Raw genomic sequence first — 72,089 nt, 5'->3', positions numbered from 1 at the left:
GTTGAGGGCTATTTCTGAGACCATTGACTCTCCTGCAACCAGATAAAAGCCTTTGAGCAGAGTTATAAGTGTTTGTAATAAGCATCTTTTGGCATACAGGGGTGAGCCAAAGCCCCTGTCTATACAATGGATGGTGTTGACTAGAAACACTTCAGTGGCCCTTCTACTTTTTGTCCCCTGTGCCTACAGCCCCGCCTGGCATGGGGTCAGTACATGGGCAGTCTGGTTGAGTGTGACAATCATGGGCAGTTGCATTTTCCCTCCATCTTCCTATGAAACCTCATGCCCCACCACTGGCTCTTCCTCTTGCTTTTCCACTGCATGCAAACCTTCTTGGCTCTGCAGGATGTTCCATCCGCCTCCTACTCTTCACAAATGTGTCTCTTACCCAGGCTGCTGCAGTTCTTACTGCCTGCTCGCATTGGGCGCACTCTTTATCCCCGGTACTATGCTTTCCATGGTCACAGGGAGGCAGCATCAATGATATCCTCATTTCCCTGGCATCTCTCATTCTATGCAAAATATCCTTTTGCTTTGCACTCTGCCACCCCCTTTGCTGTCATCTTTGTTCCAGTACTAACCATCCTCCCCTGACCCTATCAAGCTCCATTCACCTAAGGCTGGCTCCCAGCCTCCCTCCCTCTCTGAGCTACCTACCACCTTGGCTTCTCCCTTGTCTGTGGGGTTGATGCATTCCATACCTACAGTTCTTGTCCCTGCTTAGTTCAGACCACCTACATCTCCCTCCACAACTCAAAACAGCCTCTTCAACCAGTCTCCTGCTGCATTCCCTACACACACTTCCAAACCCCTAAATTTCTGACTTCTAGTTAAATACTTTGGCCAAGCATTCTCTCTAAAATATGATTGGGTAGGGAAGTAGCCAAGTGTAGTAGTTAAGAACAGGAACTCAGAGATTGTCGGGGTTTAAATCCTAGCTCTGCCACTTCTTTCTTATGGGAACTTGGGCAAGCCACTCACACTCTCTGTGCCTCAGTTTCCTCATCTGCCAGATAGACCTACCTCATAGGGTTGTTGCCATAGACCACCTGGCACATAATGATTAGATCACCACCTGGCACACAGTAGTTATGGAATCACTGTTTGTTAAATACACTGAATTTGAAGGTAATGTCTGTTCCCTGCTTCAAAGCCTCCAAATCCCCAGTCACCCAGAGGGTACAGTCTGAGCTGTCCAGTCTGGCACTTGAGGCCCTGGGTAGTTGGCCTCTACCTCCCTTTCCAAAATCAACCCCTCAGTTCCTTTTTCCCACATTTTATGACTCAGCTGTTGCATATCTCTGAGTCTTTGCACATGCTGTTCTCTTTGCCTAGTATGCTAAGGCCTGGGTAGTTGGCCTCTACCTCCCTTTCCAAAATCAACCCCTCAGTTCCTTTTTCCCACATTTTATGACTCAGCTGTTGCATATCTCTGAGTCTTTGTACATGCTGTTCTCTTTGCCTGGTATGCTAAGCCCTGCCTTCTTCTGTTCATTTCCTACTGACTTCTCAGGAGTGCCCTCAGGGAGAAACTGGGCACTACCCCTGTTTCAGGGCTGAGACCAGAGTGGGATGAGTAAGTTTGCTTCAAAAGTGAAATTTAAGGGGGCATTCAAAAACTCAGTAATCAAGACAGAATATTTCAATATTAAAATAAATAAAATCCTGTGTTAGTTTGCTGAGGATGATTGTTTCCAGCTTCATTCATGTCCCTGCAAAGGACATAAACTCATTCTTTTTTATGGCTGCATAGTGTTTCATGGTGTATACGTGCTACATTGCATGTTATCACTCATAAGTGGGAGTTAAACAATGGGAACACATGGACACAGGGAGGGGAATATTACATACCGGGGTCTGTTAGGGGATGGGGGGCAAGGAGAGGCAGAGCATTAGGACAAATACTTACTGCATGTGGGGCTTAAAACCTAGTTGATGGGTTGATAGGTGCAACAGAGCACCATGACACATGTGTACCTATGTAACAAACCTGCACGTTCAGTACATGTATCCCAGAACTTAAAGTAAAATTGAAATTAATAATAAGTGCAATAAGTCTAGGTTGAAAAGAGCATCAACATTTTAAATAAAGATGAGGTCTAACCTGCTCTCATGAGACTCATGCCACTTGCCTGGCCTGTTGGATCCTGGCTAGCCTGCTGCAGATTGAAAGATCATGAGGAGGTGAGCCCAGTTGTGCCAGCTAAGGTTATTCAGGTTATTCTAGACTAGTTTATAGCCAGCTGACCTCATACTTGTCAGAGAGCCCAGCCAAGGTCAACAGAGCCACCTACATGACCCACAGCTAAAGAAGACACCTGAGTAAGCTCCACTGATCCATAGACCTGTGTGCAATACCAATACTATGCTTTTCAACTACTACATTTGGGGATGATTTGTTACACAGTGGTAGCTAACAAATACACTCCTTCTGGCCACAGAGCCTTTGAGCAGGCTTAACCTCTGCCTGGGAAGATCTCTCTTCCCTAGGCCCCTTCATTCCTTAGGCCTTCACCTAGTGCTGCTGCTTTAAAGAGGCCTTTCCTGACTGCCCTATGTCAAAGCTCCCTCCTCCAGGCTCTCCTTTTACTGTGTAACTCTCCATCTTTGCCCTTCACTGCAGTTCTACTGCACTTATTCATGTGATTGTCTGATGCCAGTCTCACCTGATAGATGGCAAGCTGCATCAGGGCAAGAATTATGCTTTTTAGGTCTCCATTGCATTTTGGCCCATATCTGATGTTTGATAAATGTGCTGAATGAATACATGAATGAATGGGTTTATTTTGAGACAAAATTTGAGGGTGTCGATCAAGATCCATGATTTCTCTGCCTTTTACCCAGTGATATAATATGTACAATGGATTCTGATGCAAAGGTCATGGGCCTCTCCTGGGAGCCCCTCTACCCCTGTGCATCATAGCTCGCCTATCATCTTCTGAGCAGGGTTTGCCAGCAGAACATAAACTATAATGTGAATGGCACTCTTGGAGTTGAGCAGCCCAGCACTGAGAGTAGTGGAAACATGTCTGGCTAAGCCAGGGCTAGAGCAGTGCAGATGGGGGGATGTGGATATGACTTGATGAGCGCAGCAGCCAGGGATGGGCTAAAAGGGAGGGTTGGGGGGGCCTCCCTGGGGCCCTGTCTCTGACTTACCTGGTATCACTCCCTTCACACTGTAGGCCTCCTTCTGGCAATTTGAGATTCTGCCCCAGGCTCTGGTGGCCCCGTGGAGCATAGGATCTGATGCCTGGTTTCTTGGCCTCCATGTATCATGATTCCTAATTCATTCTTGCTTCTCAGTCTGGGGAGGCAATATAGGCTAAGACTGTGGACCTTCAAGTCACACCGCCTGGGTTCAAATCCCAGCACAGCTTTCTACTAGCTGTATAGCTTTGGGCAAATAATGTAACTTCTCTGTGCTCTAGTTTTCTGCCTGTAAAACAGGCTCATACCTACATTATAGGCTGTTATGAGAATCAAACTGAGCTGGAGTGGGTTAAAACACAGTAGTGCTTGCTACATGGTATGTACGATATCAGTGTTTTTGTTTTCCTTTGATTTGGCTGGCCTGAGGCTCTGATGTGAGGCTGATGGTCCCAGCACATCTAACTAGGCTGAGCATCCTGTTTCTTATTGGGAGTGCCATGTGGCTCCAGGTTAGGTCTTAGGTGAGATCTGGTCTCTGTTCTTTGATAGGCTTGCTTTGCAGGAGAAATGTCCTTGGGCAAGAAGCAGCTCTGGTGGGGCTGTCTCCCAGATACACGCATGTGCTTGTACACACACACACACACACACACACTCTCACTCCTGCGTAGCCCACTCCAAGGCACCCTATGAGCCCTTCACTCCTTGTTCAGCCTCATCAAACCTGATTATAAAATCCTTTTCCAGCACTCTGTCCAAAGGTCATCACAATTATAATCACTGCTGTAATTATGTCCAAACTCTTAGCCCCCCACTGGGGAGTGTGGGAGCACTGTCACCAGCCTAAGAGGCCCAGTTCTGTGAGGCCTGCTTGTCCCACCCTGCCATACTGGGAACAGATATGCTGCCCCCATAGGGATGGCAATGGTTGTGAGGCTTGCCCTGTACCCTCAGAGATGCTTCCTTTATTCAAGCCACCTGTGCCCCACCTATGCCACCCCCCTGGAGTGCTCTCTATTCCCTGGGAGGGCCCTGCACAGAGGCAGGTGGGTGGGTGTCACACGGGGAGGGGAATGACAGTTTTCCTCACATCTTCCCTGATGCTCTTCAGGTGTCTCTCCTGCTGTTCCTGACGGGAGTACAAGCTAAGTGAGAGATGAGACAGGGGTTTTGACAGGAAAGGCCTTGCTGGGTGGCAGGATGGAGGTGAGATCCCTGTGCCGATGAACAGGTTATGTTGTGTGTTCATGTGACAGAATCAGACACATTTTGCAGGTTGTGCAGAGAGGCCTGTAATCTCCAGAGACTCCTCACCTCAAAGTGCTTTGCCTATTGTTATGGTTGAACTGTGTCTTCTCAAAACTCATGTGTTAAAGTCTTAACCCCCAGGACCTCAGAATATGATTACATATTCTGATGTAGAATCTTTAAAGAGGTAAGTAAGGTTAAATGAGGTCATTAAAGTTCTTCTAAGCGCCTTCTAGCTTTGAGCAACCTTAATATGAGAGTGGCATGTGATGCTCCCGGGTCCTTCTCTGCCCAACTCACCAAGATTGGCTAGAAATAGGGGTTGGAGGGAACCTGGGAAGTGAGCCAACATTTCTCCCTCTGCTGTGATCCATGCTAGTTCTGATCTCAAGTTCTCTTTTGCCTCCACATTCTGCAGTGCCTCACTTTGCCTGTCTGTGTGCTACTTACATGGATACCCATATTTTTGGGGGATAAGCACATTGGCAGGGAATAAGCAGAATGCAGTAGAGGCAGGGAAGGAGGAGAAAACAAAGCATGAGGAGGCTGTGCTGAAGGGGAAGTTTCACCTGAACCCCAAGAAATGCTGGGAGCCAGTGGTGGGTCTCTCGGGTGCCTCAGCATTGGCCTGTGGCCCAGTGGAGGAGAGTATGGGGGTCTTCCCCATGTATGGAAAGTGCCATGCTGGTGGCTTACCCCCGAGGAGCACCTTCCATATGCCATGGCTCTGACACAATGTGGCTTCTAAGCCAAAGACCTAAAAGGTGTTTAGAAGAAAAGAAGTCTGTGTTGGGGCAATATTGCACCCCTCTGTGAGGCTTTGCCAGCCTTAGAAGTCTCTGTAGCAGACCTCATCTGCAGCTAGAGACAGAACTGAAATAGGACATAGCTGAGATACCTGGGTGTAATTCCTGGGGACACCGCCCAGTACAGGGGAAACTTTGAAGACTTAAATCTCCTTCAGTAGTTTATATAGTCAATGCAAGATACTGACAATATGGTCAATCTCTATATAGTCAGTCACTATTGTGTATATAGTCAAAGTGAGAAGCTGAGTGGTGAGACTGTGACTAATTTTTACTCCCAGACCGGTACGGCCTGAAATTTTGGCAAATATTAACAATGGTTATAAAAACAGCTCATTAGGCATTTGCGATGTACTTGGCAAATGCATGCCCCAGGCAATGTGTTAATGTTTTCCGTGCACTAAGGCATTTATTTAACCTTCACAACAACTGTATGCAGGAGGGTTATTAGCCCCTTTTTAATAGAGGCTTAGAGAGGTTTAAGTCACTTGTACAAGGACAGTGACCCAGGAAGTGAAGAAACTTGTCCCAGTAAGCTCAGTGTCTAGCTTGAAAGTCCACGTGTGCAAGCTCTTTGCAATCTCTGTTACTGCAAAGCCTGCAAACTGAGCTACAGCATGTGGGAGGACTGATAGTCCTTAATGACACTAATGTGCCTACCATGTGCCAAGATTACACAGTCCACATAGTTCATTTACTCACTGTGTAACAGGCCTCAGAGGCAGGTAATAATAGCCTCATTCTGGAGATGGAGAAACTAAGATTCAAAGAGGATAAGTCACCTGCTTGTGAATAGTACAGCTGGGATTCAAGCTCAGGCTGACACAAAAGCCCCCTCTTTTTAGGCTCATTTTAGTGGGAATAATAGGAAGTCTGTGTGTTGGGTAGTTTGCCCTGAGCTCCTGATAGCCTGTTTGATTTCAGTGATTTCCAGAAACACCTGGGAATACATGACGGCAAGGCAGGATCTGGGCATCCTACTGGTGCTGTGGACAGAGGCTTCCTATAGCAGCCCTGAGAGTGCACACCCAGCCCACATGTGGGAGGGCAGAGCTTGTTCTCTCTCCCCTTTATTGATGTGGAGTGAGTTGAAGGTTATTGCAATGAATAATAAATGAGCTATCGTAGAGGAGCCGATTATTCCGAAGTGTTACTGATGTTTGTGTTGATAAAAATGAATAAATGGCTAAGTGTTTGCAGGGAATGGAAGAGAAAAGGCATAAAGAGGAAATTCATATGTGCCTTTGATAGTTAGAAACAATGAGTCTTGAAGCAGAGGCAATCATGGAATGGGATAAAACAGCTTTGCGATTTGTTATGTAGGGAAAATAATGACAGAATCTTTCATCTCTGGCCATGTTGGCTGCAAAGTGGCAATAGATATTGGCTTTGAACAGAGGAGATAAGAGACCAAGAGAAAAATAAAGTTCAGAACAGTGAATAAAAGAGCCAAGTTGTGGCTTGGCTTTTCTCCCAGAGACAGAGACATATGAGGAAGGACAGGGCTGCAACCATTTCAGCCTCTCTGTAGATAGAAGAAGAGGGCCTGACTGGCCCCCAATGGGGGTGGAGGGGCTTCTCCCAGGATTGAAAGCCAAGATCCGATGTAAAAGGATCATGAGAAGTCAAATTCAAAGGATGGGGTCAGCCAGGTGTGGAGTAGCTCTTTGGTACAGATGACCCTGTTCCAGCTATTCACAACCTTTTTTCCCCTCCTGCTAAGACCAGCCCCAGGTACAATTCCTGTCAAGCTGGCCACAACTTCTCGTCTTTCTTTACTGCTCAAAAAAAGCATATCAGAATGCAACACAGTGAGAATGATGCTGTGTCCATGATTCCCAAACTGTGTGCTGAGAGCACCTCAGTAAACTTAGAGGGCGCCATGGGATATTTTTAACATTTGGAGGGAAACTTGATATCCTCTGGACATCATGCTAACTACCAGCTCATGCTAATACAGTTTCAACTTTAGGTTAAGCTACGTTCCTTTTGATGACATCATGTCTTTGCAAAGAGAGGATTTTAGTCATTGCTGTGGTTAAAATAAAGTATCGTATGTAAACCACTGTAGAGCAGGCAATGAAGATCGTGATGTCTAATCTGATTCCAAGGTTTAAGAAGTTGTATAGTGCCCAACAAGTATACAGATCCCATTATTAAGTAATTATAGTTATTTCTGAATGAAATAAAAATATTTTTAAATCAATTTATGTGATTGTTTTTTAATTGACACATAATTATACATATGTAGTACAGTGAGATTTTCAATACCTGTATACATTGCATAATGATGAAATCAGGGTATCTAGCATTTCCATCATCTCAAACATTCATCATTTCTTTGTGGTGAGAAGATTCAAAAATCCTCTTTTCTAGCTACTTTGAAATACAGCATACGACATTGTTAACCATAATCTCCCTCTGGGAAATAGCACACCAGAACTTATTTCTCCTATCTGCGACTCTCTACTCGTTAACCACTCTCTCCCTTCTTCTCTTCCTTCTACCTTCCCCAATTTCTGGTAACCACTATTCTGCTTTCTGCTTCTATGAGATCAGCTTTTTTTTTTTTTTTTTTTTTTTTTGAGACGGAGTCTCGCTCTATTGCCCAGGCTGGAGTGCAGTGGCGCAATCTCGGCTCACTGCAAGCTCCGCCTCCCGGGTTCACGCCATTCTCCTGCCTCAGCCTCTCCGAGTAGCTGGGACTACAGGCGCCCGCTACCACGCCCGGCTAATTTTTTTGTATTTTTTAGTAGAGACGGGGTTTCACCGTGGTCTTGATCTCCTGACCTTGTGATCAACCCACCTTGGCCTCCCAAAGTGCTGGGATTACAAGCATGAGCCACCGTGCCCGGCCAAGATCAGCTTTTTTAGATGCTGCATATGAGTGATATTATGCAGTATTTATCTTTCTGTGTCTGGCTCACATCACTTAACATAATGTTCTCCAGGTTCATCCACGTTGCCACAAGTGGCAGGATTTTATTCTTTTTTTGTGGCTGAAATGTATTCCATTGAGCATATATACCACATTACAAAAAATCCATCTGTCTGTTGATGGACACTTGGGTTCATTCCATATCTTGACTATTGTGAATAGTGCTGCAATAAACATGGGAGTGCAGCTATCTCTTCGATACTCTGATTTCCTTTCTTTTAGGTATATACCCAGTAATGGGATTTCTGGATCACATGGTAGTTCTATTTTAATTTTTTGAGGAACTGCCACACTGTTTTCCATAGTTGCTGTACTAACTTGCTGTTTCATCAGCAGTGTATAAGTTCTTTCTTCAGATCCTTGCCAGCATTTTTTATCTTTTATCTTTTTGATGATAGCCATTCTAACTGGGGTAAAGTGATATCTCATTGTGATTTTAATTGCATCTCCCTAATGATTAGTAGTGTTGAACATTTTTTCATATACCTGTTGGTCATTTGTATGTCTTCTTTTGAGAGATGCCTGTTCAGATTTTTTGACTTTTTTTTTTTTTTTTTTTTTTTTTTAGATGGAATCTCGCATCTCGCTCTGTCACCTAGGCTGGAGTGCAGTGGCCTGATCTTGGCTCACTGCAACCTCCACCTCCTGGGTTCAAGCAATTCTCCTGCCTCAGCCTCCTGAGTAGCTGGGATTACAGACACACGCCACCATGCCTGGGTAATTTTTGTATTTTTAGTAGAGACTGGGTTTCACCATATTGGCCAGGCTGGTCTCAAACTCCTGACCTCATATGATCCACCCGCCTCAACCTCCCGAAGTGCTGGGATTACAGGCGTGAGCCACTGCACCCAGCCCTTTTTGCCCATTTTTAAATTGGATTTTGTTTTTTGGCTTTTGAGGTTTTTGCATTACTTGTATATACTTGATATTAACCCTTATCAGATATGTAGTTTGCAAATATTTCTATAGTTTTTCTCTTCACTCTGTCGATTGTTTTCTTTGCTATGCAGAAGCTTTGTATTTTGATGAAATCTCATTTGTCTATTTTTGCTTTTGTTGCCTGTGCTTTTGAGTTCTTGTCAAAAAAATCTTTGCCCAGACTAATGTCATGGAGGATTTATTCTAATAGCTTATAGTTTTAGGTTCTACATTTAAGTCTTTAATCCATTTTGAGTTGATTTTTGTATATGGTGAGAAATAGGGTCTAGTCTCATTCTTCTGCATGTGAATATCCAGCTTTCCCAGCACCATTTGTTGAGTGGTTCTTTCTCCAATATGTGTTCTTGACACTTTTGTCAATAAGTTGCTGTAAGTATGTAGGTTTATTTCTGGGTTCTCCATTCTGTTCCATTAGTCTATGCATCTATTTTTGTGCCAGTACCATGCTATTTTGGTTACTATAGCTTTGTTGTATATTTTGAAGACAGGCAGTGTAATGACTCCAGCTTTGTTCTTTTTGCTCCAGATTGCTTTGGCTATTTAGGATCTTTTGTGGTTCCATATACATTTTAGGATTGTTCCATATACGTTTTAGGATTTTTATATTTCAATGAAGTACATCATTGGTATTTTGATAGGGATTACACTGAATGTGTAGATTGTTTTGGGTAGTATGAACATTTTAAACAATATTCTTTCAATCCATGAACATGGATGTCTTTATATATGTTTTCTTCAGTTTTTCATCAGTGTTTTATAGTTTTCATTGTAAAGCTTTTTCACCTCCTTGGTTAAACTCATTCCTAGGTGGGAGGCTGAGGTGGGATGATCACTTGAGCCCAGGAGTTTGAGACTAGCCTGGGCAACATAGTGAGACTTCCACTTCTACAATTTTTTTTTTTTAATTACCTGGGCATGGTGGAGTGTTCTGTAATGTTAGCTACTTAGGAGGCTGAGATGGGAGGGTCACTTGAGCCCGTGATGTTGAGACTGTAGTGAGCCGTGATGGTGCCATTGCACTCTAGCCTGGGTGGCAAGCAAGACCCTGTCTAAAAAAAAATTCCTGGGTGTTATTTTTGTGGTGATTATAAATGGGATTGATTTCTTGATTTTTTTTCTGGATAGTTCACTATTGGTGTATAGAAACACTATATGTGCATCGTTTAAAAAATCAGCTACTGTTAGGACATACTTATTAAATTGTTTAGCTCTAACTACTTAATAAACATAAGGTATTTCTGTTCATCATGAACATGAAAAAAAATTGTGGAGACACTAAGGATCCTGTCAACAGGGAAAGTAGGGGGGAACTTCTGTTAGGTCCTAGCAGGAAACCAATGGCACACTCAAACTGGATAATTTAAAGAGAGTTTGAGAAAGGAATTTTTTTCAAAGATGTGGGAAAGGTATAGAGAAATCACAAGGAATAGGCAGTATCCTGAGGTTAGTATTAGGGAGAGGGAATTGGAAAAGTTGGGAGGAAAAAAGAGGATGGGAGGGAAGAAGTGGTTATTACAACCTGTAGATCATGCTGTGGGGAGAGGCCTGCCTCACAGTAATAAAGAGCTTCAGCTCAGCAACATGGTCAGCTTCAGTTCTTGGCATAGAGATACTTGGAAAAGAGGTGCCCTGACCCCACTCTTATCCTTCCCTCTCTCCCAGTTTCTGCAAGTGTTCCCCAGTGGCTAAGCCCAGGAGAGGGCAAGGGAGCCTCTTGACATAACCACAGGACTTAGCTTCCCTGGTACAAAAGAAGGTGGAAGACTAGTCCTGGAAGGGCGACCAGGAACAATCCAATATATTATGATACAGCTAAATTTGAATCTGCTGTTGCTTATACAAAGAATAGTGAATCCTTCTCAAACTTCAGAATCAATAAGAACACGCATTTGTCAAGCACTTCACTGTGTGCTCTGCTGAGTTAAGCACTTTACAGGCATTATCTCATTTAATCCATAAACAACCTTACCAAGTAGATTCTATTGTTCACTCCAAAATGGAACGTAGAACAAATACATGGCAGCATTGCTGTGAAGAGGAGAGAAAATGCATCAAGGTAACTTCCTTCGTGTACATAGTGGGCTCAATCGATGGAAAAAAAAGTAAATTTTGTTTTTTTGAGACAGAATCTCTCTGTTGCCCAAGCTTGAGTGCAGTGGCACAATCTCAGCTCACTGCAACCTCCGCCTCCTGGGTTCAGGCGATTCTTGTGCCTCAGCCTACCAGTAGCTGGGACCACAAGCACGTGCTGCCATGCCCAATTAATTTTTTTTTTTTTTTTTTAGTAGAGACAGGGTTTTACCATGTTGGCCAGACTAGTCTCAAACTCCTGGCCTCAAGTGATCTGACCACCTCGGCCTCCCAATGTGCTGTGATTCCAGGTGTGAGCTACCATGCCTGGCCATCAATGGAAATATTTTTTGCTATAATTTTTTTTTTTATTAAAAAATCTTTCCAATAGGGAAGAAAAAGTGTTGGCCAACTAACATAAAGGTATTTCTTTCCTTGGCACTTACATTTCCCAGTCAAAATTAATAAAATGGCCTCTGGCCCTTGTGAGTTAGATGAGTGGTCATTAACATTCTGGATTCCTCCAGAATCCAGTTACTTTTGTGTTTACCATTCTGCAGTGTGGTGGATGAAACAAATGCCATGGTGGCCTCACCAAGGTGCCACATCCCACAGAGACCAGCCTGCAACACTGGCTAGTCATAGCTATGCCATGGTGGTTCTCAAAGGATCCCCGCGGGGAACACCAAAATCACATCACGGTGGCCTTTTCCCTACTCATCAATAACATCAAGGTCTCAGGATAGAACTTTCTCAATTCTAACTTTTTCTTCCATAAGTTTTCTTTAAACTGAGCCAAAAATGAATGAACAATAAATATTAATGGGAAATTTTAAAATGTGATTTTTAAAGGAGTGTTTTATGTATTGTTATTTTTTTGAAATGCAGAAACCTGCATGCATATAATATGGCCATATTTTCTGCTAGTAAAGTTGTTGCTGACTCCTCATGTGACAGAATTAAGTGCATCAATTTTTTCTTGTGATTATGCAGAAAGCATCCCATCTTCCTAATGTCTGAAAGAATTTGAAACTACTTTGATAGAAAAACTTGCATATGGTATAAAATTTAAGCTCTAGGAACATTGTGAGCATTACCACTATCATCATCCTCACTGTCATCATCACCTCTGTCATCATTATGAAGATCATTTCTTTTCAAGGGAATCAAAATGTGTCCTCTGTGTGTCTTCCCTACATTATATTAAGCAGTGGTTCTCAAAGTGAGGCTTCTGGACCAAGCAGTGTCAGCAAATGCAAATTCCTAGGCCTTACCTTAGAAAAACTGCATCAGAATCTCTGGGCTTGGAGCCCAGCAATCTGTGTTTTGATAAAGCCTCCAGGTTGAGAACCATTGTTTTTTAGTAATTCTTACATAAGCCAGTGAGATAGGAGCCACTGTTTCCATTTCAGAGCTATGAAAACAAAGGGTGAGAGAATATTGCAGTTATTAAATGGTGAGATTAGAGCATGGATTGAATTCTTCCACCTCTAGGATGAGTCTTTATCCCAGACATCACTCTTTTATATATATAACTAATGAATCAGGAAACTGCGTCCACTCTTTTGTGGAAGATATATTAATAGGTAAGGCACAGTTGCCAGAACTTACTCTCTTAAGAAGATAAGGCAGGAAACACTTAGCAATTAAAAGCTAAGTGGCATCATTTCCAATGTCATAGGTTTTTGGCGATGAAAGAGGTCACTGTGGGCTGGACTGAGTGGTGTCCCCTGGAATTGTTCAAAGTGCTCCAAGTTGCTAAGATCTTGATCGAATATCTCTAGAAATAAGTGGTCTTCAGTTAGATCTGGAAGGACAAAGTGGATCTGGCTGGGTGGTGGAAGAGGAGGAGGTCAATAGTTGATTAGCAAATGGACAAGAAGGGTGTGACTTTCTGTTGTTAAAATCAGGTTAAAGCTGAGAAGCAGCAGCCAGCAAAAGCCTTGACTGAAAGATGAGCACCCTGAGACCTCTTACTGCAAAATAAATTCTGTAGATTGCATCTCCACCTGTTGGTTGGGATACTGATTCTATTCCATGATGAGAAGGTAGACACTCCCCTCCTAGTCCCTCTCCAATTTACTACTAGACCAGGGGTGGCAAATCTTTTCTATAAAGGGCCAGGCAGTAAACATTTTGGTCTTTGCCATCCATATGGTTTGTGTTGCAACCTGTCAACTCCGCTACTGTATGAAAGCAGTCATGGGCAATATGTAAATTGATGGGCATGGCTGTGTCTAATAAAACTATATTTGTTCACACTGAAATTTGAATTTTATATACTTCTCATTTGTCACAAAATACTCTTGATTTTTTTTTCAACAATTTCAGTGTAAAACCCATACTTAGCTTGTGGGTCATATAAAAACTGGTGGCAGGCCAGATTTGGCCTATAGGCTGCAGTCAGCTGATCCTTGTACTAGACTGTAAACCTTACAAGGATAGAATCTTTTCTGCTCCCTATCATATACCCAGGACCTGTCGCAGTGCCTCATACACAGTGGCCACTCAAAAAAAATCTGTTGAATGAATGAATAAATGAATACAGTCTGCCTATTTTCCTTTGTTTCCTCTTCTCTGAATTTGTCCAAAGAAAATATGAGGTAAGGAAGCTGAGAAAGAGTAATCAGAAGGTATCCAATGCATTCTCTTGTCTACATCTTAGGTAGGAATTCACAAAGCTTCCGATTTTAGTGAAAAGAAAGATTAAATAAAAGTCTCTGTAAGGGCTTTAGTTGTCAATCTGCCCTGAAGTTCAGAGACACTAAACTCAGAGCTCAAATATGCCAAGAATGTTTTTTTTTAAACCTAAGAATAAATCTAGAATTATAAAGTTGTTTCCTACTTAACCCCAGAGGGTACACTAAGATTAAGTATAATTGTTTATAGTTGTGAGTTAGTAAGAATGTGTTCATAATGCAAAGAACTGCGTGGTTTTAAATGTTCTAAGTTGTGCATTACTTTAAAAATGTATGGTAACGAGATATGAGTAATTGGTGTTTGGGTGAGGTTGAGGTTTCTGTAAAATGTATTTCAGGCTGTGCATTGGAGCTGTAAAGGTGCAACGCTGACACCTTCCATGAAAAACCAGGCTGGTGCTGGAGGCCATAACTGAGACAGTGTTGAGCATGGAGGAACAGGTCATGTCAATGAGCTTTAACCAATAAAGCATCTTGGAAACATCTGAGAAATCAAAAATATGACTTGCAAAGGGTGATTGTATACACGGGGAGAATAACTAGGAAAGAGCCTCAAAGGCTAGACCTTCCTCCTGGGATAGGGGGGGAGGATATACGCCCTTTGTGAAGAGAGCAGAGCTAGCTGGGCACTTCAGATCAGAGCTGTGGGTACTAACAACTGATTTGTGCTGGTTGAAACTTACCATTGTCCAAGACCTTCCCTTTCTGGGTCATTCTTAACAATTACCATTATACTTTAATAATTCAATATAGAGGATATATATATAAAACTTTTTAAATAGAAAGAGCTTAACCAGATGGAGACATTCACTGTGTTGCTGAAATCCCTTTTGTTCAGACCATGATTCTGTTATTGTTTATTTTTTCTGCTTTTCCAGCACTCATTACCTCCTTCACTGCAATGTGGGTGCACCTCAACCCTCTGCCTCTTTCCATTTAACTGAGGCTGCTCTCACCCTCTGGACCAGGCAAGGGCACATGATCTTGGGCTAGCCAATCAAAACATTTCATTCCTCTGGCCATAGTGATTGGTTCAGGAATGAGCATATGACCTAAGCTAGACCAATGAGAACCATTCCCAGGTCTTTCCTGAGCCCACTGATTAAGCAGTTAAGTTTCTAGGCTGCTAACTGGAAGCTTCTGCTGGTGATCTTCCTTGAGGGAGGATTTTTTTTTTTTTTTTTTTTTTTTTTTTGGAGACAGTGTCTTTCCCTGTCACCCAGGCTGGAGTGCAGTGGCATGATCTTGGCTCACTGCAATCTCCGCCTCCCGGGTTCAAGCGATTCTCCTGCCTCAGCCTCCCGAGTAGCTGGGATTATAGACACGCACCACCACGCCCTGCTAATTTTTGTGTTTTTAGTAGAGATGGGGTTTCACCATGTTGGCCAGGCTGGTCTTGAACTCCTGACCTCGTGATCCACCCACCTTGGCCTCCCAAAGTGCTGGGATTACAGGCCTGAGCCACTGTGCCTGGCCTGAGGGAAGGACCTCTTGAGAAGGGAGGTATCACTAAGATGGCCACTGCCAATTTACCTTACCTTGTGGATCTTTTTGCTTTCTAATCTTTGCAGTGGTGGAGAAGAATCTCTACTCACAGTGTTTTGTGGATTACATGAACAATACACAGCAGGTATTTGGAAGCATTTCCATCTTCCTTTCTTCTTTCCTGTTTTCCTTCTATCTCTCTTTTCCTCCTATCTCTCTTTTCCTCCCTCCCTCCTTTCTCCCTCCCTCCGTTCTCCCTCCCTCCTTCCTCCTCCCCAACCTTATCTTCCTTTCAAGGAACTTTCCCCAAAGGGAGATTATTTAGGTACAGGCTTGACAACTTTTTCTCAGTGACTTCTCTTCCATGGGACTGGGGCAGCCATGGAGCAGTTTCTTGAAGGCTTCAGTGAAGGTGAGATTTGTAGGGCTTTTGTGATCACCTGGAGGGCGCGGGGCTGAGATTGGTAGAGGGTGGAGGTTAAAGGAGCAGATCCTTTTTGGCCATTAGAAAGAACTTTCTAACCAAAGGATTTTTCAATAAAGGCAAGAGCATCTTAGAGAGGTGGTGTTTCCAACTTGGGGCATCCAGCCAAGGATTAATGGCCATCTCTCAGTGTATTCGGATTCTCCAGAGAAACAGAATCAATATAATATGTTTGTGTGGATGTATTTTAAAAACTAATTTATTTTAAGGAATTGGCTCACATGATTGTGGAAGCTGGCAAGCCCAAAACCTATAGAGTAGGCTGGCAGGTTCCAGGCTACTCTGGCACCCAGGGAATAGTTGATGTGGCAGCTTGAGTTTGAAGACAGTCTGGAGGCAGAATTTCTTCTTCCCCAGGGTACCACAATCTGTTTTTTCTTAACGCCTTCAACTGATTGGATAAGGCCCACTTACATTACAGAAGGTAATCTGCTTTGCTCAAAGTCTACTGATTTAAATGAAAATCTCATCTGAAAAATACCTTCACAGTAACATCCAGACTGGTGTTTGACCAAATGACTGGGTACTGTGGACTAACTAGGTTAACCTATAAAATTAACCATGATGAGTCTACCCTTGTCAACTTCGTGCCCATTCACATTTCTATAAGTCATTTTAATCTCCAAATAGAGACAATAACAAGGTTATGCTTCTGCCTAACATGATGTAACTGTCCTGTGTACAACTGAAAACATGCTAACCCTCTCTCCGGAAAATACAAAGTCTTTGAGTGATACTTAACTTTTCTTCATGATATCCTGTAGCTTAAGTGCTATGATGTAAAGCTAACAATACGTAAATACTGTGATATAAAGTCAACATGTTACATGACAAGGGGAGAAAAAAGGGAAGAAAACAAAGATACTTGCTTCTTACACACATGCAAACTTTCCATAAAAAATAAGGAATAAAAACTCATGATAATTATGGTTCCCATTTCTTTTTTTTTTTTTTGAGATGGAGTCTTGCTCTGTCCCCCAGGCTGGAGTGCAGTGGCGTGATCTTGGCTCACTGCAAGCTCCGCCTCCCGGGTTCACGCCATTCTCCTGCCTCAGCCTCCCGAGTAGCTGGGACTACAGGTGCCCGCCACCACACCTGGCTAATTTTTTGTATTTTTAGTAGAGACGGCGTTTCACCGTGTTAGCCAGGATGGTCTCAATCTCCTGACCTTGTGATCCGCCCACCTCGGCCTCCCAAAGTGCTGGGATTACAGGCTTGAGCCACCGCGCCCAGCCAATTATGGTTCCCATTTCTATAGCTGGTCACAGCTGGTATTTATAACTACCTTCTATCCATTCTGTATTTCCTTTGCCCTTGAGAAGCACCTCACCTGGTTGTGGCTTTTGACTTGCTGGGGTGACTCTAACCTTCATTTCTGAAGGGTCCAGGTCATTAGTTCTAGGATGGGATTGTTGTAGTTTTGCACTGATTTTAATCACAAGGCATGATAATACTAAGTGATGCTATCAGGAATCTCTTGTATTCCAAACACACTCTTCCTTAGCTCCATTGTGGAACAGCAGTCCGATTTCCCCTTGGTAGTCAGGATTAATCAACCCAGCCAGCATAGTAACATTTTTTTTTTTTTAACTTTTTTATTTGCTGTTACTTCAGAGGCAGGAGAATCCCAGAGTGGCTGGCAGTTTTAACTTCTAGTTCAATAGGATTGTTGGGTCTCCTGGTGAAAGTGTTCCTCCCCTTGGAACAAACACCTCTAGGCCAGCATAGCATAAGGTTGGAGAAGCAAGTAAAAATTTTGATAGTGGGTCACTAGGGGAAATCGTGAGTGGTGCCACTCTCATTCCCACTCCTGAATTCCTGAACCCATGAATTCTGGCTGTGGGAGAAACAGCACCATATGTTGGACACTGATTCAGAGCATCTACAGCCTCCTGGGGAACCCTGCCCTAGTCTTGCAAGGTATTGTCACTTAGCTGGGGCTGTAACTAAACCTTCAAAAGGCCATTCTACTATTCTGTCAAGCCAACTGCATTAGAATGGTGGGAAACATGGTTAAACCAGTGAATTTCACGAGTGTGGGAAATGAGTTCCCTGATCAGAAGCAATGCTGCGTGGAACACCGTGATGGTGCATGACGCATCCTGTAAACCCATGGATGGTAGTTTTGGCAGAAGCATTGCGTGTAGGGAAGGCAAATTTGTATCAAAAATAAGTTTCTATTCCAATAAGAAACAATTCTGCCTCTTCTGTGATGGAAGAGGTTCAGTGTAATCAGCCTGTCACCAGGTAGCTGGCTGATCTCCCTGGGAAATGATGCCATCTGGGGAGTCAGTGTTGGTCTCTAGTGCTGGCAGATTGGGCACGCAGTGATAGCCATAGCCAGGTTAGTCTTACCGAGTGGAAGTCCATGTTGCTAAGTCCATGTGTGACCTCCATCTCTGCTACCATGGCCACTTAGTTCATGAGCCTGTCGGGCAATGTCAGGGGTATCTTGGGAAAGAGGCTGACTAGTAGCCACAAAATGGGTTATCCAATCCACTTGACTATTACAGTCTTCATCTGCTGAGGCCACTCTTTGATGAGTATTCAAATGGGACATCAATTCCTTTAACATTTTTTGCCAATCCAGAGAGGTCTATCCACATACCTCTTCTCCAGACCTTCTTGTCCTGTTTTCCAATCATGGTCAAGTCCCTTATCACACATCTGACTATTTCTTCTTCCAAGTGAAATGAACAACCGCGTGTGCTGCTTGAAGTTCTGCCCACTGAGAGAATTTCCCTTCACCGCTATGCTTCAGGGATGTCCTAGAGTGGGGCTGTAGCGCTGCTGCTGTCCATTGCCAAGTGATGCCTGCATATCGTGCAGAACCATCTGCAAATCAGGATTATTTTCTTCTCTGTGAAGGGATCCTATGGAACTGCCCATGAGACACACTCACATTATGGAGGGTAATCTGCTTTACTCAGTCTACTGATTTAAATGTTACTCTCATCTAAAAAACCTATTCACAACAACATCCAGACTTATATTTGACCAAATATCTGGGTACCATGGGCCCAGCCAAGGTGACATATAAAATTAACCATCACGATCAGGCACGCAATAGACGGGGCTTCTGTTCAGGGAGGCAGTTTGGACTAAGCTTCCAAGATGACTTCTGGCTTGCAAATTGCAATCTATGATTTGTTCAGCTAATGCTGCCCCCAGGTGCTCCTCCCTTCAGTGTGGACCAAGAAAAGGTATTCTTTCTCTCTGGTAGTGGTTCTTAAGCTCTTCAGTGCATGAGAATCACCTGAAGGACTTGTTGAAACACCAATTGTGGGGCTGCATCATGAATTTCTGATTTAGCAGTTCGGGGATGAGCCTCCAAATCTGCATTTGTAACACATTCCCAGGGGTTGCTGATGCCGCTGGCCCAGGGACCACTCTTCGAGAACCCCTCTCCTATGGGTCCACTAATTTCATGAATGATAGCTGGTGTATTGTTGATAAAGCACCAGGCTAGGAGATAGGAGACCTGAGTTCTTGCCACTTGCTACTTCATCTAGCTGTGAGTATGTGGGCAAGTCACTTGCCCTCTCTGGGCTTTCCTCTCCTCATCCCTAAAAAGAGACAAGTCACTGGTGTCTGTCTTTTTAGGACAATGGGCCTCCTTCAATTAGCTTTCATTGGCCGGGCGCGGTGGCTCACGCTTGTAATCCCAGCACTTTGGGAGGCCGAGGCGGTCGGATCACGAGGTCAGGAGATCGAGACCACGGTGAAACCCTGTCTCTACTAAAAAAAAATACAAAAAATTAGCTGGGTGTGGTGGCGGGCACCTGTAGTCCCAGCTACTCGGAGAGGCTGAGGCAGGAGAATGGCGTGAACCTGGGAGGCGGAGCTTGCAGTGAGCCAAGATTGTGCCACTGCACTCCAGCCTGGGTGACAGAGCGAGACTCCGTCTCAAAAAAAAAAAAAAAAAAAAAAAAAAAAAATTAGCTTTCATTTTGGTGGACACCATGATTTTGAGGGATTATTTTTTCCCCAGAAATACAATGTGTATTTAAATAGTAGCCTGGTTAGACAGATTTATGGCAAATACCTAATTTTCTTTGGTCTTTTTTGAAATAAAAACAGTAGCTCAGGGATCTCTGCATCCATAACCACTAAATTAAATGATATTTACAGTTTCCTCTCATAGCTCAAAGAATGTGACATTCAAGAACAATCAGGACACAATGCCAAGCCTTAACTTTTGGGATGATGGTGAGCTTTGGTGCCTGCTGAGGTTGCCAATAGCTTGTTGAGGATACTGTCTGGGGCATTTCAGGTAATTAGCTGGGAATTTGACTACGTGGATTTCGAGGTTTCTTTCTCAGCTCTAAGACCATGGTTTTCGGCCCCTACAGGCTCTTCCAGGTCATCCCTTGGGGCCCACAGTTGAGAGTTTAGAGTTGGTGCTAATTCAAAGGTTTTAGGGTTCATATTCCAGGCATGTTCTTCAGGAGGACCATTAGTGTCTGAAAGAGATTAACGAGTTAAATGAGTTTAGGTGCTTCCTGTTAGACTTTTGTTAAGCAGAATGAGCTCAGATGTGTCCTATGTTGATAAATATATCACCTGAGCCTCACACACCCAGAAGGGATGACTGCTGAACATCTGGGCCTCTGCTATCTGCTGCAATCCCTGCCTATGCTGGTTGGCAACACCTCTGTACTCACATCTTTTCCAGCTAAGTGAACTGTTAGCTTATGCTAAAAACACGTGTGAGTGTGATCATTTGTATGCAACGCATGGAGTCGAACCGCTACCATTTGGTAGGGCGGGGGAGGGGAAGGTTGCTGTTTTGAATATGCTTTTCTTTGAAAGCATGAAAAACCAAATGTGTCTGTGAATTGGAGTACATTTTAGAGACTTTCCCTATACATTCAAGTTGATAAGATCCTTTTTTATACAAGTGTTTTCTAAGCACCAACTGCCTCCCAGGTTCAATGTGAACTCCTGAGAAGATGTCGTTTTGGCCCCAGTTCCTCACAGTTGAGCAAGGCAGCCAGTCTAAACAGACATTAAGGGAAATGCAGAAAGCTAAGTGGGGACTGATGAGGAAGAAAATTACCTCCCTGGGGGCTCTCAGGAAAAGCTGCTCTTCAGACCAGCTAAATAGCTAACTTTGGGACTGATACAAGCAAGGTAAGCCTTTCAAATGGGAAAATAAATGGATGTTTTAATGCTGGCTCCTTGAAGGATGTGGTACTCACCAAGCCAAGGAGGGAAGCCTTTCCAGCAGAGGGAGCAGCATGTACAAACCGCCAGTTGTTTTGAATGGGTCAAAAAGCCGTGTAGCTGAGTATGGAGGGAAGCTGGGGTAGGCAAGAGTGAGCATAGGAAATCAGGAAAATCAAGACCACACTGCAACGTTTCTTTTGTGCCGTGCTACTGATGTGTCATACTAGAGAGTGGTGATTCTCAAAATTGAGCATGCATCAGAATCACTGAGAGGGCTGTGGACACCCAGATTGCTGGGTCCCATCTCGAGAGCTTCTGATTCAGTAGGTTAGAAAACATGCACTTCTGGCCGGGCATGGTGGCTCATGCCTGTAATCCCAGCACTTTGGGGGGCCGAGGCAGCCAGATCACTTGAGGCCAGGAGTTTGAGACAAGCTTGGCCAACATGGTAAAACCCCGTCTTTACTAAAAATACAAAACATCAGCTGGGCATGGTGGTTCATGCCTGTGGTCCCAGCTACTTGGGAGGCTGAGACATGAGAATTACTTGAACCTGGCAGGCAGAGGTTGCGGTGTGCCCAGATTGCACGACTGCACTCCAGCCTGGGCGACAGAGTGAGGCTCTGCCTCAAAAAGCAAAAACAAAAACAAAACAAAACAAAAAAGCAAAAACCATGCATTTCTAAGTGCCCAGATGATGATGATGCTAGTTTAGGGACCATACTTAGAGAATCACTGTTTATAGAGTTTGGATCTCTGAGCAATAGAGTATTCCTGAGAATTTTCTAAGAAGGAGTGTGACAAAGTCAGACATGCATTTTGGAAGGAGCATTATGGAGAAATTGTGGAGACCATGCTGGAGTGGGTAGTCAGGGCACAGGAAGGTCAGTTACATAGTGGTTGAAATGGTTGAAGCAGCTGAGAATGGGTGAGGCCTGAACTAGGTGGTTTAAAACTGTGAGAGGTGCTGGGTTTTCGGCCTGGAATGTGGGCTCCATCTTATCAGCCCATGCTGGCATTGAGTTTCGCCCTCCTGGCCTAGTGAGTCATTCTGCAGGTGGGATCACTGAGGCTCTGAGTCATGTGCCAGGCCATCCAAAAGGCAAAGCACTGTCTCTCAATGAGAGACAAAAGATAATATTTTTACCCAAATTCTGCAGGATGATCTATTGTGGTTTTCATTTTCTCAGCACATTTTATTCAATTTTACTAGGTAATTTAGCAAATAATTTTAATTTTCTGCTTAGATCAGAATTTCAGAAAGTGATGTACTGTTGTACTATTAATGGATCCTCTAATAAGCTCCACTAGAATGCAATTTGCAAGTCATTCACAAACATAACTGTCACGCTGCCTGGTTGTCAATTAACACACTCCTCTGTCATTCTCTTTGAGAGGGCCCAGAGATTTCTGGGAGACTCCTGTACCTGGCTGAGCCTCCCGTGAAGCCTCTGTGAAAGGGGAAAGCAGATAAGGGAGTCAGAACTCATTTCAATGTTGAGCTGTGGCACCTGCTGCATTCTCGTTTCCCACTGTGGGGCAGCTGGTTCCTAATCTCAAAACTGAATGGCGCCTTGGGTTGCATGGATCAAGTAATTGTAACAACTTAGCAGGTTAACCATCTAGGCATGTGGGGATTTCAGCTGCAGGATGATGGTGGATGAAGAGTGGGAGAAGGAGCAAAATTTATTAAACATGGCTTTATGCCAGCACTGCATTAGGACATTCTTTTTATTGATATTATTTTTAATACAAATAATACATTAATACAAGATTTTTTTGGTAATTTATTTTAGCAATAAACAATTTGCCTCTTACTCTGCTAAGTTAGAACAGGGGTTGGCAAACTCTGTCCACGGGCCAAATCTATCCCACAGAGTGTTTCTGTAAGTAAAGTTTTATTGGAACACAGCCACACCCTTTCAGTTACATATTATCTATGGCTGCTTTCCTCCTGCAACTGCAAAGTTGAATAGTTGTGACAAAGCCCCACAAAGCTGAAAATATTTGCTATGTGGTTCTTTATATATATATATATATATATATATATATATATATATATATATATATACTTATTATACTTTAAGTTCTAGGGTACATGTGCACAACGTGCAGGTTTGTTACATGTGTATACATGTGCCATGTTGGTGTGCTGCACCCATTAACTCATCATTTCCATTAGGTGTATCTCCTAGTGCTATCCCTCCCCCCTCCCCCCACCCCACAACATGCCCCATTGTGTGATGTTCCCCTTCCTGTGTCCATGTGTTCTCATTGTTCAATTCCCACCTATGAGTGAGAACATGCGGTGTTTGGTTTTTTGTCCTTGCGATAGTTTACTGAGAATGATGGTTTCCAGCTTCATCCATGTCCCTACAAAGGACATGAACTCATCCTCTTTTATGGCTGCATAGTATTCCATGGTGTATCTGTGCCACATTTTCTTAATCCAGTCTATCATTGTTGGACATTTGGGTTGGTTCCAAGTCTTTGCTATTGTGAATAGTGCCGCAATAAACATACGTGTGCATGTGTCTTTATAGCAGCATGATTTATAATCCTTTGGGTATATACCCAGTAATGGGATGGCTGGGTCAAATGGTATTTCTAGTTCTAGATCCTTGAGGAATGGCTACACTGTCTTCCACAATGGTTGAACTAGTTTACAGTCCCACCAACAGTGTAAAAGTGTTCCTATTTCTCCACATCCTCTCTAGCATGTGTTGTTTCCTGACTTTTTAATGATGGCCATTCTAACTGGTGTGAGATGGTATCTCATTGTGGTTTTGATTTGCATTTCTCTGATGGCCAGTGATGATGAGCATTTTTTCATGTGTCTTTTGGCTGCATAAATGTCTTCTTTTGAAAGTGTCTGTTCATATCCTTTGCCGACTTGTTGGTGGGGTTGTTTGTTTTTTTCTTGTAAATTTGTTTGAGCTCTTTGTAGATTCTGGATATTAGCCCTTTGTGAGATGGGTAGATTGCAAAAATTTTCTCCCATTGTGTAGGTTGCCTGTTCAGTCTGATGTTAGTTTCTTTTGCTGTGCAGAAGCTCTTTAGTTTAATTAGATCCCATTTGTCAATTTTGGCTTTTGTTGCCATTGCTTTTGGTGTTTTAGTCATGAAGTCCTCGCCCATGCCTATGTCCTGAATGGTATTGCCTAGGTTTTCTTCTAGGGTTTTTATGATTTTAGGTCTAACATTTAAGTCTTTAATCCATCTTGAATTGATTTTTGTATAAGGTGTAAGGAAGGGATCCAGTTTCAGCTTTCTACATATGGCTGGCCAGTTTTCCCAGCACCATTTGTTGAATAGGGAATCCTTTCCCTATTTCTTGTTTTTGTCAAACATCAGATAGTTGTAGATGTGTGGTATTATTTCTGAGGGCTCTGTTCTGTTCCATTGGTCTATATCTCTGTTTTGGTACCAGTACCATGCTGTTTTGGTTACTGTAGGCTTGTAGTATAGTTTGAAGTCAGGTAGCGTGATGCCTCCAGCTTTGTTCTTTTCGCTTAGGATTGACTTGGCAATGCGGGCTCTTTTTTGGTTCCATATGAACTTTAAAGTAGTTTTTTCCAATTCTGTGAAGAAAGTCATTGGTAGCTTGATGGGGATGGCATTGAATCTATAAATTACCTTGGGCAGTATGGCCATTTTCACAATATTGATTCTTCCTATCCATGAGCATGGAATGTTCTTCCATTTGTTTGTATCCTCTTTTATTTTGTTGAGCAGTGGTTCGTGTTCTCCTTGAAGAGGTCCTTCACATCCCTTGTAAGTTGGATTCCTAGGTATTTTATTCTCTTTGAAGCAATTGTGAATGGCAGTTCATTCGTGATTTGGCTCTCCCTTTGTCTGTTATTGGTGTATAAGAATGCTTGTGATTTTTGTACATTGATTTTGTGTCTTGAGACTTTGCTGAAGTTGCTTATCAGCATAAGGAGATTTTGGGCTGAGACGATGGGGTTTTCTAAATATACAATCATGTCATCTGCAATCAGGGACAATTTGACTTCCTCTTTTGCTAATTGAATACTCTTTATTTCTTTCTCCTGCCTGATTGCCCTGGCCAGAACTTCCAACACTATGTTGAACAGGAGTGGTGAGAGAGGGCATCCCTGTGTTGTGCCAGTTTTCAAAGGGAATGCTTCCAGTTTTTGCCCATTCAGTATGATATTGGCTGAGGGTTTGTCATAAATAGCTCTTATTATTTTGAGGTATGTCCCATCAATACCTAATTTATTGAGAGTTTTTAGCATGAAGGTTGTTGAATTTGGTCAAAGGCCTTTTCTGCATCTATTGAGATAATCATGTGGTTTTTGTCTTTGGTTCTGTTTATATGCTGGATTACATTTATTGATTTGCGAATGTTGAACCAGCCTTGCATCCCAGGGATGAAGCCCACTTGATCATGGTGGATAAGCTTTTTGATATGCTGCTGGATTCGGTTTGCCAGTATTTTATAGAGGATTTTTGCATCGATTTTCACGAGGGATATTGGTCTAAAATTCTCTTTTTTTGTTGTGTCTCTGCCAGGCTTTGGTATTGGGAGGATGCTGGCCTCATAAAATGAGTTAGGGAGGTTTCCCTCTTTTTCTATGGATTGGAATAGTTTCAGAAGGAATGGTACCAACTCCTCCTTGTACCTCTGGTAGAATTCGGCTGTGAATCCATCTGGTCTTGGACTTTTTTTGGTTGGTAAGCTATTAATTATTACCTCAATTTCAGAGCCTGTTATTGGTCTATTCAGAGATTCAACTTCTTCCTGGTTTAGTCTTGGGAGGGTGTATGTGTCCAGGAATTTATCCATTTCTTTTAGATTTTCTAGTTTATTTGTGTAGAGGTGTTTATAGTATTTTCTGATGGTAGTTTGTATTTCTGTGGGATCGGTGGTGATATCCCCTTTATCATTTTTTATTGTGTCTATTTGCCTCTTTTCTTCTTTGTTAGTCTTGCCTAGTGGTCTATCAATTTTGTTGATCTTTTCAAAAAACCAGCTCCTGGATTCATGGATTTTTTGAAGGGTTTTTTGTGTCTCTATCTCCTTCAATTCTGCTCTGATCTTAGTTATTTCTTGCCTTCTGCTAGCTTTTGAATGTGTTTGCTCTTGCTTCTCTAGTTCTTTTAATTGTGATGTTAGGGTGTCAATTTTAGATCTTTCCTGCTTTCTCTTGTGGGCATTTAGTGCTATAAATTTCCCTCTACACACTGCTTTAAATGTGTCCCAGAGATTCTTGTATGTTGTATCTTTGTTCTCGTTGCTTTCAAAGAACATCTTTATTTCTGCCTTCATTTCGTTATGTACCCAGTAGTCATTCAGGAACAGGTTGTTCAGTTTCCCTGTAGTTGGGCGGTTTTGAGTGAGTTTCTTAATTCTGAGTTCTAGTTTGATTGCACTATGGTCTGAGAGACAGTTTGTTATAATTTCTGTTCTTTTGCATTTGCTGAAGAGTGCTTTACTTCCAACTATGTGGTCAATTTTGGAATAAGTGCAGTGTGGTGATGAGAAGAATGTATATTCTGTTGATTTGGGGTGGAGAGTTCTGTAGATGTCTATTAGGTCCTTTTGGTGCAGAGCTGAGTTCAATTCCTGGATATCCTTGTTAACTTTCTCTCTCGTTGATCTGTGTAATATTGACAGTGGGGTGTTAAAGTCTCCCATTATTATTGTGTGGGAGTCTAAGTTTCTTTGTAGGTCTCTAAGGACTTGCTTTATGAATCTGGGTGCTCCTGTATTGGGTGTATATATATTAGGATAGTTAGCTCTTCTTGTTGAATTGATCCCTTTACCATTATGTAATGGCCTTCTTTGTCTCTTTTGATCTTTGTTTGTTTAAAATCCATTTTATCAGAGACTAGGATTGCAACCCCTGCCTTTTTTTGTTTTCCATTTGCTTGGTAGATCTTCTGCCGTCCCTTTATTTTGAGCCTATGTGTGTCTCTTCATGTGAGATGGGTTTCCTGAATACAGCACACTGATGGGTCTTGACTCTTTATCCAATTTGCCAGTCTGTGTCTTTTAATTGGAGCATTTAGCCCATTTACCTTTAAAGTTAATATTGTTATGTGTGAATTTGATCCTGTCATTATGATGTTAGCTGGTTATTTTGCTCGTTAGTTGATGCAGTTTCTTCCTAGCCTCAATGGTCTTTACAATTTGGCCTGTTTTTGCAGTGGCTGGTACCAGTTGTTCCTTTCCATGTTTAGTGCTTCCTTCAGGAGCTCTAGTAGGGCAGGCCTGGTGGTGACAAAATCTCTCAGCCTTTGCTTGTCTATAAAGGATTTTATTTCTCCTTCACTTATGAAGCTTAATTTGGCTGGATATGAAATTCTGGGTTGAAAAATCTTTTCTTTAAGAATGTTGAGTATTGGCCCCCACCCTCTTCTGGCTTGTAGAGTTTCTGCTGAGAGATCAGCTGTTAGTCTGATGGGCTTCCCTTTGTGGGTAACCCGACCTTTCTCTCTGGCTGCCATTAACATTTTTTCCTTCATTTCAACTTTGGTGAATCTGACAATTATGTGTCTTGGAGTTGCTATTCTCGAGGAGTATCTTTGTGGCGTTCTCTGTATTTCTTGAATCTGAATGTTGACCTGCCTTGCTAGGTTGGGGAAGTTCTCCTGGATAATATCCTGCAGAGTGTTTTCTGACTTGGTTCCATTCTCCCTGTCACTTTCAGGTACACCAATCAGACGTAGATTTGGTCTTTTCACATAGTCCCATATTTCTTGGAGGCTTTGTTCGTTTCTTTTTATTCTTTTTTCTCTAAACTTCTCTCCTCACTTCATTTCATTCATTTCGTCTTCCATCACTGATACCCTTTGTTCCAGTTGATTGAATTGGCTACTGAAGCTTGTGCATTTGTCACATAGTTCTCGTGCCATGGTTTTCAGCTCCATCAGGTCCTTTAAGGACTTCTCTGCATTGGTTATTCTAGTTATCCATTCATCTAATCTATTTTCAAAGCTTTTAACTTCTTTGTGATGGGTTCAAACTTCCTCCTTTAGCTTGAGAAGTTTGATCTTCTGAAGCCTTCTTCTCTCAACTCATCAAAGTCATTCTCCATCCAGCTTTGTTCCATTGCTGGTGAGGAGCTGCGTTCCTTCGGAGGAGGAGAGGTGCTCGGATTTTTAGAATTTTGAGTTTTTCTGCTCTGTTTTTTCCCCATCTTTGTGGTTTTATCTACCTTTGGTCTTTGATAATGGTGACGTACAGATGGGGTTTTGGTGTGGATGTCCTTTCTGTTTGTTAGTTTTCCTTCTAACAGTCAGGATCCTCAGCTGCAGGTCTTTTGGAGTTTGCTGGAGGTCCACTCCAGACCCTGTTTGCCTGGGTATCAGCAGCAGAGGCTGCAGAACAGCAAATATTGCTGAACAGCAAATGTTGCTGCCTGATCGTTCCTCTGGAAGTTTCCTCTCAGAGGGGTACCCACCTGTGTGAGGTGTCAGTCTGCCCCTACTCAGGGATGCCTCCCAGTTAGGCTACTTGGGCGTCAGGGACCCACTTGAGGAGGCAGTCTGTACCTTCTCAGATCTCAAACTCTGTGCTGGGAGAACCACTGCTCTCTTCAAAGCTGTCAGACAGGGACATTTAAGTCTGCAGCGGTTTCTGCTGCCTTTTGTTTGGCTATGCCCCGCGCCCAGAGGTGGAGCCTCCAGAGGCAGGCAGGCCTCCTTGAGCTGTGGTGGGCTTCACCCGGTTTGAGCTTCCCAGCCGCTTTGTTTACCTACTCAAGCCTCAGCAATGGTGGGCACCCCTCCCCCAGCCTCTCTGCCACCTTGCAGTTCAATTTCAGACTGCTGTGCTAGCAGTGAGCTAGGCTCCGTGGGTGTGGGACCCTCTGAGTCAGGTGTGGGATATAATCTCCTGGTGTGCCGTTTGCTAAGTCCATTGGAAAAGTGCAGTATTAGGGTGGGAGTGACCCGATATTCCAGTGCCTTCTGTCACAGCTTTGTTTGGCTAGGAAAGGGAATTCCCTGACCCCTTGAGCTTCCTGGGTGAGGCGATGCCCTGCCCTGCTTCGTCTCACACTCAGTGAGCTGCACCCACTGTCCTGCACCCACTGTCCGACAAGTCCCAGTGAGCTGAACCTGGTACCTTAGTTGGAAATGCAGAAATCACTCATCTTCTGCGTTGCTCATGCTGGGAGCTTTAGGCTGGGGCTGTTCCTATTTGGCTGTCTTGGAACCCACCTCTGCTATGTGCTTCTTAATGAAAGTTCACCTAGTTAAGGATATGGATTCTCAAACTTTTTATACTAATTTATATAGCAGACATATTCACAGACTCTATTTCATTTTGTATATAATTGGGATTACACCATATGCATTTTTCTGAGACAGTTTTTTTCCTTTTGATTATATGCCTTGGGGATCATTCCATGGTAGAATATTATTTTATTTATTTATATTTTGTGGCTATCTAGGAAGTTATATTATAAACATCTTGTAATTTATGCTTCTTTTTTGTATTTTTGTCAATTATCTTCATTGTTTTTTAAAATAAATATCTTATTTTGGAATAATTTTAGATTTACAGGAAATTTGCAAAGAGGAAACAGTTTCTATACACATGTCACCCAATTTCTCCTAATTGTTAACAGCTTATTTTACCATGGTATATTTGTCATACTAAGAAACCAACATCGGTACTATTTATCCATTTTTAATTATACCAGTAATGCATACAAAAATCTTTCTCTTTGTGAAAATAGGCAGAATAGGTTCAAATTCCCTTTGCTCTGCCATCCTAATCTCAGGACCTTTATTCCAATCCCTGCCCCAACTCTGTTTGGTATTTATCCTTCCAGGCTTGTGGTAGTCCATTTTATATTGCTCTAAAGGAATACCTGAGACTGGGTAATTTACAAAGAGAAGGGTTTTATTTGGCTCACAGTTCTGCGGTCTTTATGAGAAGCATGGCATCTGCTTTTGATGGGGTCTCAGAAAGCTTGGACTCATGACAGAAGGCAAACAGGGAGGTGGCATATCACATGGCAAGAGAGGGGGAGCAAAAGAGAGGGGAGGATGTGCCAGGCTTATTTATTTATTTATTATTATACTTTAAATTCTGTGGTATATGTGCAGAACATGCAGGTTTGTTACATAGGTATACATGTGTGATGGTGGTTTGCTGCACCCATCAACCCATCATCTACATTAGGTATTTCTCCTAATGCTATCCCTCCCATAGGCCCCCACCCCCTGACAGGCCCCGGTGTGTGATGTTCCCCTCCCTGTGTCCCTGTGTTCTCATTGTTCAACTCCCAATTATGAGTGAGAACATGCGGTGTTTGGTTTTCTGTTCCTGTGTTAGTTTGGTGAGAATGATTTGCAGCTTCATCCATGTCCCTGCAAAGGACATGAACCCATCCTTTTTTATGGCTGCATAGTATTCCATGGTGTATATGTGCCACATTTTCTTTAGCCAGTCTAACATTGATGGGCATTTGGGTTGGTTCCAAGTCTTTGCTATGGTGAACATTGCTGCAATAAACATACGTCAACCCCATGCCAGGCTCTTTTTTTTTTTTTTTTTTTTTGAGATGGAATCTTGGTCTGTCACCCAGGCTGGAGTGCAGTGGCGCAATCTTGGCTCACTTCAAGCTCTGCCTCCTGGGTTCACGCCATTCTCCTGCCTCAGCCTCTCAAGTAGCTGGAACTACAGGCACCCGCCACCATGCTCAGCTAATTTTTTGCATTTTTAGTAGAGACAGGGTTTCTCCATGTTAGCCAGGATGGTCTCGATCTCCTGACCTTGTGATCCGCCTTCCTCGGCCTCCCAAAGTGCTGGATTACAGGCATGAGCCACTGTGGCTGGCCCGCCAGGCTCTTTTAAACATCCACCTCTTGTGTGGACAAATTAATTGAGAGCTCACTTGTTACTGCAAGGACAGCACCAAGGCATCCACGAGGGATCCGCCCCCCTGCTCCAAACACCTCCCGCTAGGTCTCACTTCCAACATTGGGGATCACATTTCAACATGAGATTTGGAGAGAACACACATCCAAACAACATCAGGGCTTTTCTATAAGCATTCAGTGCACACACAAACACACACTGGCAATATTGAAAGTACAATCTTTCTTGGGGTTTAAAAAATATAAACAGTATGCATTTTTCTCTTCAACTTGTTTGTTTGAGATGGGCTTTTAGGGGAAAGGATGAGGCTTGTGTGGTGAGCTCAAGACACATGCACTGACATTATCTTAGTGTCCCTGATGTTTGGTGAGTGGGATGCAATTACAGGAGTCTTGAAATTGAGGCTGTACACAGAGTCAGGCATGGTGGCTGAGCTATGAATCTGGGCCAGGCTGCCATTTGGTTTAGAAAAATTTCCAGTGACTGGGAGAGGGGAGGGTACCAGGACTAAGGCCTACCTACAAGCAGAGGGGCTGGTAAAGGAAGTTCAGGCACTTTGGGAAGTGAAGGCCCAGGGAAGTGAGTTAACTCCATGCAGAAGGCACCCCCGGTAGAGGCTAGTATGGGCTAGGCTGTACTTAGTGGACATTAAGTTGTGCAGATCTTCCCTGAGCATGTGGCTTTGAGTCTTAGGAGAGTGAGGTCAACTTCAGCCCCTACCTGCTGGTAGACAGGGCTCCTAATGTTAACCACACCTTGATATGGATGGGCTGCAGCTAAGCTTCCAGATTGATGATCCTTGGTTTTTGCAGCTGAGGGGGGCTGGGAAGGGAGAAGACTGATAATTCTGTAACTTGTTCTTGTCTGTCTGGCAAAGTCTTAACTGTTCTTAACTGAATTTGGACTTCTGCTTTTGGGAGGATTAAGTAGATATGCTTTTCCCTATTTCTCTTGCTAAGTCCAATTAAAAGCGCTTGGACATTACATATAAAGTACCAGAATACTGAAAAGTAGAGAGAAGAAGGGAGACAGGCTAGGGACCTCGGAATCTGAGAATGATAGGGTGGTAAGTTCTCTGGGTTTTCTTTTTGCCTCATGTACTCTAGTCTTGGAGCTGAAAAAGTTGGCAATCTGGAAATGCCAACAGGCGTAGAAAAAACCCCACAACTCCAACAAAAACCTGCTCTCTCTAGCCAAAACACCAGAACAGAAGTAACCTAACAAGGCAGAAAACTTTTAACAACTGTTCTACTACAGCAAAACACCACAGAAAAGAACCATGGCCCACCCTCACCCATGCCAGCAAGGGTCAGCTTTGGCCTAGCCTTCCCCTTTGGCAAGGCTGTGATGAGACACCCCAATATCCCTGCTGGAGTGGTGTCAGAGAAGGCCAAGTAGTAATCTGGGCCTTTGATCTCTGCTGGCTGATAATGAGTCCACTCACCCCTCACTCCACAGTTTTGGTGGAGACCATATAAGGAGTGTGGACTTACACCCTCACTTGGCAGCAACAAGGTTCTTCTTCTTCTCTCTGCTGGGGTGGTGTCTGAAGGGTTGAGTGGAGAGTCAGGACTTTCACCATTACCCAGGACTAAGAAGGCCAACCCTACTGCAGTTTCAGTGGAGACCATTTGGAGATCCGGTATTCCTACTACTATTCAGCAAGCAGTATCAAGAAGTTCCCTACCTCTGGTGTCAACAAAGCTGAGTAGAAACCTGAACGTCTACCTACACCTAGCAATAATGAGAGGTATGGGAGGGAATGCCCCTCCTTTTGCACCTGCTGGAGTGGTGTCAGAAAAATCAGTTAAAACAGAAGGCTTAAATAAGATCCAGAATTTCCGAAAATAATATGAAAATGTCTAGGTTTCAACAAAAAGGCATGCATCATACCAAGAACTAGGAAGGTCTCAAACTTAGTGGAAAAAGGTAATCAATAGATGATGCCAACACTGAGATGCTAGAATTATCTTACAAAGATTTAAAGCAGCTATCAAATCCTTCAGTGAACAGTTATGAACATTATTGGAACAAATAAAGAAACAAAAAGCCTCAGCAAATAAACTGAAAGTCTCAGTAAAGAAATGGAAGGTGTAAACAAATAAATAGAAATTTCAGAACTGAAAACACATAAACTAAAATACAAACTCAGTGAATGGGCCCAATAGCATAACAAAACAGAGGAAAGAATCAAAGACCTATAAAACACAATAGAAATTATTCAATCTGGACAACATAGAGAGAAAATAGACTGAAAAAAGTGAACAGAGCCTCGAGGACCTGTGGGACTGTAACAAAATATCCAAATTCATATCACTGGAGTCCCAGAATGAGAGAAAAAGGACAGATAAAAAATAATGGATGAAATCGTTCCAAATTTGGCAAGAGGCATTAGCTATAGACTCAAAAAGGTGAGAAAGCCCCAAATAGGATAAACCCAAAGAAATCCACACCAAGAAGCATCATAATTAAGTTTCTGAAAACTAAAAAGGTGAAGACATCTTGAAGGCAGCAGAAAGAAAAACAACACTTTACCTATGGGGAGAAATAATTTGAATGACAGCATAGTTCTCATCAGAAACCATGGAGTCAAGAAATAAGTGGCACAATATTTTTCAAGTGGTGAAAGAAAACTGTCAACACAGATTCCTATACCCAATGAAGGTATCTTTCAGGAATAAAGGGGAAATCAAGACATTCTCAGGTGAAGGGAAAGGAAGATAATTTGTCATAAGTGGCATAGCCTAAAAGAAAGACCAGAGGAGTTTCTCTAAATAGAAAGGTGATAAAAGAAGGAAACTTGGTGCATCAGCAAGAAGAAAAGAAAATGCAAAAATAAGCAACATATGGGTAAAAAACAAGAGACTTTTCTTGCCTTGAGTTTTCTGAATTTGGGAATTGAAACACATTTTATGTTTTTTATTTTTTTTATTTTGCCTTTTTTTTTTGAGATGAAGTCTCACTCCGTCACCCAGGCTGGGAGTGCAGTGGGACAATCTCAGCTCACTGCAACCTCTGCCTCCTGGGTTCAAGTGATTCTCCTGCCTCAGCCTCCTGAGTAGCTGGGATTACAGGCATGCACCACCATGCCTGGTTAATTTTTGTATTTTTAGTAGAGATGGGGTTTTTCCATGTTTGCCACGCTGTTCTTGAACTCCTGACCTTAAGTTATCCGCCTGCCTCAGCCTCCTATAGTGCTGTGATTACTGGTGTGAGCCACCATGCCCAGCCTGAAACAAATTGTAAAACGCTGTCTGTTGTGGTTCTAAATGTATGAGGAAGAAATATTTAAGACCATTATAAATAGGGAAATAAAAGAACATAAAAGGAAATCAAGTTTCTACACCTCACTCAAACTGGTAAGATAATGACATCAGTAGACTTATGAGTTATGCGTATGATATATTTACAACAACTATTGAAATTATACATGGAGACACACTCAAAAATACCATAAGCAAATCAAAATGGAGTTATAAAAAGTGTTCACATCACTCACAGAAAGGCAGAAAAGAAAAAACAGAGAAATGAAAATCAAAGAAAACAAAAAGCAAAATGTCAGACAAGCCCCAGCATATCAACAATTACAATATAAATGGCCAAAGTATGTTTCATCCTGTTGAACCAATGGCTAGAGTTGCCCCAGAAGTGGTAGCAAAGGAGTCCCCACAAGGGAGTACCCCCAAAGTATCCCAAGATTGGGCCAGTTGGGATTCCAAAGAAAGAAGCATTAAATGCCAGGGTGATCAGTTCAAGGCATTTGTTAGGGGAACTTAGAGAGCACTACAGCATATCCTCAGGTGGACAGTGAAAGGCATGTTATACCTAGGTATGCCTATGCCAAGAGGATCAGGGTATGGAGTTCATATGAGGATTTAATTAATTTGGCTCAAGGCTGGGACCAATTTCTTTCAGTGTTTTAGGCAACAACGTAGATACCTTTATTAATGCCTGGGAATGTTCAAAGCCTTGGCTTCGGTTCAGCCTTGCTGGGAAAAACATGCAACTGGCTGGGTCACAGAGCCAACATGGCACTCTGTTTTTCACTCAGAATGCACAAAATGGGGGGAATGGGAGACCCTACAAAGTACAACAATGAAAAGGCAGAGATTGGAAGAATGGATTAAAAACATGACCCAACTATATACTGTCTACCAGATGCTCATTTAAAATATAACAATGTAGGCAGGTTGAAAGTAAAAGGATACAAAAAGATATATTAATAAAAAGAAAATAGGAGTGGCTATATTAATATCAGATAAGACAGACTTCAGAAGAAAGAAAGTTACCAGAGACTGAGAGGGACATTATATAATGATGAAAGCACCAATCCACTAAGAACACATAGCAAAGGGCAGTGTCATGTTGAAGAAATGTGTCCATGAAAATCTAGAGAACAACAGAAAAACCATATCTACTAAAGCTAAACATATGCCTATCCTGTGAGCCAACAATTCCAGTCTTAGGCACATGCCTGGGAGAAATGGGTATGTATGTCCAGTATGCACCAATGGTAAAGAAGAGCGTGCTCGTGGTAGTAGTATTTACAACAGCCCCAAACTGGAAGGACACCCCAAATATGTAGCAACACAGAATGGACATATAGATTGCAGTGTATTCAACATTGAAATACTATACAGCAAGGAAAAAGAATGGCCTACTATGTATGACATGACATGCAACCACATAGATGGCTATCACATGTTATGTTGAATGAAAAGGGCCAGGCACCAAAGAATACATATATACTGTATGATTGCATTTATATGAAGTTCAAAAGCAAGAAAGGAAAATTAATCTATGGTACAGAAGTCCAGTTAGTGGTTCCCTCTGATTGTAAAGGGCACAGGAACCCTTCTGGGGTAATGTATTATATATTAATCTCAGTGGTGGATATGTAGCTATATACACAGGTCAAAATAAATTCATTCTTTTTTTTTTTTTTTTTTTTTTTGAGATAGAGTCTTGCTGTGTTGCCCAGGCTAGAGTATAGTGGTGTGATCTCGGTTCACTGCAACGTCCACTTCCCAGGTTCAAGTGATTCTCATGCCTCAGTCTCCTGAGTAGCTAGGACCACAGGCATGCACCACCATGCTCAGCTAATTTTTGTACTTTTAGTGGAGACGGAGTTTCACCATGTTTCCCAGGCTGCTGTCGAACTCCTGACCTCAAGTGATCCGCCTGCCTTGGCCTCCCAAAGTGCTGGGATTATAGGTGTGTGACACCGTGCCCAACCAAAATTCACCAACTCTTAAGATTTGTGTCTTTTATATATATTTTAGAGATGTAAAAAGTTATAATACAAGCCAGATTCTGATCAAGTAATATTAATTATTTACTTTATGCCAGACGCTAAGCTGCAGACTTGCAGTACACATGACACTGGGCACCTGCCTCAGTTTCTCTTCTGTATTCTGATTTCTTTCTGAATCTGGTTATCTCTCTAGTCATTGGCTGGGCTTCTGCTCCATTCTTGGTCAGCAGTTCATGGATATCCTGTTTGTTTGTTCATTTTTTTTCCATGAATATTGCCTCTGTTTGAGGTCTTCCCATTCCAGCCCCAGAATTGGGCCCTTAGCGCAATCACTACAGCTTGAACAGACCACCTGGGACATTTGGCCTCCTTGTGGAGGGCCCCCAGCTCAGCTTGCTGCTCCCACCATCTCTGCTTTCCCTCATTTCTGCCTCTAGGATTCTCCCAGTCTAGTTCCTGCACACACATTTGCTGGATGGATGCCCCTCTAGATGATGATAAACACCTCTTTATGGCACTTTGCAGAGCTGCTCTCTCAGCGATGGGCATCAGCATGAGTATAGCTGAAAGCTGAGACTGCCTCCCTTATGTCCCCTCTCACTTCTCCTCTAATGAGCCTCCCTAATTTTAAAGGTACTGTTTCCTGGGTGGTTAAAGGAAGATGAGAGTTTTATTAATAAGGAAAATGCCCACACATCATCGTTGCTAGGGAATCCACCTGGGAGTCTTTGCTGCAAATGTGCCTGTTTGTCATTTCATGCCTTACTTGGGGCACTGACTTTGCCGCCAGGAATGACTAAATCTCTTCTTCCTAAGCCATCACTGGAACAGATAGCTGAGAAGATGACCCCACTAATAGCCCATTAGTATACAAATTCAAAAATGATTCAGCAGTTCAGGGATAAGAGCTCCATGTGGGTGCAAACACATCCTCAGGCTTGGCTGGGGCGTGAGATTGCAGCCTTGTTCTTTAGCAGGCAAGGCCAGGTGCTTTGCTCCTGAAACAAATGGATCAGTGTGCGGGTGGTTATGGCTAACAAAGTACTAGCTGGACCCATTTGTGGGTTAAAATAGCCATCTCTAGACTAGTGGGCCCAGGATCCTTGTTCTTAATTGCTTTCTCTTGCTTTTCTTGTGGAAATGAAGTAAGAAGTTGCTTATTAACCAGTTTACTTTGACCATTTTCCATTCCTTAACCAACCTGCAATAATTCATAGCATTTCTGGAACAAAAGCAGCAGAAGGCTCCTCCTGAGTTAATATTGGTGAATCACGTGTCCAAGACAGAATGGTTTTTGGTTGTGCAGGTTAAGAAGTAAGCCTTACATGCTGCAGGGTGCTGGCTATAAGTAACTGCTCCTTTTTTGGAAGTCAAAGAATGCCTATCTCCTGGCAGTAATCTGTTCCCTGTTGCCAAGGTACCAGGGCACTGGGTATGACTGCAGGAGATCTGGGTTCTAGTCTCAGCTGTAGCATTTTCTGCCTTGTAACCTTGGACAAGTCATAGAAAGAAATGTTCTAGAGTTGAAACAGCTCATCTATGGCTCAACCCCTGTGTATCAGCTTTGCTTACCTATGCTGTCTTTGCTTAGGTGTTTCCAAGACTCACCACTGAGGAGCCTACTTCAATAGATAAATTCTGAATATGAAACATAAGATGGAGTTTGTTCATTCTTTTATTAATTGGATGTTGGCTATACTTGTAACCACATCTCCAGGTTCACTGACCTTGGAGCCCGTGGATATTCACATCTTATCCATTGCATGAAGGCGGTCCCTGTGGAATCTTTCTAGAAACTCGTAAGACGGGACTTGTCCACAAATTAGACTTGTTCATTGTGGCTATCAGGGCTGGCCAATCTGGAGCTTTGTGTCTGCATTGGAATGGGCAACGCAGGCCCTCTGCCTTCCGCTTCCATAGCGTGGCCTCGAAGTCCTGGGTTGTGTGCGGGAATGAATGACCTTCTTCCCGTTTTGTGCTGCACTTTGTTGTTTGCGTCTTGAAGATGCACCTTCTGTGCCCAGATGTTCATCACATCTTCAACGAAGGCATCTCTTTTATCTTCCAACCTTGATCTTTCTTTCCTCAGGGGCTGTGGCCTGTACCCAGTCTACCTTTGCCCATTTCTTCCCTTTCCCCCAATGAAACAAAATGTCTCCCTTCAGCCAAAACAATAGTCACCGTGCAAGAGGCTTGGGCAAGTTCTCTTAGAGAGGAGGGAATACTGTCTAAACTCTGCTCCCGAGAAGGCACTGACAGTCAGCTCTGGCTTGGTGGACTGGACACTGTAGTAGTGAGTAGAGTGCTCAGAACAGTACTTAGTATAATAGGCCCTTGGTAAGTGACAGCCAATATGGCAGACTTGTTCCCATCTCCCAGGCCTGGTGTGAGATAATGTAGATCCTGGGGTATGAACAGGATGAAAGGCAGAAGGTGTCCTGAAAACATGAAGTGGGCCCAGGATTGGAGCAGCTTGGAGGAGGGGAAGACTCACTCTCTGGGAAGCTCCAGCTTGCCTTGTTCCCAGCAGAGGCAGCAGGTGGAGCAATCGACAAAGATCATTCCCTTTCTCCCTGTGCACATCTTCCCTCTAGAAACCACTGCAATTCTTTTTTTTTTTTTTTTTTTTTTGAGTTGAAGTGGTGCGATCTCAGCTCACTGCAACCTCTGCCTCCTCCTGGGTTCAAGCGATTCTCCTGCCTCAGCCTCCTGAGTAGCTGGGATTACAGGTGCCCACCACCACGCCTGGCTAGTTTTTGTATTTTTAATAGAGATGAGGTTTCACCATGTTGGTCAGGCTGGTCTTGAACTCCTAACTTCGTGATCCACCTGCCTCGGCCTCCCAAAGTGCTGGGATTACAGATGTGAGCCACTGCACCCAGCTGAAACCACTGTAATTTTTAAATCTGAGTCCAGTGGGAATGATGCTCAAGATTGGGCCCCTATCATCCAGAGACTGATGGAAGATGTGACACTGGAAAGAGCTATGAGTATGGGTGGGCCATTCTGGGGCTTGTTGAACTCCAGGTGAGCAGGTGAGGAACGAGGATGATGGCCTCACATCCTGCTCTACCCCATCTCACTCCATTCCTGGCTGATACTCCCAGAATCTCTGGCAATAGGGGTCTGGTGCTAGGCTGGAAGGCTATGTGGCTTTCTTAGGCGGGGCAGAGAGAGAATCTAAAGTTGAGACAGGATGCAAAGCCTACATCTGGGAGATGGAGTGCAGATCAGTGAACCAGGAGCAGGTTGAACTGTGGCATGCATGGTAGATGAGGGTAAGCTGTTCAGGACCAGGACAGCGAAGGGGCAAGATTGTGTTGGAAGCTTCTTTGTGCATTCTGTGGGCAGGAGTCTGGATCAGCCTGAATGGTTATTGGAGTTGTGTAGGGATGGGCGCTTTCATTTTATTCCCCTTCAATCAGATGGGTTTGATTCTGCATATTTCCGAAGACCTGTTGGATACCCCCACGTGCACATCCCATGGCCAATTCCATTTTATGTCTTGATGGTATCTATTCTGCCCTTTCTCACATTTTCTGTGTTGGGAATGGCACTGCCATTTACCTAATTGCCCAAGGCAGAAACTTTTCCCTTCCTTACCATTTATAATTTCTTCTGTTCTGTTTTTCTTCCTAAGTATTCCTTGGAGACTATCTCCTGTCCTCCCTACTCATTGCCTTTATGTCAGTCAGTTCTAGTGTTTTCTCCCTGGGGCATAACATCCACAGCTCCCGAGATCCTTCTGCTTCTGCCCTGCAAATCCACCTTCCATGGGGTCCCATTTCTATATCCCAAACTTAGGCATGCCACTTCCCTACCTAGAATGAATCCCTTATGTCTTCAGGGTAATGGTCAGGCCTTGCAGGACCCACAAAATCCTCCACATGAGTTGCTGAAGTATCTGGTACTTTCTTCCTCCACTTTCCCCCATGGCTTCCTCTTCCACCTCCTCATCATCGTGGATAAAATTTTTTGAGCATTTATTACGTGTTGGGTCCTGTGCTTGGAGCTTTACAAATATCTTGCTGATTCAAAGAACAACCCCATCTGTAGGTCTACTTGTGCTTTGACCACCACGTGGAACCCCCTCCCTGCTCTCCAGCTCTGCAATGCCCCAGTGCTCCATGTCTTTTGGAAGGCATACAGACTTTGTATCAGATTTACTGTACTTAAATCCTCACTCAGAAACTGTGTTACCTTGTGAATGCTATTTAGCTTTTCAGTGCCTCAGTTTCCTCATCTGTAAAATGGGAGTAATGATGGTACCTACCCTGTAAGACAGCCCACTTCAGGGGGTTGTTGTGAGACATGAAGGAGAAAATACCTGTAAAGGGCTCAGCCTGGTACCTGGTGTGCCCGTAGTACTTAACAAATGCCGAGCGTGACACTGCATGCTTTGGATACCCTGTCTTCCTTCTGGAAGCATCCTACACCAACCAGAGCGTCAAGTCACTGCCATTCTTCAAGGTCATTCTTTCCTCCCAAGGTCTTGTACAACTTCCACAGGCTGGAAGAGGCACCCTCCTCAGTGATCTTGGAGGGTCTGTGTTACCCCTAACATAGCACTTATCTCCCTGGGAGCAGTTGTGGTTTTCTTGTCTCTTGAGGGCAGGATCTGTCCTTGGCCATCTGTGTGCTTAAGGGCCAAGAACAGCGTTTGACACAGAGCTGGGCTCAGTGAGTGCTTACCAGTGGGCAGGAGCTAGCAAGTGTTCATGAGATCCTGGATGGTGGAGGAGTGCCTTCCACATCAGCTGTTTTGCGGTGTGCCCTGTGCTACAACCTGACATGTGACAGAAGAACTTAGGAGGCCTGTCACACCTCTGACCTCCTGACAGATTTAGTGTAGGTTGGGGCTGTCTGTATCTCGGATCTCCCCCCATCCTACCCCAGCAGTAGAGTCACATTTGCATATTGCAGCCATGATCAAGTTAAAAGAATAGTTGAGATGAAAGGAGCCAAAAGCCAGGTCTCTTGGGCAATTTCTCTGGTAATGCAGGAACAGAATTATCCAAGGAGTGATTGACAAATTAGAACCACTTTGCACCTAATTTTAATGCATTTGGCTCCTTGAGAGGAGGAATATGTTAACTTAAAATTATTCACCTTGCAGTAGCTTCTGTCTTTCAAATCAAAATCAATCTTCACGTGGGGTACTAAATCTTAAGGAAACAAATTGCTTTCTATGGTACATTGCTTTCTTTAAATGGCTTTATTTGGAGGGCCAGCTGAGCAAGTTAATTTCAGTGGCACAGCTGGCCGGCAATTGTGGAGTAGGCATTCTCCCATGTAGTTGGAGGGAGACTGGTCTTGTCCTCATTAACCACACTTGGATTAAAGAAACAATGAGTAATTGGCACATACATAGGACCATGGGGTGGAAATTAAAACAGAGTTTCAAGACCCAAGTTGTTGTGTTGATATACAAGAGTTTGAACTTGGTCCTTGGAATATCCTTTTTTTCTCTCTCTCAGTGGCTCCCAAAAAGCTGCTTCTGTACCTCAGGGCCACGTTATCTCTCTCATCAACCATTATGGAAACCTATTCCTGGAAAAGGACCACATAGACTCATTCACATGAAGGTGATCATAACTGATGACAGCTTGAAATATGGTATAATCTTAAATGGATTTTTTAATTTCAAAAGAAGATGAAGCCAAAGCAGTTAATCTCGAATTAGAAATTTTTTGGCAAGAACTGGTGAGTGGAGACCTGCTGCCATCCCCAAGGGAGCTGCCTCCCCCAGAATCATAACATTCTTTAGCAAGAAGGAAATAGAGGTTTTTCTAGTTGAATTTCTTATAGAATGCAGAAATTTCATTACAGAATACTTTAATAGTTTTTCATTCTTCGCTTGAATGCCTTTTGTGATGGGGCACTCATGGCATGAAAAGGCAGCCTATTTTATTGTAGGGTACTTCTGATTTTAAAAAGTTACACCTTATTTTCAACTAAAATTGGGCTCCCTGAAGCTGCCACCATAGTTCCACACTCACTCTAGATTCCAGATGTCTTCTAAATGACAGCTCTTGCCGGGCGCGGTGGCTCACACCTGTAATCCCAGCACTTTGGGAGGCTGAGGTGGGCGGATCACCTGAGGTCAGGAGTTCAATACCAGCCTGGCCAACATAATGAAACCCCATCTCTTCTAAAAATACAAAAATTAGCTGGGTGTGGTGGCAGGCCCCTGTATCCCAGCTACTTGGGAGGCTGAGGCAGGAGAATCACTTGAACTGGGGAGGCAGAGTTTGCAGTGACCCAAGATCGCACCACTGCACTCCAGCCTGGGTGACAGAGCAAGACTCTGTCTCAAAAATAAATGAATGATAGTTCTTCAAATGTTTGAGGATAACTCCCTAGTCTTGTACTTCATTCATAACATGTTATTTCTTCTTAGGGTTAAACATTCCTTATTCTTTGAACTGTCCTCTCACTACATAACTTTCAGATTTGGGTTCTGGCTATTTTCCTTGGGACATATTCCGGTTTGTTCCGGTTCTTCTTAATATGCAGTTAATGCAGTTTCTCTTAATGCAGCCTGGCTTTTAGGGAGTAGATTATCTCTCATCCACGAAGCTTTGAAGCTGAGTCTGCCCATTCTGTGGCTGTGCAGATGCTTTCATGGTCTCCCAGGCAGGACTTTGTCCTTAGCCCTGTTAAATTTGATTTGGCCTATTCTGGTTATCACTCCCTCCATCCTATGTGTCTTCTATCCCTCTCAGCAACTCGCCATTTTCACATTTGATGAGCTTTCCTCCTGCCAGTCTCTCTGATGAGATGTGAAAGGCTATTAAGGATAATTTACTTAGAAGTAAGAGGCGACAGTGGTGGCAGCAGTTTTTTAAAAAACAACTCATTTTATAAGTCATGTATTTAAAATATAAACACAAGGAAAATAACAATTGCCTATAAAAAGCTATTTTTTGCGTATGTCCTTCTCTATACACATTTATTCAAGGATTCATATTGTATATTTTGTTTTTTCACTTAGGAATATTTTCCAATGTTACTAAGCAATCTTCTATAAGTCCATTTTTAATGCCTCCCTTATACAGGAAAAATGATAATTAATCACCTATTGTTGGGGATTTAGGTTGTTTTCCAATTTTTCCATCTTGTGAAACATGCTGCTAGGTTTTTGCACTCATCTGTGATAAGTTTCTAGAGATAGAATTGCCGAGGGCAACAGGTAGGTACAGTTTTTGATGTTTGTTGTCGAATTGCACTTCAGAGAGATCATGCCATTTGAAACATACTATTTTATATTTCTAAAAGCAGTATGTTGAAGATTTTGCTTCTGCAGTTGTTTCAAGCAGAGTTTTTGGCAATGTGGACAGTGCTTGGTAGTAACACATTCAAAGAGAAAGAAGGCACCCCGCTTTTAGAAACCCCAAATTACAGCAATACTGATGGAAAGAACAATAGAAGGGACCCAGGAAGAGAACAAAATGCCTAACTTAAAATTCTGTCTTAAACATGTATTTCCATTTTCTACTTTGTTATGGAATATGCTTTTTATTTTAGGCTGCCATTTTAATAACGTTTACTTCTTTAAAGAAAAGACCAATATGGTGAAACTCCGTCTCTACTAAAAATACAAAAATTAGCTGGGCGTGGTGGTGTGCACCTGTAGTCCCAGCTACTTGGGAGACTGAGACAGGAGATTTGCTTGAACCCGGGAAGTGGAGGTTGCAGTGAGCCGAGATCACGCCACTCTACTCCACCCTGGGTGACAAAGCAAGACTCCATCTCAAAAAAAAAAAAAAAAAAAAAAAAAATAGAAAAGGTCAGGTAGCTTCAGAAACTGATACCTGAAGGTATCTTTTCCCATTCAAGCCACATGATAGGATTTGCCAGGATATGACAAATATTTCAAAATTCACACCCCAGATCCTGGGATCTTTGACACAGTAACCTGAAGATTCCTTGTGTGAAAGGTACCAAAATACCTGATCAATTTTACTCAAAACAAGTACTAATTTCTGGTTGTATTTGTAGTAGAATCAGCTTGAATAGTTTTTAGATTCTTGAGATATAACATAGTTCAGTGGATCCTCCAAACCGATATCTGATTTTTTAAACAGTTTTGCAAAAGACGTGGAATACACTGATTCCAACTAAATATAGCAGGTCCAATCTCTCAAAGATTGCATATAAGGCAATCAGACAGCTGCTGTCAAAGGAACTGATGCTTCTAAAGTTCCAAAGTACGTCACTAAAATCTAAATCACTTCCTCACACATATACAAAACTTTAGAATTCCATGGGGAAACAGATCTTTATTTTAGCCATAAAACTCTAAAGATGTTCTAATTTGTTGTCCATCTGACCACAGAGGCGTTGTATAGCAGCTGGTTTTGCAGTTGGTTGCATGTGACAGAAACCTGACTACAGTGTTTTAACCAAGCTGGAGTTCATTTCTTTTACATAACAAGAAGTCCAGGGCTGGTGCAGCTGCTTGAAGAAGTTTCCAGGAATCCAAATGCCATCTAATTGCCTGGTGCATCATCTGTGTAATGAGATTTTTTTATCCTCCTGTTTGCAAGATGTCAAGTAGATGGGGGAAAAGCTAAAGCTGTATGCAAGCTAATTCTATTCCTTTTTATTTCAAAAAAATCTGTTTTCATCTTACTGCCTCAAACAAGGTCCACAGGCTACCTCCTAGCTGCAAAGGAGTCTGGAAATATGAAATGTGAATATTTTTAAGTTGAAGTTATTAATAAGGTTGAATGGGGAGAATGTGTTGGAAAAGTATTAGTCTGGGGACTTGAAGTCATTTGTCTTAATTTCAGCTCTCTCACTTGCAGGCTCTGCAAACATGAACAAGTCACCCTTTTATCTTTGGCTTCAGTGTATCATCTGTGAAATGATGAGGATGGAGAAAATGATCTTGAGAGCCATAGTGTACAGGAGCTGGTTCATACCAACTCATGGGAGCTGACTGTGTACTTCTCTTCCCAACTCTGAGATCAGCAGTGTCATGTTGGTGGCCTGAAATTGGCATTAGTGAGAGTATTTTACACCATGGAAATTAGTAAATGGTGCAAATCACGGTATTCCAATCCACTGCCTCCCTAAGAAGGTTGCTAAGCATTTACCACTGTCTGAGAGCCCTTCCAGTATTAACAGCCTCTGGATATATCATTTTAATTTTATAAATCAGAGTTTCAAAGGGCAATGAGACCTTACTCCAGAGACTTCTAAGCCTCACCCATTCGTTTTTCTGTTTAGTGTCTCTAGGTTTCTCATATCGTACCCTTCTCCATTTCCTTCAATCCTTGCTTTCTGCTTTTTTACCTTTTCCTCACTCTGTCTCAGAGACCATGTCATGAAATTTAGAAACAAGTTTATTTGTTATGACTATACACCAGGCTTTTGTGTTTCTGATTGTCAAATGAGAATCTGTCAAATGTCTAATGTGATATGTATTTAAATATTTAAAAAACAAACACCACTTCTTTCTTTCCACCATTACACCTGAAGTTGATTTTTACTTAAGTACAACCCTGAATCACTTTTCTTACTAGTGTATTTTTTTAATAATCAAGGATTACTTTTAATCATCTGCTAATCAACAATATGATTAAGTATTTTTTCAATTTTGTTGAAAGCACAGAATTGGAAATTGACTTACCAAAGGCTTGGTTGCCATCTCATTAGAATCATTAACAATTTTTATTGTGGAGTTTTTAATTAAACTTTTTATTTTGAGATAATTGTAGATTCACATTCAGTCATAAGAAATCATACCAACAGATACAGAGTTGTAAGAATAATACAAAGTTTACATTCTGCCAAACTGTGGTACAATATTGTAACAAAGATACTGACATTGATATATCCTACTGCATTTAAAATTTTCATTCAAATATTTAAGGTTCTGTAACATGGTTTTGGATATTAAAGGGAGTGTACCTTCCACAAAGGAAACAATTATTATTTTATCTTTTAAAAAATGTTATTTTAATTTTTGTGGCTATATAGTAGGTATATATATTTATGGGTTACATGAGATATTTTGATATAAACATCCAATGTGTAATAGTCACATCAGAGCAAATGGGGTATCCATCAACTCAATCATTTATTCTTTCTTTGTTCTAGAAACAATCCAATTATATTCTTTTAGTTATTTTAAAATGTATAATGAATTATTGACTATAGTCACCCTGTTCTATCAAATGCTAGATCCTACTCACTCTATCTAACTATATTTTTGTATTCATCAACCTTCCCCACTTCCCCTTCACCTTCTAACCCTCTACTACCCTTCCTAGCCTCTGGTAATCATCATTCTACTGTCTCCATGGTTCAATTGTTTTAGTTTTTAGCTCCCACAAGTAACAGAGAACATGCAAAGTTTGTCTTTCTGTGCCTGGCTTATTTTACTTAACATAATGATCTCCAGTTCCATCCATGTTGTTGCAAATGGTGGGATCTCATTCTTTGTATGGCTGAATAGTACTTCATTGTATATATGTACCACATTGTCTTTATCCATTTGTCTGTTGATGGACACTTTGGTTGCTTCCAAATCTTGGCTATTATGTGTAGCACTGCAGTAAACATGGGAGTGCAGATAACTCTTCGATATACTGATTTCCTTTCTTTTGGGTATATACTTAACAGTAGGATTGGTGGATCACATAGTAGTTATATTTTTAGATTTTTGAGGAACCTCCAAAGTGTTCTCCATGGCAGTTGTACTAATTTACATTTCTAGCAGCAGTGTACAAGGGTTACCATTTCTCCACATCCTGCCCAGCATTTGTTATTGCCTGTCTTTTGGATAAAAGCCATTTTAACTGGTCATTGTAGTTTTGATTTGCATTTCTCTGATGATCAGTGATGTTGAGCACCTTTTCATATACCTGTTTGACATTTGTATGTCTTCTTTTGAGAAATGTCTATTCAGATTTTTTGACTTTTTTTTTTTTTTTTTTTTTTTGAGACAGAGTTTCGCTCTTGTTGTCCAGGCTGGAGTGCAATGGCGCGATCTCGGCTCACCGCAATCTCCGCCTCCTGGGTTCAAGCGATTCTCCTGCCTCAGCCTCCCAAGTAGCTGGGATTACAGGCATGTGCCACCACGCCTGGCTAATTTTGTATTTTTAGTAGAGATGGGGTTTCTCCATATTGGTCAGGCTGGTCTTGAACTCCTGACCTCAGGTGATCCTCCCATCTCGGTCTCCCAAAGTGCTGGGATTACAGGCGTGAGCCACCACGTGTGGCCTTTTTGCCCATTTTTAAATTGGATGATTAGATTTTTTTCCTAGAGAGTTATTTGAGCTCCTTATACATTCCGGTTACTAATCCCTTGTCAGGTGGATAGTTAGCAAATATTTTCTCCTACTCTGTGGGTTGTCTCTTTGTTGATTGTTTCCTTTGCTTTTTAACTTGATCCAGTCCCATTTGTCCATTTGCGCTTTGGTTGCTGTGCTTGTGGGAAATTACTCAAGAAACCTTTGCCCAGTCCAATGTCCTAGAGAGTTTCCCCCATGTTTTCTTTTAATAGTTTCATAGTTTGAGGTCTTAGATTTAAGTATTTAATCTATCTTGATTTGATTTTTCTATATGGCAAGAAATTGTCTATTTTTATTCTTCTGCACATGAAAATCCAGTTTTCCCAGCACCAAGGAAACAATTGTTAGGCCCACAGCAGGTGCCAAGGGATCCAGCCAACTTCCTTCTTCTGTTTAAATCTGTCCCCATCTTTTCTCTTCCCAGAATTCCACAGCTGGATCTTTTCTTGCTCAAGTTGAATGAAAAACAAGGTCTAATATCTTATTCCTCAAAGACGTGGTTTTGAGAACTAGCAGCATGGGCACCACCAGGGAGCTTGTTAAAAAAGCAGAGTCTTGAGTGCCACCCCAGCCCTACTGAATCAGAATTTGTGTTGTAACAAGCTCCCAGGTGATTCTCAAGCACATTAAAGTTTGAGAAGTTCTGATTGCATGTTCTCAGTCATATGTGCAAGCCGAAAAAAGATGATCTCATAGAAATAAAAAGTTAGAACAGAGGATACTAGTGGCTGTGAAAGGTAGGGGAAGGAGAGATAGGGAGAGATTTGTTAAATGATACAAAATTACAGCTAGATAGGAGGATAAGTTCTAGGGCTCTATATCGCCATAGGGCGACTGTAGTTAATATTATATAGTTTAAAATAGCTAGAAAGACATTGAACATCCCCAACAGAAAAAAAAGATGAATATTTGAGATGATGGATATGCAAATTACCCTGATCTGATCACTACATATTATTTGTATGGAAACATCACTGTGCACCCCATGAATATGCCTAATTATTATTTGTCAATTTAAAAACTGAAAGAAAAGAAAGCAAAGATAATACAACCTTTAAAAAGTTAGTGAAGTTCTGGTGTAATAGATTACTGGGCTATCTTCTAAGTCAGACGCATCTTTCTCTTGGGGTTCTCTAAACAGGTCCACCTCCAATTCTAAACACCCCCTCATCACGAGAATCCATCACCAGTTCTACAGAGAGAAGCACAGAGTCAGTAGACCTAGGTCACCACCGTCTGCCATCAAGTATCTCTCCCTCATTAAGCCCAGGGAATGTAAGGATGAAAGATTTCCCTCCTTGGGACTGATCCATATTCCAGTAAGCCCAGGGTTCCGTCTCTGAAGGGGTGATTAAGGGAGGAAATCTGACAGCCTGTGAGAGTACTCCTTCATAGCTACCTTAAAGGTGGGAGACATTGTCTCCATTCTTGCTTTGTCATTCATAAATTGATCAAGCTCTCCCAATCCCATGAAGCCATCTCTTGTTCTGGCCTTCCCTTTTTTAACTCTTAAGCAAAGAGAGTGAATGAGAATAAATGTTTGATGGCTACCTGCTTTGTGTCAACTGTCAAGGGCTTTCCTTAAGTGGTCTCTTTTAAATCTTGTCTCCCACTGTGTAAGGTAAACCCTATCACATCCCTTTTACAGTCTTGAATAAAAAAGAGACTAAAAAAAAAAATACTTTGCCAAACATCATACCTAAGTGAAAAGATGTGATTTTCCTCTAATTTGATCTTGAGGTTACTCTCTGAAGAATGGCTATAAATTCTAGTCCTGTCCTGCTGGGGTTCCAGGGGAGGTATTTGTGGATATTTACAGCATGCCTTTCACGGGATGCTTCTTCTTCCCAGTAGACAGCCTAATGCCTAAGGGTCCGACTTGTGACCAGATGTTCCTCTCACAGGAAACTTGTTTTGTACTGGCAGACACCCTTGTACCTCTTGTCTGACATGTTCATTTTATTCCTACCATGATAGCCACTCTCTAGGAGAGCCCTGATGTGGAAAGAAGTTAGGTTCAGATTGTAGGTCAGGTGAGACACAGAGGAGACAGCACAACCAAACAAATGTAATAATAGAAACAGTTTTATTACTCGCAGCTCCCAGAGAGAAGACAGCAGCATGCTTTGCAGGGCCAGTGGGAAGACGTGAGCTGTCCAGAGCATGCATGCTCAGCTAGCAGGTGGAGAGAAGGAGGGAGGGGGGAGGACTTGTTTATAGGACCCTGGGATTGACCATTATGGTTTTTTTTTTTTTTTTGTGGTCAGCCACTGTGGGATGTGTTGTGTTCTGAGTCAGTGAAATGAGGAACAATGGACTATATCACAAACCACACAGGGAGGGGAAGTTTTAGGTAGGCCAAAGGGGATGGGGTCCAACTGGGTTTCAAGTAACTTATGTTGAACCTGAAAATAGATGCCAAGGCAGCAACTACATTAAACAAATTTATGACAGATAATTATTCTGGGTGGGCAGACCCTGAAAAAATTATCCTTCGTTGGATAAAATCAGAGAGCACTTCCTCTGATCTTGGTCTTTTTAACTTCTCACCTGATTATAACTACTGGGCTTTCATTAGTAATCTTGTCCATGCCCACAACATTTGAGGTTAAACTAAGTACTTTCTGTGTTCTGTTTCATTTAGTCTTTATAAGATCCCTGTAATATTGCTTTTATCCCATTTGTCAGATGAGGAAAATGGAAAATGAAACCTGCCAGAGGAGCGAAAGAAGTTGTTGAAAATCTCGCAGAAACTATATAGGCAGTACCCACTAGGATGACTATAATAACAAAAGACAGATAGTAAGAAGTTGGAGAAGATGTGGAGAAATTAGAACCCTCATACATAGGTGGGGTGAATGTAAAATGGTACAGCCACTTGAGAAAAGTCTGACAGTTCTTCAAATAGTGAAACATAGAGTTGCCATATGACCTAACAATTCTAGTCCTAGATACATACCCCCAAATGAAAGAATACTCCCATAAAAACTTGTATACAAATATTTATAGTTTATAGAAGTATTCATGATGGTGATCACAGCAGGAGACAGACAAATTCCTAGGCAGACAGAGATGGGTCCTGGTGAAACCCAACCCTCAAGCCAAAGACAGCCTGAAGCCTGAAAACTAAGGCATTTGCCAAGCTGTGGATGGTGGGAACAAGCGAGAGCTGCGACATTTCTTGGGGGCTTGGACCTTGGAACTCCCCACGTGAGAGCTGTAACACCCCTTGGGGCTCCACAATTGCTGGCATCTCCAAGTTTTCGGGCACCACTGTGTTCCCCTCATCTAGACTGCAGAGTCCAATCCACAGGTTGCTTGTGGTACACCCAGTCCAGGCACTGGCTGAGCGTGGATCCTGCAGCAAGTGTGGGATCTGGGCTAGGGCACAAGCGGAGTGCAGCCTGCCAGGCCCAGTGGGCAGAGTGAGCCCAGCAGGCCCAAGCAAGGCCCTAGGCAGAGGTCATGGCGGCCACAGAGATTTCCAGCTGGGGAAGTGGCACTGAAGGAATTCTGTAACACTGTAACCCTCCCTTCCACTCACCGAGTGATGAGTGAGAAACAGCTGCTGGGTGCCATTTCCTCTCGCTCACTAAACCACAAAAGCTGTAATAATAGCCCCAGATGGAAACAACCCAAATATCCATCAACTGATGATGAATAGCTGAACAAACTGGCATATCCATACAATAGAATATTATTCAGCCATCAAAAGGAATAAAATACTGATAGATGCCACAACATGGAAGAACCCTGAAAGGATTATGCTAAGTGAAAGAGACCAGTCACAAAGGATCACATATTGTACAATTCAATTTATAGGAAATGCCCACAATAGGCAAATCTATAGAGATAGAAAATGGATTAGTGATTGTCTAGGGTTTGTGGGGTGATGGGGAGGTTGGGGGACAGTGAAAGCATGAGATTTCTTTGTGGAGTAAGGAAGTATTCTAAAATTCTAGTGATGGTTACACAACTCTGAATATATTAAAAGCCATTGAATTGTATACTTTAAATGGGTGAATTGTATGGTGTGCAAATATCTCAATAATGCTCTAAAAGCAAACAACAACAACAACAAAATGAAAACAAAAAATATGTGAGAGTCAGTGATCCATCCAAGGAATTCCCTAAACGTTCTGCGTTTCTTCTATCAAACTCCACCAAGCTGTTAAATCAGTGCTTCCCAGCCCAGGATGTGCACTGATACCCTGATGCCTACAGCCCCCGATGAATAACAGCAGAAGCTTGGGGTGGACCTGGACATCAATATATATTATAGCTCCCAGGTAATTCCCCATGTGCAGCCATGTTTTTGATAGAGAAGCTTTTCTACCACAAGTTTCTGTTCAGAGGCTGTGATCTACATGGAATCTAAAAGATTTGGCATGAAATTTTGATCAAAGCAATTACCTCTATGCTTTTTCAGTGGAGGTTGTCTGAGGCGTAGCAGTCAGAGAAATTGAACTGTCAAAAACGAATATAAGAATAATAAGAGAATATTTCTTCTTCATTGGACACCCAAGATGAATAGCAGGTAAAATAAAATTTTAAATTAAATTGAATATGTATACGACTTTACTTTTCTGTTAAAGGACTATAACATGAATAATGAACATATTAAAAAGAGAAGACCAGACCCTCAATTTCTTTCAATAATGTTAGTGTTGTATATCCTAGCTTGAATAAAACACATTTCATAAAACACCCACACGGTTCTGCAATGCATTATGGATGGCCTCTCTGGAGAAATCTTACATGCCTTTCAATTTTGACATAGTGATATGGTAATAATAAAAGTCTTTGGCGTGTAATTCTGCAGGTATTTTTACAATTCTTAGTTTTGCTGATCAAAAGCTAGGGTTTACCTCACCTGGGTTCTGACCTGCAGTAGATTGGGAGAAGTGAATGGGGCAGAAAGGATCATTTTTGTTCCCCATATTCGTCGGGTTGTGGTATCAAAATCTAAATATAAATGTATTTGAAATTGTATTAGTTGAGATAGAGTTTCAGCTGCTCTATCAAACACTCAAAATGATAGTGGCTTAATAAGTAAGAAGATGGTTTCTCTGTCCCATAAAAGTCCAGGTGAGTGTGGCTGCTCTGTTCTTTGTTAGGGCTCAGCGACCCAGGCTGTGTCTGTGCTTGCTTCTCCTTTCATTCCTAACATATTGTCTCTCTCCATATGGTCCAATATGACCCATCACTCCCACCACCATGTTTGCTGTGGGAAGAGAGAAAGGAAAGGGCAGAGCCGGCCTCTTCTGTATAAAAACAGGAACTGGAAGTGGCACGTGCCACTTCTGCTCACATCCTGTTGGCCAGAACTTAACCATCTTAACCATATGACCTCATCTAGCTACAAGGGAGGCTAGGAACTGTAATATTGATTTTAGATGGCCAAGTGTCCAACTAAGAGTCAAGAGTTTCTATTACTATAGAAAAAGGAGAACATGGGTATTGGGGAATAATAAGCGGTTTCTACTAAAGGAAGACCCAAGGGCCTGTAATATCGTGGATATTATAAAGGTAAAATGAGTTTCTTCCTTGCAGTCATCTAGTACCATCTCTCCATCACCTAATGAGGAAATAGATCGTTTTAGTGCCTTTGCCTCCTCCAATCCTCATTATCACAGGGTCCTACTGACACGTAGGTTCGACATAAATTTATTAAAGGCCCACTCTGAGTTGAGTTTATAGTGGACCTTTAGGTGCCCATGACAATCCCATAAGATAGCTATTATATCTATTTGCCAATGAAGGGAAGATGACTCACAGAGGTTAAGCTACTCTCCCAAAGCCACACAGCTGACTGAGCTTCTAGTATCTGCTGTGTTTATACTGGGGGACTTCCTATATTAGGGAGTTCCTAGTTTTCTTCCTGCCTCACAATGGGGCAGGGAGAAGACTAGGAAGTGCTCCCCAGAAGATAGTGAGTTAGGTCTTTAAGGAGACCACACCAGGGAGATGGGGGAGGAGTGGGGTTTAGGAAGAGGGAGCAGCAGGTACTCAGGGCATAGCAAGGCACTTCTGTAGGGCTACAAGCACTTCCACAGGTGGAAATGCAGGATATATAGGGGAGTAATGGGGACTAAGTAGAAGAAACAGGCAGAAGCCAATTAAGAAGGGCACCTAAATGGCCTTTTGTAGCCAAAGGAGAGTCCTGAGGGGTTTTAAGCAGGAGAGTGATGTGGTCAGATTTGCCTTTTATAAATCTGCCTATAAGTGAGGAGATCAGCTGGGACTTGAAAAGATTTGAGCAAGGGATGAACACCTCAATGGTGCAAATTGCATCTTGGGGAAAGAGTCAGTAGATACGAAGAGTTAAAATTATAGTTCTGATCTTATGTGAGGTTGAGGGAGAGGCACAATTACAGGACAACTCCTAGGATGACCCAAGGTTTATGGTATGGATGACTGAGTTGATGTTTTCACTTATGAAGAAAGATTTAACTAGTTTCTCTCCAACTGCAAAAATAATAGTTCTAAACATCTTCATGGCAGAAGATTGTACAATTAAGAAATTTATGGGAAAAATAGAATGGGGGAACCAGGGTAGTTAAAAACTTATGAACGTCCTTATAAGTACATTTTACACTTGCAATATTAAGGTGATAATAATAATATACCAAATAAAGATAATGTCAGTGACATTTTTTTGTATCTCAAATTGGCAAAATAGCATTAATAGGTACTGTATCATTAACTTCCACCTACTATGGCTCTCTGGAAAATTTTGGTATCATCCTTCTCTATAGTTTTAATGGAATATGGATTCGTTTTGCTCTGTTGAAGATAATAAGCATACCAAGAGACATTTTCTTTTAGTGCCTGAACCTCCATCCAAATGCTTAATGCCTTTCTGATTTTATGATTTGGATTGCCTAAGTCACCCTAAGTCATGACTCAAAAGTAATTACCAATTCACATATAAACATGATCGAAAATTCTCACAGCTGCGGGAAAGGAACAGAGAAAGAAGTCCATCCATGCACACCAGAATTTTGAGTAAGTGGAGATTGCTCCCAGGGAGGGACTGCCGCTGGTCAGGAGGAACCTGGACTGCAAAGGTAGAAGTCACTCTTGTTTCTTTCTGGTTGATTGTGCTTCATGCCACGGCACCTGTTCATGTGACTTCAGTTGTGTGCTCAGTCCTTCATCCAGGTAGGTCCCACTGAAGTGGACAGAATGGGAGAGGGGCAGCTTGAGCTGCATTCTCAGGGTCTTGTCTCCAAAGCCTATCCTGGCTGAGCCGGCCTGACCTGATGTTTGAGCCCTGATCATGGCTCATCTGCCTTGTTTCTCATAAGTAGAACTTCATAAAGGAAGGAGAACAGCTTGGGCTCTGCCATTTGCTGACTGCGTGACCCTGGGTGGGTGGTTCAGTTGCACAGGCTCAGTTTTCTGGGATATTTCAGGAAGGCCATAGCTGTAGACTTTTTATGTAAAAGCAGTTCAGGGCTGAAGTACAGTGAGACTTGAGGCAAAAGTGGCTAGTGGACCTGTTTTGGACCTGTATTAACATGGCAGACTCTCCATCTCTCCATTTTTAGTTTCCTTATATGTGCAACTCAAATGAAAAACACAAGCATTTTCTAAAGATGCATTTATTCACAGTTCATATGAGATTAAGGAAAGTTCACGTGTCCATACCAAAGAAAGAAAAATAACCGTATGAAGTTATATCATTAGATAACCCAAGAAAATACTGATGTTCATCTTGGTTTTATAATGGATATATGATGGCCAAAAAAATACAATACATTCATCCTACCTTCAAAAGGCCTATCGAGGCTGAGGAGTTACAGCACTGTGATTCTTTGGTTATGGTCAGAAACAAATGCTTCTGTTGTGATTCCAGTGTAAGCTCTTATCTCTTGTTGAATTTATAACTAATTCAGTTTGTTTTGACACCACTACTGGTATTCTTCAAGAAAGTTTTGGTTAGTAGCAGGAAGGAAAAATATGTTACATACCATAGAAATCACTGGCAAAGCCATGCTGATGCAGCATAGCAGATGGGAGACAAGGATTGTGTGGGTGGGAGAGTGAGTGCTCCCGAACCCGAGGGGGTTATTGGAAGGATTAAATGAGGTGATGTCTGTAAAATGACTATCTTGGTGACTAGTATATAACAGTGGCTCAGTAAATGGTGCCCATGATTAGAATTTTTTTTTTCAAGATCCATTCCTTACTTCAATCACCAGTTTGATAGTTAGTCTTTTTTTTTTTTTTCTTCTTTTAAACTTTTATTTTAATTTCAAGGGTACACGTGCAGGTTTGTTACATAGGTATTAAGTCTAGCATCCATTAGTTATTTTTCCTGATACTCTCCCTCCTCCTACCTTCCACCTTCAAGTAGGCTCCAGTGTCTGTTGTTCCCCTCTATGTGTCCATGTGTTCTCATACTTTAGCTCCCACTTATAAGTGAGAATGTGGTATTTGGATGTCTGTTCCTGTGTTAGCTTGCTAACTATGGACTCCCCCTCCATCCATGTTCCTGCAAAGAACATGATCTCATTATTTTTTATGGCTGCATAGTATTCCGTCATGTATCTTAACCCTTAATGACACAAATAGACGTAGCCAGGATCCCCAGTCCCAAATTCTTTGCCAGTTTCTTAAGAAAGCATACTGTAGCTCCACTTTTGAAGATTTGCAATGCATATTTGAATAATAAAGGCTCTGAGAAGTCCTGCATGAAAGAAACTTGTTGACTTTTGTGTTGCCTTGTATTTTCAACCTTTTCAGACCTAAATCTGTCTATTGTGTCTTATTTTTTTCATGGACCACCTATTGGCAGTTTTTGGCACAAGAATTCTATGGAACACCCTATGGCAAAATGACAGTCTCACATCCAGTATTTCTTTGAGGTAAAGAATTCTAGAGAGTGAGTCACTGAAAACTTTTTAGGAGAAAAATTTTCTTTTCCTCATCAATCAAAGTCACTTGATTTTGTGAACAGTGTTTTGTGACAGATGAAGCTATATATTCTGACTTGACTGATGTTACTGATTTCTAGCCCTGGAGGTCAAGGGAGAGGCAAGCTGGGGTAAGACACCAAGCTATAGATTGGTCTGGGCATTGCTTAGCAATTATCCTTAAATTATTCTTCACACCAAAGTTCACACTTGCATTTACTCAAACTCTTCTTTGACTCAAAAACAGCCATAGGAAGTAGGCAGGATAGGAAATGACCGATTCCATCTTACATCCAAGGAAACTGAGATGAGCAGAGGTGAAGCAATTTAAGGTGAAAGAACTAGAAGTAGAACTTAAGTCTCCTGACTCAATTTAATTCTACAAGCATTTATTTAGCACCTACTATATGCCAGGTAGAGTGTTTAGATTCTGGGAGTACAGGGTGACAAAATCAAATATTCTGCAGAATTTAGAATAGACATGTAAAATAAGAGTTACAACAGAATGTGAAAAGTGCAACAGTAGACAAAGGGAGGATCAGAATGGAGAGGGAAGAACAAAAGAAAAGGTGGTTTATGAACTGGGTTTTGAAGGATAAATAAGACCTTTTCTCCAGGAAAAGAAGCAGGGAAAGACAGAGGATATCTCTATAAAATTGTTAATGTCCCTCTCCCCTCTAACTCCCACAGCAGGTGATGGACCTTAGAGGGTATTAGTTGAGTGTGTGTTGTGTCTAGGCTCTGAGATAGTAAAATCCTGAGGATTTCCCCTTCATTCCTTTCTACTTATTTTTGAACAAAGTTGGAGGCATAAATATTTTGCAAGGACCGCGTCACATTACGGCATGATGATGGATGGGAGAAATTCATCAGTGTTGGCTGAGAAATTCATCTATGAGGTTAAAGTTTACAACTTTAATAAATCAAATCTCTTAAACTTGGGATTGAAAAACTAGCAAAAGGGACAAAATTCTGGCTTCTGGCTGCCCACAGTTCTATTTCATTTGCTGGCTGGGGAAGGCCTTTTCCCTGGGGCCTGATTGGCAGTGACTCCTGCAGTGTTTCAGCCCAAAGTTCCCTTTTCTTGATTAATGTGATATTCTGTGTTTTTCTGGTAGCTCAGAACCAATGAGGAGCAGTGATCTGGGAAACCACCTCCTGTGGTTCCCTTTGATAGCATTCTAAGTGGAACAGAACAAGTAATTTCGGTTGGCATCCCGGAAGGTTGCCTTTAAGCAGCAGCAGTGGCAGCAGCCAAAGGAGCCCGATACCACCTCACCTGGACCTTCCTGCAGTGCAGGAGGCTGGGTGGTGTCAGGATCACTGAGCCAGACACAACTAGGCTGTCTTTGGCTAAACTGGTGCTGCTTTTGCAAGCGTGTGTAGATAGGTTCCTATTTAAAAGACATCTGACGATGAGAAAAAAGAAGGCCAGGGCATTGGGAAAACGATCAGTGCATCTGAGGATTTTGAAGGGGTGATGGGTACAACCTAGAGTTGCTCATGGATATTTCTTTTCCTCCCCACAGAGGGACAAGAGGATAGGTAACGAGAGGCCTCCAGGTGCCAGGCAGCAGTGGCTGTACTTTGTTTCTCTGTGGATGGAAAATATTCTGCAACTCAGGGAGGTGGCCAGAGACCAAAGAACTGCCTGAAGCTGGGCAGCAGCACAGGAAGGGTTGCTTTTAATTAAAGTTCTCTTTGCTTTGTTGCAGTGCCTAAGAGGTTGGCTTCTGAGAATTTTGTCCTTTACCTTCTTAGAAAGGACTCTTAGTCTTGGCCAGGTTTGTGAAATGTTTTCTTATAAGCACATCTTCCTACCTAAACTTTGAAAGGGGGGTTTATTCAGCTTTTGAAGGAAACTGCCTAAAATTTGGTCAGATGACGTCAACCCTGCCAGCCAGCCTGGGTATGCACGTCGTTCCTCATTGGACTCTCTCACGCCTTCAGATGCATTTTGTACATGCCTCCATCTTGCTCTGTGTCCTGCGAGGCTGACATCTATAGATTGTTTAACCTGCGCTCCCTTAGCTTCCGGCTTCTGCTTGGGTTTGGCCTATAAGAAAAGGAGAGAGGGTGGGAACAGAGAGATTCGGGTACGGATTCCCGATTCCCTCTCTGCCTGCACTGGTGCATGCCTCTTGCTGTGGTTATACTCTTCCATGTCTACTCCTTGGTTGTTCCCACCACACTGGGCCTTGCTATTGCTATGCTTACATCCTCCTCTTGCTTCTTCAGGCCAAGGACAGCAAGACTCTAGCTCTTGCTAATTTTGGGGTGGTTTTTTTTCCATCCTTTTCTCCCCACTTAAATCTTTTCTTAAAAAGTGAGGTGAAATCCACATGACATACAATTAAACATTTTAAGGAGTACAGTTCAGTGGCACTTCGCACATTCACAATGTTGCATGAAGACCTTCTCTCTCCAGTGTTAAAACTTTTTTTTTAAGTCATCCCAGAAGAACATCCATTAAGTAATCACTCCCCATTTCTCTTTTCTCTCCATCACCTGGCAACCACTAATCTGCTTTCTCCCTCTGGGTTTGCCTATTCTGGATATTTCATATCAAAGAAGTCTACAGTATGAGACCTTTCGTGTCTGGCTTCTTTCACTTAGTATAATGTTTTTGGGGTTCATTCAAGTTGTAGCATTATTAATACTTCATTTTTTTTTTTTTTTTGAGATGGAGTTTCGCTTTGTCACCCAGGCTGGAGTGCAGTGGTGAGATCTTGGCTCACTGCAACCTCCCAAGTAGCTGGGATTACAGGCGCCCACCACCATGCCCAGTTAATTTTTGTATTTTTAGTAGAGATGGGGTTTCACCGTGTTGGCCAGGCTGGTCTCGAACTTATGACCTCAAGTAATCCTCCTACCTCGGCCTCCCAAAGTGCTGGGATTACAGGCATGAGCCACTGTGCCCGGACTCCATTTGTTTTTATGGCTGAATAATATTCCACTGTGTGGGTAGACCACAGTCCCCTTCATTCTTAACTCTGTAAGCTGGTGGTTCTCAAAATGTGGTCCTTAGACCAGCAGCATCAGCATACTCTGGGTACTTGTGGGAAATACAAATTCTCAGGACCATCCACTCCATGCAGCTCTGCGAGGCAGGGCCCAGACATCTGTTTTGTAACAAGCTCTCCAGGTGATTCTGATGCCTGCTCAACTGCGAGGCCCACTTCCATAAGCAGTCTCTTGATTAAGGTCTCCTCATTTAAAGCATTTGGGGTGAATTCATTTCCTGCTGGCACCCTGATGAATAACACCTCCAGTTGGGGTAACTGACATTTGTTTCTTGTGTGTTTAGTGCTGGGCACACTAGAGCAGGGCAGGGGGTAATTTTAACAACCTTAGTTCTAGAAGTAGATATAAAGCACATGTTCTAAACTGGCTCCCAGAGTTCCCCAGTGGGCTTATGTTCTGGTTGTCTGGAGTGGAAGCTTGCTTTATAAGACACCATTTTTTTGGCCGCCTTCCCCTTCCTGTTTGATTTCACCATTCTCTTACTGGTGCCAGTTCTTCCTGTAGTTACTCTCCGTCCCACATGCCCCTACCCTCGCAAATAAACTACTTGTGCTTGAATCTTTATCTCAGGGTCAGCTTCCGGGGGACCCCAACCAAGATACCACATAATTGACCATCCTGAAAAAATGGCCAGTGTGGATATGGGTAGGAGATTTTTTGATTCAGATAACACTTGTGCTGTTACAGCCCTGAACTGATCGAGGAAGATTATCTTTGGAGTAATGTGGGCTAACAATGAAATTTATTTCTGTTAAATCACTGTCTGCTCCCAGCTACTTGGTGAAGGAAAGCACATGGTCCTGTTTGGGATTCACCTTGAATGTGTGTCTAACTTTGCTTGTTCTGGGTTGCTACCATAGTAACAGGAGTAATTATACCTGAATTTCACTCTCTTGCTCTCTCTACACCACCTCCCCTCTCCCCTACTCCAGTTCATTCTGGATTTGCTTTGAAGCATTTTAGTGAAGCAGTTAGAATGCCTTCATCTACCTTCATCTGCACATCGATGATACCCTTTTCCTGGTTTTATCAGGCTGCTTGTTTTTGTTGTCTGTACATCCATTTCTTTGGTGATGAAGCACATGCATGGTATAGCTCAGGCATTTAAACAGGGTTCAGCAATTATAAAACACAGAAGTGACATCAACTGGGGGCAGTGTTTGGGCTTCCTTTGTCAACTCAGAACATCTGTTTGGCTCAAGGGGGCACCTTAGTTTATTGCTGTCATTAGGAGCTGTCAGTCAGAGGAACTGAGACCTGCACTTCCCACTGAGGTGTTAAATATTAAAAACTTATATTTCCTACCAAGGGCTCAGTCCTATTTCACTCTTTTCTTTTTAAGTAAGTTCTTAATTTTTGTTCATAAGTGTATATTGTGTTCTAGGGGACATTCAAGAAGTAAATGACTGGTCCTTTTTGATGGACACTTTTCACCAAAAAGAAGAAAGAATGATAAATTTAACAGGTTCCTGTGATAATCTATGCTGCATCACTTTAGCCTACCTGATTTTAGGAGTGCCAGGGTAGACAGTTCCCTGTAATTTAGTTGTCCCACATCAAAGTTGTGCTGTGATATCTCTTTACTGTTTCTTCAAAACTTCGAAAGCCTGCTTAGCCTTGTTCAGGGACAACTCAGATGTGTATGGGGTGTTAGCATCCCAGATACAACCCCTGAGCAATAGGTTATCAGAGTTGGTGGACAAATGTCCTGCCTCCTTGTGCTCTGATGGGACAATTCTGAGGCACATTCTAATAGCTCTTTGGAGGATATCAGAAGGAGTTGAGCACCAGTTGCCCATTGAGGCTGTTAGCCTGTCCTCTTTTATTCATTTATTTATCTGTGGCTGACACTATTGATTGCAGTTCAGGTTTCATGGAAAGCAGCTTCTAAGATGGAGATAGCACGCTGGAAATTTACTGAAGAATGCCTTTGGGATCAATCACTGTAGAAGGGAAGGGAAGGAAGCAGGATCAGGCAGCAGTAGAAGTTGGGCTGGAATGCAGCAAGGTGCCTCTGAAGGTGAGTCTGGCACCCTTTCTATTCTCACCCTGGATGAGCTCCTCAACTCTCATATTCAACAATTGTTTATGTAATTCTGATTTCTAATCCACACTTCCAACTCTCATCTCTTATTCAGGTGTCTGCTCCTCTACTCAGCAGCACCTGGCCATGTGATAAGTTGTGGAAATATAAATGGGTCAGACATTGTATTAGTCAGGGTTCTCTAGAGAAACAGCACCAATAGGCTATATAAATAGATAAAATAGACAAAGATTTATGATGGATTAGCTCACATGATTATGAAGGCTGAGAAGTCCCATGATCTGCCGTCTGCAATCTGAAGGCTCGGGAAAGCTCATGGTATAATTGTGGTCCAAGCCCTTAGGCCTGAGAACTGGGTGGCTAATGGGGTAAGTCCCAGTCATGTCCAAAGGCCCAAGAACCAGGGGTACTGATGTCCAAGGGCAGGAGAAGATGGATGGCCCAGTTTGAGTAAAGAGAGTGAATTTGCCCTTCCTCCTTGTTTTTTTGGTCTTATCTGGACGCTCAGTGGCATTAGGTGATGCCCAACCACATTGGTGAGGGAGACCTTCTTTACTCAGTCTACTGACTCAAATGTTAATCTCTTCTGGAAACACAGTCACAGACAAACCCAGAAATCATGTTTTACCAGCTTTCTGGGCATCCCTTAGCTCAATCCAGTTGACAAATAAAATTAAACAGCTCAGACATGATCCCAGATCTGGAGGAATTCCGTCTTGAGGGAGTTGCAGAACACAGAAAAAAGTCATTACAGTATATCCTGACAAATTCATGGAAACATAGGAATTAAAACAGGTTGGGATGATGGGAATATTTTAAGCAGTGAGCCGAAATCACAGTGCATAAGTTGTGGCATACAAATCAGAGACCAGACCTGAAGTGTTATAAGATTAAGCCTCAAAGGAGACAAATGTTGTTACAGTTTTAGCATCTTGGGACCTTGGAGGTCAGCTGGCCCAGCTTTACCCGAGGTCTGGCTCTTCTCCACAGAATTCTTACAAGGTAATCTTCTAATCTCTGCTTAGTTTCATTGCTGTATTTAGTAATTTTATACTCTCTGACTGGGGAGTAGAGATAGATGGGAGCACTTCCTTGTAACTTCGCCCATTGACTCTGGTTTTACCTATGCATCTCTGCTTCTTCCATACAACAGCCCTTCATATTTGAGCTGGCACTTTGCATATTCCCCCCAAATGAAAAAAACCTTGGATTCTTTAGCCATTTATCAAATGACATCTTGCAGTCCTATCAATTCTTCCTCCTAAATATCTCTTGAGTCTGGTTTCTTCTCTTCCGTAATGACTTAGCATGGAAAACAGGACAAACGACCTTGTGGAAATTAGTATCAATGGCTCTATTTTTAATCTTCCTCTTCTCTGGCCTCGATGACTACAGCAGTCTTCTAGCTGGCCTCCTCACTGCCATTTTCCCCTTTCCACTTCATTTTTACTGTCAGCAGAGCAGTCCTCCCCAAATGAAAATATGACCATGCCATATTCCTATTTAAAACCATTCAGCAAATTCTCAGTGCCCTTCGTAGAAACAATGAAAATCTTTAGCATGCCCCTGAAGGTTTGCAATGTCTGGCTCTTTCCAGTCACAGCTCCAGCGTTCCCCTTGGCAACTGACATGCTAACCGTTTAGAAAGTATTTTAGCATCTTGATTATGACATGACTTCTCTGGTCCCAAGGCTTCATGTAGATGGTTCCCTCTGCCTAGAATCGGTTCCTCTTTATCTACCTGAATAACTTCTGCTCATTTTTCAGGTCTGAGTTTTGCAGTAACTTCATCTGGTAAGCCTACACTGAGTGGCTACCCCCCTTTTTAGGTTACGGCTCTGTGATAGAACCAAACCAACCAACCAGCCTCCCTCCTTCCCTCCCTCCCTTCCTCCCTCCCTCCCTTCCTCCCTCCATCCTTCCCTACATTCTTCCCACCCTTCCTTCCTTTCTTTCTCTTTCTCTCTCTCTCCTTCCTTCCTTTTTTTTCTTTCTCTTTCTTCCTCCCTGTCTCCCTCCTTTCTTCGCTCCCCTGCATACAGTAAATTAGGCCCATTTTTCTTATATAATAACTCAAAGTTATATAACATCTTCACCATCAGAAAGGCTCCTTCATATTTCCTTTAGTATATACTTCTCAAAAGCAACTGCTCTTCTGGCAGCTATCACCACAGATTCTTGCTGTCTTTTAAACCTCGTATACCTGGCATCATACAGTATTCACGTTTTGTGTCTGGCTCCTTGCACTCATCCATGTTGGTTCATGTGGCAGTAGATTATTTTTTCCTTCCTGTGTTATTCCACCCTGTGATCCATTGTATGAATATGTCATATTTTTGATCATTCTATGCTTGATGAACATTTCAGTTATTTCCAATTGTTGGCTATTATGCATATTGCTGCCATGAGCACACTTGTTTTTTGCTGAACACGTGTGTGTTAATCCATTCTCACACAGCTATAAAGAACTACCTGAGACTGGATAACTTACAAAAGAAAGAGGTTTAATTGACTCACAGTTCCACAGGCTGTACAGGAGGCATGTCTGGGAGGCCTCAGGAAACGTACAATCATGGCAGGAAGCAGAGGGGAAGCAAGCATGGTCTGCACATGGCGGCAGGAGAGACAGTTAAGGGGGAAGTGCTACACACTTTTAAACAACCAGATCTTGTGAGAACTCATTTACTATCATGAGAACAGCAAGGAGGAAATCCATCCACATGATCCAATCACCTCCTACCAGGTCCCTTCCCCAACACTGCGGATTACAATTCAACATGAGAGTTGGTTGGGGACACAGAGCCAAACCATACCACATGCATTTTTTTTCTTACCTTGTGATCGATTGTATTTACTTATTTATTTTTTGAGATGGAGTCTTGCTCTGTTGCCCGGGCTGGAGTGCAGTGGCTCGATCTCGGCTCACTGCAAGCTCCACCTCCCAGGTTTACACCATTCTCCTGCCTCAGCCTCCTGAGTAGCTGGGACTACAGGCGCCCGCCACCACGCCTGGCTAATTTTTTGTATTTTTAGTACAGATGGGGTTTCACCGTGTTAGCCAGGATGGTCTCAATCTCCTGACCTTGTGATCCACCCGCTTCAGCCTCCCAAAGTTCTGGGATTACAGGTGTGAGCCACTGCGCCTGGCCTGATTTTATTTTTTGAAATACTTGCTGCCTCTTCCTTCTGGGCTCTTCCTCACTGGAATGATCCTTGCAGGAAGATTTTACTTTCTACTCAATTGTCACAAGAGCTGGCCTTGTGACTTGCTTTGTCCAATGAAATGTGATAGAAGGAATGTATGTCCCTTTTGATTAGATTAAGAGTCATTGTGTGGTTCTGCTACTGTGATTTTTCCCTCTGACACAAGGTTAGCATACAGGCTGACATACAGAAGAATGAAATGGGATCCATATCTGTCACCATAGGCAAAAATCAACACAAAATGGGTTAAAGAATTAAATGTAAGACCTGAAACTATGAAAAGACTAGAAGAAAACCCAGGGAAAGCTTTCCTGGACATGGGTCTAGGCAAAGAATTTATGACTAAGACCTCAAAAGCACAGACAATAAAACCAAAAATAGACAAATGTTACTAAAGAGTGGACAGCAAAATAATCAACAGAGTGAAGAGACAACCTGTTGAATGAGAGAAAATATTTATAAACTATTCACCCAATAGGAGAAACTAATATCCCCTATATACAAGAAACAGAAGAAAACCAAATAATCCCCTTAAAAAGCAGGTAAAGAACATGAATAGACTTTCTCAAAAGAAGGCATACAAATGGCCAAGTAGAAGAAAAAATGCTTGACATCAGTAATCATCAGGAAAATGCAAATTAAAACCACAATGAGATATCATCTTACTCTAGCAGAATGGTTATTATTAAAAAGATGAAAAATAGCAGATGTTGGTGAGGATGCAGAGAAAAGGGAACTGTTATGCAATGTTGGTGGGAATGTAAACTAGTACAGCCACTATGAAAAGCACAATGGAGATTTCTCGAAAACGTAAACACAGAACTACCATTTGATTCAGCAATCCCAGTCTTGGATATCTACCCAAAGGAAAAGAAGTCAGTGTATCGAAGGGATACCTGCACTCACATATTTATTGCAGCACTATTCGCAATAGCGAAGACGTGAAATCAATCTAAGTGTTTATCAATGAATGAATGTATAAAGAAAATATGTTATATACACACAATGGAATTCTATTTGGCCATAAAAAAGAATGAAATTATGTCATTTGTAGCAACATGGATGAAACCAGAAGTCATTATCTTAAGTGAACTAAGCCAGGCATGAAAAGACAAATATTGCATATTCTCACTTATATGTGGAGCAAAAAATTTGATTACATGGAGGTAGAGAGTGGAAAGATAGATAACAGAGACTGGAAAAATGAGTTGGGGGATGGGGGAGGATGAAGAGAACTAGATTAAAAGGTACAATCATACAGTAAGAAGGAATAAATTCATTGTTTGATAGAGTAGAGTGACTATACTTAAAAAAATATAGTACTCAGGTGATGGACACTTTAAATACCTTGACTTGATCACTATACCTTATATACATGAAACAAAACTTCTCATGTACTCCATAAATTTGTATAAATAAAGGATACTTATTCTCATAGCGCTATAGCCTCTGAACCTATGTTCTGTCTTCCAAGGTAAAACATTATGTTTTTGCCAAATGTTTTGCCACTGCATAACAAGGATTATCAACTTTGCAACCTGCTGTATCTGAGTCAACACTACTTATCACACAGTCAGTATTCCAATGAGACACCTGTTTGTCTTTCTTATGTTCAGCACTCTAAGACACCAAAATTAGCTGTGTATGTGTTCAACAGCAATAGTGGGTTTCACAAGATAAATGTTTGCTTCTCATGTGAGATACTGGAGGTAGACAGTCCAGGCCTGCTAGGAGGAGTTTGTGCTCTATGAAATCTTGAAGGATCCAGGCCTTTCAGTCTTTTTGCTCCACCATCCTTAAGGCGTTCCCCTTGCCTTATGACTCTAGGAGCACTGCCAACTACAGTGCTCAATGTGTCCCGGTTTGCCTGGGACTTTCCTGATTTTAGCACTGAAAGTCCCATGTCCTTGGAGACCCTTCAGTGCTGGGCAAACTGGGATGGTTTGTCACTATTCCATTTCCACCCCAGCTGGCCATAGTGCAATATAATTCTGATGCTACCACCTAGAGTTAGCCTCAGATCCCACAAGTTAAGGTCTCAGTCTTGTACTAGACTGCTGTCACTTCAGATGCCAGCCACAGTTGGAGGCCCCAGGCTATCTGCACTTCTAACCAACTGGCTATCAGTCTGGGAGTCCCCCTGCCCCCGGTTTGATAATTTGTTAGACTGAGTCACAGAATTCACTGAAAGAGCTAAATTTATGATTACAGTTTTATCATAAAGTATATACATAGAGAAATCTAGAAGGCTCCCCAATGCAGCACTTCCATGCCCTCTGCCTGTGGAGTTAGGGTGTGTCACCTGCCCAACTCACCAGTGGGTGCACCAATCAGGAACCTCCTCTTAGCTTTGGTGTCTACAGTTTTCGCTGGGGTTTCATTATGTAAGCGTGATTGATTAATTCATTGGCCACTAGAAGTGATTGTATTCAAACTCAATCTCCATCCCTCCTTTCCCTCTCCAGAGGATGGGTGGCTGAAAGTTCCAGCCCTCTAATTACATATTGGATTTTCCTGGTGACTAGCTCCTATTCTGAATCTATCTAGGATCCCACCATAAGTCACTTCACTAGGGTGATAGAGACACTCCTATCTCCCAGGAAATTCCCAGGGTTTTTAAATTTAAGCTCCATGATAGGAACCAGAGACAACGACTAGACAAATTATTTATTATACCATAGTCAGTCTGCTGACATCATGTCTATGTTCCAATCAGCAGGACAGTGAAAAATGCCAATAAGGCAATTTGAAGACATGATCAGAAAGCTGCACATGTGACTTCTGTTTCAGCTCCTTGGCCAGAGCTTCGACACTGGCCATGCCGACCACAAGAGAGGCTAGCAAATGTGGTCTTTATTGTGAGCAGCCACGTACCGAGCTAGAAAACAGAGGTTTTATTATTATAGAAAAGAGAATAGATATTGATGTACAGTTACCAGTCTAAGCCACGTTTATTCGGTAATTTAAGGCAGTGCATTTTCTTTGATGTCCTGCTTCAGCTCTATCCTACAAGATTGGCATGCAGTATTTTCATTGCTTCTCAGTTCGAAATACAGAGTATACTGAATGCATATTGCTTTTGCAGCATCGTAAAGTCTAAAAATCATTAAGTCAAACTACTATAAATTCGGGACTGTCCTATTTTGTAATTTCTCTTGTAATTTCCTCTGTATACCATGGGTCACTTGAGTGCTTTTTAACTCACCAAACAATATTTTCCATTTAAGTGAGCATTTTCTTGATTTCCAATTTAATTCTGTTGTCATGACATAATGTGGCTATATGATATCAATTCTTTGAAATGTATTGTCTTTGTGACCTACTACATGATCAGTCTTTGTAAGTTTTCAATGCATGCTAAAGAAAGAATATAGTCTGTATTGACTGATGGCAGTTTATGAACCGTCATCACTATTCTGGTCAAAAGTTTATATCTCTATCTTTTTCTTTAAAAGTAGAATCATATTGTATATATTATCCTGCAGATTTATTTAAACATGTAATAATGTATTTTAAACATATTTCCATATAACTACATGTGACTTGGAGCACATCTTTATTTATCAGGATAAACTCCCGTGGAAGACTGTCCTTCAATGGTATGCTTTTTAAAAAGGGTTCCTCTAAATTATTGCCATGATTATCAATTCTTCCTCCTCCCACCAACGCCTGAGAAGTGTTAAACCAATTTTTGCTCCCTTCAGTCCTGTAGAATGTTGCCCATTTCTTACATCCTCTCAAGCATTATTATGTATCATATTTTTTATCTTTGCCGGTGGTCAAGCTGCTTCCTTTTGCTGATGAGACGGAAGCTTGGTTATATACAGCAGCAGGCAAAATAAAGCAGAGTGAGATCCAGGAGTGGATCCTGCCTCTCATTTCCTGCCCAGGACAGAGTAGGGAGAAGTGATAAAATCCAGCTGTGCTTTTCTCTTCTACGTTCAGAATTGTGAGTTCCAAAATTTTTTTTACCCTGTCCAGCGCCAACTTGGCTGAAATTTTGTGAATGATATGTCCTTCTCCCAAGGGGTGAATCAAACCTGCCAATATCTGTGCCTCATGCAGAACACAGAGCTTGACAATTTTTTTTTAAGCCAAATGTGTTTTCTTAGCTGGAAGCAGGAGAAAAATTGAGATTCTCTTTCCCTGGCTGTGTAGCTCAGCTGGGTCCTAGTAGCTCTGATCTCTGCCAAGATGTTTTTAGGATTTCTTTTCAGAAACTGGCGGCACTGGGGCCATCCACCTATATCCTGGGATGCAAAGAGTTGTAGCTACTTGAATACAGAAAGCAAAATTACAACTGAAATTTTCTAAAATTTACTATTTATTTAGTTTTTTTAACTGACGCATAATAATTGTACATATTTATGGGATACATAGTGATGTTTTGATACATACAGTGTATAGTGATTAGATCAGGGTAATTAGCATATTAATCTCTCAAACATTTATTATTTCTTTGTGTTGGGAACATTCAGTATCCTCTTCCTAAGCTATTTGGAAGTATGGAATATGTGATTGCTAACTGTATCATCCTACAGTACTATAGAACACTAGAACTTATTCCTCCTATCTGTAATTTTTTAATCCTTTAACAAGTCTCTCCCACCCTTTCTCCCATGTTTCCCTTCTGATTCCAGCTGTAGCCTCACAACTACTCTGTGTGTAAAGAATGACAATTGCTCCCCTTTTAAAGATGAGGACACTGAGGGTTAAAAAAGCTAGGGAAATTATGTTGGTTTGCACAGCTAGAAAGAGGCCTTCCCTGACCCTCTTGATGAGGTAACCTGCAGTTCCCTCAGTTGCTAGCCATATTGCTCTATTTTCTTAACATCACCAATCACAGTGTGTAATTATTGCTTTATTTATTTGTTTGCTACTATGGTAGACAGCCTCCTCACTTCTCAGTAGTCATGCCATTTTGTAGTCTCCTCCCGTATTGAGTCATGCTGGTCTGTGTGACTAATAGAGTGTATGGCTGAGATGGTGATGTTGGATTTCCAGTGCTAAGTTATAAAGAGCATTGCAGCTCTGCTTTGCTTAAGGAAGCCTGCTGCCATGCCATGGGGATGCTCAAATATCCCATGGAGAAGCCCACATTAGCAGTAACTGGGTCTCCTACTAACAGCCAGCATCAGCTTGCTGGCCATTTGAATGAGCCACCTTGGAAATGGATTCACCAGCCCCATCAAGCCTTCAGATCACTATAGTCCCAGGTGGCTCGAAACTGTATATTGTTTTTTGTTTTTTGTTCCATCAATACCTAGTTTATTGAGAGTTTTTTTAAATTTATCACTTTATTTATTTTATTTTATTATTATTATTATACTTTAAGTTTTAGGGTACATGTGCACAATGTGCAGGTTTGTTACATATATATCCATGTGCCGTGTTGGTGTGCTGCACCCATTAACTCGTCATTTAGCGTTAGGTATCTCTCCTAATGCTGTCCCTCCCCACTACTCCCACCCCACAACGGTCCCTGGAGTGTGATGTTCCCCTTCCTGTGTCCATGTGTTCACATTGTTCAATTCCCACCTATGAGTGAGAACATGTGGTGTTTGGTTTTTTATCCTTGCGATAGTTTACCGAGAATGATGGTTTCCAGTTTCATCCATGTCCCTACAAAGGACATGAACTCATCATTTTTTATGGCTGCATAGTATTCCATGGTGTATCTGTGCCACATTTTCTTATTCCAGTCTATCGTTGTTGGACATTTGGGTTGGTTCCAAGTCTTTGCTATCGTGAATAGTGCCGCAATAAACATACGTGTGCATGTGTCTTTATAGCAGCATGATTTATAGTCCTTTGGGTATATACCCAGTAATGGGATGGCTGGGTCAAATGGTATTTCTAGTTCTAGATCCCTGAGGAATCACCACACTGACTTCCACAATGGTTGAACTAGTTTACAGTCCCACCAACAGTGCAAAAATGTTCCTATTTCTCCACATCCTCTCCAGCACCCGTTGTTTCCTGACTTTTTAATGATCACCATTCTAACTGGTGTGAGATGGTATCTCATTGTGGTTTTGATTTGCATTTCACTGATGGCCAGTGATGATGAGCATTTTTTCATGTGTTTTTTGGCTGCATAAACGTCTTCTTTTGAGAAGTGTCTGTTCATATCCTTTGCCCACTTGTTGATGGGGTTGTTTGTTTTTTTCTTGTAAATTTGTTTGAGTTCATTGTAGATTCTGGATATTAGCCCTTTGTCAGATGAGTAGGTTGTGAAAATTTTCTCCCATTTTTGTAGGTTGCCTGTTCACTCTGATGGTAGTTTCTTTTGCTGTGCAGAAGCTCTTTAGTTTAATTAGATCCCATTTGTCAATTTTGGCTTTTGTTGCCATTGCTTTTGGTGTTTTAGACATGAAGTCCTTGCCCATGCCTATGTCCTGAATGGTATTGCCTAGGTTTTCTTCTAGGGTTTTTATGGTTTTAGGTCTAACATTTAAGTCTTTAATCCATCTTGAATTAATTTTTGTATAAGGTGTAAGGAAGGGATCCAGTTTCAGCTTTCTACATATGGCTAGCCAGTTTTCCCAGCACCATTTATTAAATAGGGAATCCTTTTCCCATTGCTTTTTTTTGTCAGGTTTGTCAAAGATCAGATAGTTGTAGATATGTGGCATTATTTCTGAGGGCTCTGTTCTGATCCATTGATCTATGTCTCTGTTGTGGTACCAGTACCATGCCGTTTTGGTTACTGTAGCCTTGCAGTATAGTTTGAAGTCAGGTAGTGTGATGCCTCCAGCTTTGTTCTTTTGGCTTAGGATTGACTTGGCAACGTGGGCTACTTTTTGATTCCATATGAACTTTAAAGTAGTTTTTTCCAATTCTGTGAAGAAAGTCATTGGTAGCTTGATGGGGATGGCATTGAATCTATAAATTACCTTGGGCAGTATGGCCATTTTCACGATATTGATTCTTCCGAAACTGTGTATTGTTGTTTGAAACAAGTATTGCATAATTTTCTATACAGCAATAGATAGTTAAGATACTTGCTCATCTATTTCCATGGATAGACTGTTAACTCTGTGAAGGCAGGGCCCCTGTCTCTCTCACCACTCCCACATCTAGAATAATGTCAAGCACACAGCAGCAACTTAACTAAATATTTAGTGAATAAATGAAACACTCAAAGTAGTAGTGAGAGGATTAGAATCTTGATGCTCTCATCTCACCTTCTAGCATTTTCCCACAATACTGTATTGCCTGTCTTCCCTTGCAGAGTGGAGCCACATAGCCACTTGGGGGGTGGGCTTTTTCCTGTTGCCTACACAGCAATTCATAGTTAATTAAACCATTGAATAAACAGAATAAGGGAGGATTTAAAAGTAATGAGCTGACAGCCCAGTGTGCATTATGCTGGGCTGAAAAGAGAATTTAATTTAGAGAAGAATTATGCACAGGCAAAAGAGCAGTCCGTTAAAACAAAGCAACTGTCTGGAAAGAGATAAAATAAAAATAGGTTCTGCATCCTGTGAAATAA

Source organism: Symphalangus syndactylus, chromosome 24 (assembly GCF_028878055.3).
Source record: "Symphalangus syndactylus isolate Jambi chromosome 24, NHGRI_mSymSyn1-v2.1_pri, whole genome shotgun sequence".
Classification (NCBI taxonomy): Eukaryota; Metazoa; Chordata; class Mammalia; order Primates; family Hylobatidae; genus Symphalangus; species Symphalangus syndactylus.
Note: the sequence above shows the minus strand (reverse complement) of the source record.